Source organism: Engraulis encrasicolus, chromosome 3, assembly GCF_034702125.1.
Source record: "Engraulis encrasicolus isolate BLACKSEA-1 chromosome 3, IST_EnEncr_1.0, whole genome shotgun sequence".
In the NCBI taxonomy this organism is placed as follows: Eukaryota; Metazoa; Chordata; class Actinopteri; order Clupeiformes; family Engraulidae; genus Engraulis; species Engraulis encrasicolus.
This window is the reverse complement of record NC_085859.1, coordinates 53398968-53469933: the sequence shown is the minus strand read 5'-3', so window position 1 is coordinate 53469933 and position 70966 is coordinate 53398968. Positions and strand designations below refer to the sequence as shown.

The 70966-nt window shown below is 41.7% G+C and overlaps 7 protein-coding genes across 7 annotated transcripts in view; 3 read left to right on the top strand and 4 right to left on the bottom strand.

Annotated features, from left to right (window-relative positions):
- The window catches only part of ficd (FIC domain protein adenylyltransferase), a 3495-nt gene extending 2082 nt beyond the window's left edge, over positions 1 to 1413 (top strand). Inside the window, exon 2 of the mRNA XM_063195711.1 lies at positions 1 to 1413. This exon is cut by the window's left edge and continues 649 nt beyond it. Within this exon, the coding sequence (XP_063051781.1) occupies positions 1 to 433 (433 nt within the window). The 3' untranslated portion in view covers positions 434 to 1413.
- A 1384-nt stretch (positions 1414 to 2797) lies between these two features.
- Positions 2798 to 17783, bottom strand: sart3 (spliceosome associated factor 3, U4/U6 recycling protein). Its single transcript, XM_063195710.1, has 19 exons — positions 17528 to 17783; positions 16511 to 16637; positions 15917 to 16021; positions 13320 to 13504; positions 12661 to 12766; positions 12260 to 12384; positions 11854 to 12009; positions 11290 to 11428; positions 10493 to 10600; positions 10075 to 10149; positions 9865 to 9923; positions 9411 to 9520; positions 8699 to 8811; positions 8346 to 8422; positions 7265 to 7427; positions 6358 to 6806; positions 5783 to 5935; positions 5030 to 5211; positions 2798 to 3205 (listed from the first exon to the last, which is right to left on the bottom strand). Exons 1-19 carry the CDS (start codon positions 17711 to 17713, stop codon positions 3037 to 3039), a joined length of 2787 nt encoding a protein of 928 aa, XP_063051780.1. The 5' UTR covers positions 17714 to 17783; the 3' UTR covers positions 2798 to 3036.
- A 1540-nt stretch (positions 17784 to 19323) lies between these two features.
- si:ch211-191d15.2 (SLIT and NTRK-like protein 6) lies at positions 19324 to 20799 on the bottom strand. Its single transcript, XM_063194223.1, has one exon. It carries the CDS (start codon positions 20797 to 20799, stop codon positions 19324 to 19326), a length of 1476 nt encoding a protein of 491 aa, XP_063050293.1.
- A 1895-nt stretch (positions 20800 to 22694) lies between these two features.
- Positions 22695 to 27306, bottom strand: tmem119a (transmembrane protein 119a). The gene is made up of 2 exons (XM_063194574.1): positions 27210 to 27306; positions 22695 to 25624 (listed from the first exon to the last, which is right to left on the bottom strand). The coding sequence occupies exon 2, from the start codon at positions 25613 to 25615 to the stop codon at positions 24884 to 24886; it is 732 nt and encodes a 243-aa protein (XP_063050644.1). The 5' UTR covers positions 25616 to 25624; positions 27210 to 27306; the 3' UTR covers positions 22695 to 24883.
- A 3831-nt stretch (positions 27307 to 31137) lies between these two features.
- LOC134445515 (D-amino-acid oxidase-like) lies at positions 31138 to 38818 on the top strand. Its single transcript, XM_063194571.1, has 12 exons — positions 31138 to 31173; positions 31500 to 31614; positions 32618 to 32813; positions 33274 to 33388; positions 34158 to 34234; positions 35184 to 35249; positions 35507 to 35561; positions 35838 to 35942; positions 36474 to 36556; positions 36814 to 36931; positions 37758 to 37856; positions 38221 to 38818. Exons 3-12 carry the CDS (start codon positions 32620 to 32622, stop codon positions 38344 to 38346), a joined length of 1038 nt encoding a protein of 345 aa, XP_063050641.1. The 5' UTR covers positions 31138 to 31173; positions 31500 to 31614; positions 32618 to 32619; the 3' UTR covers positions 38347 to 38818.
- A 2997-nt stretch (positions 38819 to 41815) lies between these two features.
- On the top strand, positions 41816 to 46826 carry LOC134445514 (D-amino-acid oxidase-like). The gene is made up of 10 exons (XM_063194570.1): positions 41816 to 42027; positions 42543 to 42657; positions 43210 to 43286; positions 43515 to 43580; positions 44212 to 44266; positions 44525 to 44629; positions 44908 to 44990; positions 45111 to 45228; positions 45488 to 45586; positions 46341 to 46826. Exons 1-10 carry the CDS (start codon positions 41834 to 41836, stop codon positions 46464 to 46466), a joined length of 1038 nt encoding a protein of 345 aa, XP_063050640.1. The 5' UTR covers positions 41816 to 41833; the 3' UTR covers positions 46467 to 46826.
- Positions 46827 to 49783: 2957 nt separating this feature from the next.
- Positions 49784 to 66830, bottom strand: svopa (SV2 related protein a). Its single transcript, XM_063194222.1, has 16 exons — positions 66796 to 66830; positions 65379 to 65539; positions 62572 to 62657; positions 59678 to 59776; positions 59054 to 59125; positions 58808 to 58932; positions 58090 to 58153; positions 56782 to 56907; positions 56112 to 56240; positions 55463 to 55536; positions 55146 to 55222; positions 53461 to 53562; positions 53137 to 53248; positions 52624 to 52705; positions 51891 to 51980; positions 49784 to 49993 (listed from the first exon to the last, which is right to left on the bottom strand). Exons 1-16 carry the CDS (start codon positions 66828 to 66830, stop codon positions 49784 to 49786), a joined length of 1644 nt encoding a protein of 547 aa, XP_063050292.1.
- Between the last annotated feature and the right edge of the window lie 4136 nt (positions 66831 to 70966).

The window sequence follows — 70966 nt, the reverse complement described above, 5'->3', positions numbered from 1 at the left end:
TCACCACGTGCCGCCGCACCCTCAGGACCTGCAGCGCCACATGCAGGAGCTGGTGCAGTGGCTCAACTCGGAGGAGGCGCTCAACCTGCATCCCGTGGAGCTGGCCGCCCTGGCGCACTACAAGCTGGTGTACGTGCACCCGTTTGTGGACGGCAACGGGCGCACCTCGCGCCTGCTGATGAACCTGGTGCTGATGCAGGCCAGCTACCCGCCCATCACCATCCGGAAGGAGCAGCGATCCGAGTACTACTCGGTGCTGGAGATGGCCAACGAGGGCGACATCCGTCCGTTTATCCGTTTTATCGCCAAGTGTACTGAGATGACTCTGGACACGCTGCTCATCGCCACCACAGAGCATGCTGTGGGCCTCCCCGCCGCCGGCCAGACTCACGGCTGTCAAGACTGCAGACAGACCATTACTGTGCACAACTGATCACACCGGTTTATCACTGATGAGTCCTATGGACAGATGATCAGAAGGGGTTTCAAAATAGCTTGACTACTTGAGTTAACATTAAATTTAAGTGGCTGAACCTGTTTTTTTTTATATAAACTCCCTCGGGTACGTTAGGTAGCCAACAGATTGTATCCTCATAGGGGTATAGTTTTGGTTTATCTGTGGTTATGTTAACTTAGTGCAATGGTTCCCAAACTGGGGGTCAGGACCCCTGAAGGGTCACAGAATGAGGGTAATTCTTGCAGAAATCCATACACCCAACCCATGCATACATGTGATAACTTTGAAAAACAACAATATTGACTTGTGTGGTTAATAAGTGTATTTATACTTTTCCTATGGTAAAATTAGCTATATTAATGAACAAAAGATGTCTGATGTTTGCAATATGACTAGAAAGGGGGTGGCGAAAATAGTTCGAAGTTCAAAAGGGGGTCTCTGCAGAAGAAGTTATGGAACCACTGTCTTGGTGGATGGGAATCGCTTCCAATGAAGAAAAAAAACCTTTCCCCAGCCAAAATGCACCACGATATTATTATTACAAATCAGTTCCTGTGTAACACATCAAATCTGTGTTGAATTGCTGTGGTGGTATATGGAGCACCTTCTCATTAACAGGTTAAGTTGTGTTTAACAACATGTCACAAACTGTCTGCAGGTCACTTGCTATTACAGTTATCTGAACATTAGCGCAATTTTAAACATTAGCACAATGATCTCTGAAGTTATTTTTCAGTTCATTGCAAAAACATTTTCTTGAATAATTATTTTTGCTAGTTTGTTACAATAGATCTGTCATCATGATAAAATATAATAGGGTTGTATAGAGAATATAAATTATTTTACTATTTTCTGTTTAAAAGGGATTATTTAAGAAGGCAACATATTTTTTCATTGAGCTTATGTACTTCTGGCTTATTTTATTAATTTATTAGGTGTTCAACAATCTGTCACTTTAAACTAAATATAATAGGGTTGTATAGAGAATATAAATTATTTTACTATTTTCTGTTTAAAAGGGATTATTTAAGAAGGCAACATATTTTTTCATTGAGCTTATGTACTTCTGGCTTATTTTATTAATTTATTAGGTGTTCAACAATCTGTCACTTTAAACTGAGGTCTTTGTCTGGCAATGCCCATACAAGTTTAATGTGTTTAACATATGCAACCTGTTGCAGAACAGGGGTGGAATGAAATTCTGTTTGTTTCAGTGCCACATTCTCAGACAACATGGAGAACTGGTTATAGGAATGTCTGAAATACTGAACTGAAATAACTCACACAGTGGCCTAGTCATTGCCCTCAAATGTCTGACACAATGGTGTAATACATCATAACCACCTACTACAGTACTTGTCTCATTTGAAAAAAAAAAACATTATTTTCTTGTTTGTGTAATGGAAAGGGTGAACTTTTTTTAAAAGCAAATAAAGTTCATGAAAGATAATACATTATACATTGGTCTCCTCTGACTCCTGATTGGACCACTACAAGTACTCTACTACATGTTGAACTCCGCTGATAAGACCACTACAGGTTATACATTGGTACTACATGTTGAACTCCGCTGCTGGATAGCTTCACACTGCAGTTGATATGAATGTTGACAATACACCATTTATATTAACGTTGGTACCTTGAGTTCATGTCCTCTTCATAGCCCGTTCCATTTTCTAATCAGCCTAAGACATGACCCTTACTAAATATTAACTGACTGATAACACTTCACACAAAAAAGGCAGACACATATCTTAGTGAATTGGAATAATATGGGCAGGGCCAGATTAAGATGGCCCAGGGTCCCTTGGCTACAGGTTGCTGTGGGCCCCCACAGGGAAAAAAAAATAAATAAAAAAAAAATAGCATGAACAGTGTCATAATTCCAAGATATTAATTAGGTCTGTGAAGTATGCAAAGAGGAGTATTAATGAGATTATTTTTTCTTTACTGCATCTGCAATTCGGAAAAATTGTTTTCCCCCCCTTTGACCAATCAGGGGAAACCTGGCAGGTGGGGGCCCCAAGGCTGCAGCCGTATCTAGCCTGTGCAGCGATCCGGTCCTGAATATGGGGATACGCATCTGCTACTATGGAGCCAGGAACATTCATACAAAGTGTGGATGGAGCCGTTTATTTTATTTTAAAATATTTTTGGGGGCTTTTTGGCCTTTATTATTCCAAGACAGTGTGAGAGTAGACAGGAAATGACTGGGAGAGAGATGGGGCAGAACCGGGATCGAACTGGGGTCCCCATGGACAATGTAAGCCCAAATGTGGGTTTTACATGTATACAAAATGATAATAGTTTTAAAAAATCAAATAATAATTGCACTCAGTCTTTCAGTCTGCTATTGTTTTAATGCCAAATAATAAGATATTTACAAAACCGCTGCATTCAAATGTCTTCAGTGGAGTGCAGAGCACGGACAAAGCAGACTAATTTATTACATGGGTATTGGCAATAAGAATGACCATTTCACAAAACAACATACATGTTTCAGTTAAAAAAAGAAAAAAAAAAACGCACACGTACAACCACACAAGACCACTGTCAATTAAAAAAACAAAAACTCAATTTCATTTGTTGCGTAACAACTGGGCAAAGTCTGCATTGGACATGGGTTTGTTCTGTGGTGGTCCTCCTGGTTCCTTGGCTGCTGTTCCGTTTCCCGCTTTGGCCTCCGGCACCAGCTGTCGATGTAGAGAGCGTGGTAGAAGAGCCAGCTGCGTGCGCCCCCTCCCCCGCCTGTTACAATGGGAAGATGTCACATTAAAAGTTGCCTCTCACTTGTACAGCTGCGGAAAAAAAATGAAGGGACCACTTCGAAATGATCAGGGTTTTTTTCTGATTTTACTACTCATAGGCATGTGTTTGAGTAAAATGAACAGTCGTTTCATTCTATAAACTACGGACAACATTTCCTCCGAATTTTGAACGCAAATACTGTTATTTACAGCTTTTATTAGCAAAAAAGGACTGAATGTACAGTATGTGAGCAATGTAGTACACACCATTTCAATACTTCCCCAGCCCTAATAGCCTGGCATTGCCATACCCTCCTGTTAAAGTTACTGGTGGGAGGGGTGAAGTTTGAAATGAGGGTGGAAGTTTGAAGTGTGCCTCTGTTTTCACATGACATGCAACCTTCTCCCATGTCATAGTTCAGTTCTCAAAAAGAAAAAANAAAAAAAAAACTCTCTCCATTTTCATTATCACTAGTGAAAGAATTTTGCAAACTTTTAAATCACATTTATGTACACTAAAGTCAATGTTACTAGACCAACGTTCTCATCAGGGAACCTTTTAAAAGAAATTAATTAATAATAATAAATAATTGTATTTGTATAGCACTGTATCATACAAGGCATGCATCTCAAAGTGCCTAATAAATGGGAAAAAAAACATCAATGTTAAAGATGGATTTAAAAGGAGAAGTAGAGAGGAGAGACAGAAACAAGAGAGAATAGCAAGAAGACAAAAGAAGAAGATATAGATAGAGATTGTAGAGTCATAAGGTCCACATAGGTTGGGCCCAGGATTCTTAAGGCGGATTCATAGTTAACGTAACTGGCGCCAACCTCATTCATACCTCCTGGCGACGATGGCGTGCGCTCAAAATGACGTCACACGCCCCTCCACAAGCTGCCGTGGCGCGAGGTCGTGCACCCCACATTTTTTGTCACTTGCTGTGCGCCACCAGCGACCATGCATATAGGCAGACAAAGCAGGAGTTGCGAAGAGATATGGCTACAGCTAGTGTACTACAGAATGGACCCTGCATCCTTTTGAGGATAATGAAATGTCTTGAGAGTTATTTTATCTTCTCCCTTAAATGTTGTTCAGTGAAACAATTGTTTACTTTGTTCAGAAGCACGTTGCATTTGGCGATTTATTTATAAATTCTGCAGCCAGAACAATGCTTTCACATCGTCAGACGTTCAGTAGCCCTACAGCCGCCGTGTTTGGCTTTCTATTTTTATACATCTCTAGAACTCCCGCTGCGAGTTACGACAGATTCTGCCGGTTCTCTTATGGACAGCAGAGGGCACACTTCCGTAAATGCAAGCGAAAGCCTGTAAATGGCGCTTTTGACTATGAATGGTCTGCCACATTTTAATGGTTCTCGCACCAAATGCGTCAAATTGCGCCAAATTGCGCATGTTAAGTATGCGGAGCCCTTTAGAGGTATAAGGTAAATAATAAATCTAGCATAAGTGATGGGTAGTCACACTAAATTTGGGCGCTCAGATGTTGCCCCTGGCAACAGGGCTGAGGAAAAACTCCCTTTTCACTTGATTCATAGTTTATAGGGGGGAAAAACTCAATGAGGTCTGAGAAAAAACCCAGGGGAGTACTGTAGCACAGCGTGCTTATGCACTTTACATATGGACTAAGGCACATGCCAACAGGGACCAAAGTTCGAATCTGGCCTGGGTCAATTCCCAACCCCACCCCATCTCTCCGTCTCCCCCGCTTACTTCCTGTCTAATCCCACACGTTCCTATATGAATAAAAGCATAAAATCTCTAAAGAAAAAAATCATAAAAAATGAAATGAATTGAGACTTACCCTCCCTGTATCTGTGGTGGTGGCATAGCTCGGAACAGGTTCCCAGAGCCGCCCTCGGGTTTCCTTTTGGGAGGATTGCTGATGGCCACCGAGATGGTGTAGTCTTGGAAGCTCGTGCCATCCAGCTTCAGAACAGCCTGCGATGCCTGGCTCTCATCGGCAAACTCCACATAGGCCAAGCCCTGTTGAAAACCAATACAGTCAATTAGGGCAGCTCTGGTCTAAGTTTTCACTGCAGATTGGCAGGTCACACATTCAATTCTTGTAGGTAGATGGTGTAGGTCGGAACCAATACTCCTTGCATTGTAGAGAAGCTGTACACAGTAAGTCTACTGTAAGTTGTTTCATGGGACATGTTACATTCTGACATACAGTACATTACATAGAGTACATTGGCCGTCATGGGTAAGCGATTCGGGCGTCAGACTTGTAATCCAAAGCCAGGTTGGTCGGGGGAGTTATTAACCAGTGCTCTCCCCCATTCTCCTCCATGACTGAGGTACCCTGAGCATGGTACCGTCCCGCCGCACTGCTCCCTTGGGCGCCATTGGGGGCTGCCCCCTTGCACGGGTGAAGCATAAATGCAATTTCGTTGTGTGCAGTGAACACTTGTGTGCTGTGTCACAATGACAATGGGAGTTTGAGTTTCCCAGTTGGGCTTTCTTTCACTTCACTTCATTAGAAAAAACTCCTCAGAGTAAATGAGGGTGGCTGTGATCCAATAGGATCCACATTCCAAATGATGAGTAGTACCTTGGGTTTGCCAGAGCGGTTGGTGACGAGGCGAACGGCCTTGATGGTCCCGTGGGGCTGACACAGCTCCTCCAGCTGCTGCTGCGTGCAACTGTAGGAGAGGCCCGAGATGAAGATCTTCTGCTTCTCCATGGAGTCGCTGAATTTGAACGCCTGGTAGAGGACAAGGAAAAGTCGTCACTGTTAATAGAGTATTAGCATGTAAATAACGAACTGGATGTGTTTCACAACTTAAAGTGATACGGTCCCATTTTTGGAAATAATTATTTTACACCTCTCCTTGAGTTAAATGATTGAATTTGACCTTTTTCCTGTACCTCCTGCCGTTCGAGTATGACATTGCAAATTTTGCCTCCAAGCTAGCAATTCACATTGAGTGGTCTCATAGGACTCCATGTTAACTGCTAGCTTAGAGGTAAAATTTGCAATGTCATACTCAGGGAACGGTGGAAAGGTAGAGGAGAGGTGTAAAATCAGCTTATGTCCAAAAGTGGGACAGTATCACTTTAACAATGTCTAAGTTAGAGCCTCTATTCTCCAGCTGATGGAACCATGTCATTTTACAACCCACTTGCCTTGAAGTCTTGGTTCTTCTTCTTGTCGATGCACGGGGACACAAACATGGGCCTCCCCTCCAGCTCCTGCCGATCCATCTTCAGGGCCTCCGCCACGGCGATGGGGTCCTCGAACTGCACGTAGCAGTAGCCTCTGAAGGTCCCGCGGCCAGAGAAGATGGGCCGCACCTCCTTGAGGCCACCGCAGGACTGGAAGACCGTCCTCAGCTGGTCCTCCGGATTGGCGAGGGTGAAGGCCAGGTTGCTGACAAAAACGCTGCAGTCGTCGTCCCTGTCCTCGGGGTTGATCTTGGTTGCCTGTGACAACGCTTGCTGTTGTTTCCTTCGGGCGGCGCCTGCGTTACTCTCCTGGTCTTTGTCGTGGGGTTCTTGTCCAAATTTCGCTGCAGCAGAATCTCCACCAGCCCCACCCGATGCCCAATTTCCACGATGCCGCTTGCGCGATGTCTCTGCAATTACATCAGGTGATGACAAGACCACAGTTAATAGATTAAACAAAAAAACCTCTGTAACAATATGCTGAATTATATCCAACACAGTGTGAGCTAATATTGTTGATGGAGCTGGTTTGAATAAAAATCCATGGCAGGTTTGAAATACTTGGAAAATCTGTGTTGAATGGAATGTGTTAGTTCCATTTGAAGACCTTGTTCTAACGTCCAATTTATCAGAATATTTTTTGTGAGGAAAGGATGTGTTCGTCAATCGCTGTTCCGAGCCTTGACCGTCTTATTGTTTACCAATGCCTTCAAAGCCCCACGTCTGCACACTTTCATGGAAAATTCCAGATTGACCTGATCTTTCACATAAATCTGACATTGATTCACCAGTGTCACTACTAGGACAAGTGTCACACAGGTGAGTTGATCAACATTTAGACAAACACACAGGAATAAAGCTTCCCAACCTGATGCCTCAAAGTCATCATCTGGGTCTGCTTTCCTCTTTTCTGCAATGTGCTTGCTTTTGTTGCTTTTCTTCAGCGTCGTCCTGTCACCCCCCTTAGGTCTTCGCCACTCCTCCGTTTTGCCCCTCTGGAATTGAGCCTGGTTAGCTTCCTTTTCAGCTGCCTGGGAGACAGGGATAATATTTGGATTAAATAACCAGAATGACAAATTGTCCAGATACTTCTACCTTGATTAGAATTGAAAGCTTTGATGGAACAACACTTCAATCACTCACACAGCATAGCTGTGTTACATTTGATTGCAATTGAGCATGTGAAAAAAGATACTCCGAAAAAGTAGAAACAACAAGAAACAACAAAACAATTATACTTGAAGATCGGCAGGAAAACAGCTTTCTGTAAAATAAGCCATGTTCTGATCATAAAATGAGCTTCTAGTTCATTATATTTTCACATTATTAAGGAGAAAAAAGCATTACAAAAATGTACTGATGAGGATTATGAAAAAAGGATGCATAACACAGCTGTGGTATAGTGTGATAACAGGCTGTACCATGAATGGTAGTGTTGCACCGTATCGGCCGGGGCCCCGACACGGCACAAAAGTGGTGGTATCGGTATCGGCAAGTACCAACAAATAGGGCACCGATACCATTTACTGATGCTTATATGACCCTTGAATGCAGCCTTGAACTTAATTATTTAATATCAGAGGTATTTAAAAAGTATAAAAAGTTCTATTGCATTAACTTTGTACAATATTAGTATTTTTCCTGTTTCTCAAAGGTAGGCAGCAGCCTGACAAAACCATGATAGCAATGATTTTACATCCAAGTAGTATGCAGCTCTTCATATACATTTCAAACAGAGTGGTATCGGTATCGGCCGATACTGCACAGTCAGGTATCGGGGCCAAAAAATGGTATCGGTGCAACACTAATGAATGGGCAACCTGCCCTTAGGGACCCAGGTTCATTTCCCAACCCTACCCAATCACTCTTTCCCCCTTAACTCCAGCCATCAGCCTCTCCATCCTGTCCAATAAAATACATTAATATTACTAAAAACTGAGGACACTTACTCTGGCTCTCTGCTCAGTCACACGGGACAGTTTGGATTCAGTCTTCTGCACTGCAGCGTCCCACTCCTCCAACGAGCCTGAACACAGAACATGGAGTGAGGTAAGATCCTCAAATGCAAACATGTCGATGCAAAACGTAAGCCTTAATTGTAGCCTACATGATTTTACTTAATTTATATCATGACCATATAACTACACTGTCTATTTCTTCTTTGACTTTTTCTATTTCTCCTTTACACAGTTGTTGTCATGTCAGCAAACTTTGTGTGTGTAGTGTAAACCTAAAAATAGCCCCAGCTTCATCATCCTCCCCTCCAAAAGGACTTTTATGATGAAGTGTTAAGAGGAATTACCTTCGACCCTCTCGAAGGTTAGCAGAACCTCACACACATGCTCTGGGTAGTCAGATGTACTCTGCACTGCTCTGTGAAGCACCTTTCGACAGTGAAGCGCATCCCCATAGCATCTGAAAACAGAAAGAGAAGTTTTCAAAATACAAATAGAGAGTTGTGCTGTGCTAACCCACACCTACAGCCACAAGCCAGATGCCCTTGAGCAGGGCAGGCCCCTTCAACCCAAACTCATTATAAATCACATACCACATCTGTGGAAATTCTCTATACTAGGTCCGTAATTCCCACTGAACACTCGTCAAGGTGGGTGGGACAACCCTCCTAATCCCTTATACCCAAATATTAAAAAAATAATAATAATTAAAAAAAAAAAAAAAAACACTTTCACCCACATTAAAAAAGAGCAGGGCTGTGCTGTTCAAGTGGTAAAACAGGTGGTGGTTTGAAGGTGCTCTTAAGCCAAGACGTACAACATGTATAAAAAAGGGGCAGGACGGCAAGGCACTGCAAGATTAAATCGCTTTAATGTAAAGGCTAGTTCATGTTATAACATGACATGCGCTAGCCTTTCCATTAAAGCGGTTTTATCTTAGAAGAGTGCCTTGCCGTCCTGTCCCTTTTATCGATAACTTCCACTCACATGTTCAGATATATATATATTTTTAAAATACACACACACATCTACCCACGTGTTGGGATGTCAAATCCTCACCTCTCCATGTTGTAATATTCCACCCACATGTTGGCAAATTTGGCATTCCCTTTCATCATGATGTTCTCCCACAGCTCTCGTGCCTTTGGCATGTTTTTGCAGTGAAGAGCCTGAGAGGAATGGATGTTTTTAATTAATTATTAGGTATTCAAATTATTTATGATATACACAATGAGGATGGCTTGCCACTGAAACATAACTGTTGGTACATGGTGCAATGAACATTTTAAGCAATACAATAATATAGAGTTTGTTGCATTTTTCTACTTTGACCAAAAATGATTACAAAATTGATTCAACTGGCAATGAACTCATCATGGTCACTTCCGTTGTCTGCTACTATAATTGCTTGCAACAACAAAAAGCAAAAACAAAATCCTGCAGTAGAGATTAATATACTCTTTTCAAGTACACTAACAAAAAGCTAATGTTTGTGGTTATAACATGTACTCACCTCTATCCTAGCCCATATCTGCATTACTGTGCAAGACATATCCCCACTTCCACTGAATCCTGTATGAGAGTAGAGATGAGGCGTGGACACAATGTTAATCCCACATTCCCACACACCAAAATGTATATATACTATACCTTTAAAAGTATTCCTACTACCGTTTAGAATCTATATGTATTGTACATGATCCTGTAAGTAAAATATACTTACGGTCCTCAATGTCCTTTAGGTAGTCGAGAGATCTTGAGAAGGCGGCCCTCAGCTCATCCAGCTCCTTGCTTGATTCTGTTAAAATACAGAATATTCTTATTGTGGGAACAAGTGAACTACAGGTATGCATACTGATCATGTATCATGTATATTCCCACCACTAGCATAAAAGTGGTCTAAATAGAATAGATAGAATTTCCGAACAGAGCCACAAGCTCTGTCTGGGTTTTGGAAACATGTAATCCAAATTCATAATACCCTACAGTTTACTTACTGCTTAGATTTAACTATGCATTTCTTTAATCTGACTGAACAACTATCAACATTCAAAAAGAAAATCTTCAAGAAAAACGGTTAGATAACAAACATTTCATATAAACATTTCTCCATTCATCTGTGGAATTCCCTCTTCCCTTACCTTTACTGAAATCCACTCTTCTCCTCAAGTAGTCTAGATGTATTTGCCATATCTCAACGTAATCAGTGGCCTGGATGAAACCGGCATTCAAGGACCTCTCGAAGGTAGCTGTAGGGGACATTTAAGATCATCAGAGTAATTCATCAACCTCTCCTCTTCAGCAAGCATGGCTTCTAATTCATATACCCCCTTTTCTATTGGGTACAGTATCACTAGAAATATCAGTGTGTTATCAATGCTCTTCAAGCAAAATAACAAAGTTCCAAAGTATCTAATCCCATAGAACCCATAGAAACTCCCATACACTAGTCATTTCACAGCAACTTATTCATTTGTTAAGTTTTGATCTTACACCTTGATTGAGACCAAAACATGAATAAATAAGTAGCAGTGAATGGCCATAGCCATTGTGGAGTGTGTTACATATCCAACTCTGGCACCAAAATTGTGTTATCTTTCCCATTGTGTGTGAGAGTCAGTGTGTGTGGTAGACAGGTGCTGACGGGCCCAGGCAGCTGGCGGGGAGGGGGGGGGTTATTGCCTTCATTTGACAGGATCGTGAAGGTAGTGACAGGAAGTGAGTGGGCAGAGAGAGATGGGGAAGGGTCGGCAAAGGACCTGGGCCGGGAGTCGGACCCGGGTCGGCTGCATAGCAAACGAGTGCCGTACCATTCGTGGCACGGTGGTGCCGATAATTTGCTGTTTCTATGGAATAAATACGTTGCAGGAGTTTCTATAGTTTCCTTATCACACCCCCAGCTTGTGAACCATTTCCCAAGAAGAATAGCTGAACTCACATGCTATGACTGAATGCTCCAGGCTGTGCCTCTCCAGGGCCAGCAGGTAGTTCTTCCACAGCGTCATGGTCCAGGGGCAGTTCCTGACGGCTCTCTCGTGGCAGGAGATGACCAGGTCCTTCAGCTTGAGCTGTCGGTCCTATATATCCAACACACGTGTAACATTCATGCTAAAGTCTTCAATAGAGTCCTAGACTGAGAGACCCAAAACTCAGCACAGTACTCCATACCCAAACCCCACTCAGCACAGTACTCCATACCCAAACCCCACTCAGTCCCATGCAGGACACGCCGTACATGAACATTACTTACAAGGTAGAACAAGGTTGAGTGTGGATTTTTTTAATATACATTATTTCCAGAATCCATTCTCACTCACAAATGATAATCTTGTTCATGACTATTTACTACCACCATCAATGTCTAGGTATTGATTTAATCAGATTAAACAATTTAGCATGTCAATTCAGTGCAATTTCCAGATCCACAGACTGGCTGGATTGGTTAAAACACAGTTTTAAAGTGTGAAAATAAAGATATTATATAGATGCATGTTATTCTCACCAGGTAAGTAGTGTACTTCTCCCAAAGATCTGGCACGAGGCAGTTTTCCACAAGAGCTCGCTCAAAGATGATCTGGACACGCGCTGGGTCTCCCTCCTTCAGCTCGAAGTCGATGTAAGTCTGGTACTCGGTCAGTTTCGGAGCCTCTGCAAGAAGCTGGTCACAAATAAATGTGAACAATTACAAGTAGTAGTCACTACTGATTGTTAACCTGCCACTTCATCCAAACTTCAATTTGCATACGTTCTGGTTTTCTGCATGTTTCAGTTATCTTGCTGGGGACATGGAGTCTGTATGTATAGGTGTAGAGACCCTTACTCAATCAAAAAACAATGAGCGCAATGTAACAAAATTCTACAACACTTAAGCAAACCATGTCATTTAAATTAGAATAGTGGTTACATACCAATGTGTCCTCATAACTTTTGAGAAGTTCCATCTTCTTCAGGGCCTTTTTGTAGCTCTCACTGACCATTTTAGGCACATCTTCCTCTGCCCATTCTGAATACTCCACATAGGTAGCCTCCATATCTGTAGAACATATGATAATGAAACAAAGATTATGGAAATAACCAAACGACCCAATGTTTCCAAACAACATTTCACTGTATTTGTATAATGACAAATAAAGCATTAATAGTAATACTAATAAATAAATACATTACAGATTAAAAAAAAAAAACAACCCTATTCAACATGCACAAATATTGGTGACCACTTCTGAGGAGAACAGACACACGAATACCTTGCAGCAGGATAGCTTAAAACCACCCAAATTAAAACAAGAAAAGCAGGGAGATGAGTTACCCATAAGTGGCACAGAGAGCTGCCGGGTGAACAGCGATCGGATGCGCTCCAGTTGGGCATCTTGAAGCTCCTGCTGCTCACGTGAGGCGATCTGTCCAGGGGCCAGCTACAATGGAACATGGGCGGAAAATAAATAGAATATACAAATAAATAAAAACAATTTGAAAAAATAAACCATATAACGGTCTTACACAGAAAACAATGTCTTTCTCACGTTCACATCAAATCAGTTTAACAAAAATATTTTCCAGAAGAATGACAGTATTTTCAGGTGTCAAAATTAAAAGTAAATTCATGGTGAAAGTACAACACTAGCAGCATAGTTACATAGCTGTTACACCATTTACTCCACTGTACTGAATGAGGTAGACAGATGGTGTTTTTACTGAAAAACACTGAAAACCTAACAAGGACCCACCACGAACTTGAGCCAACCAGTGCAGAGTCAGCCGACTGTTAAGTACGGTACACAGGTCTACATTCTACTCAGATAAGTTACCCATTTTGGAAAGAAACAGAGTTTCTTTTTTACTTCAACTTCTACTTTTGATACCTATGAGTAATTTAGACAATATTTTAAGGCCAAATTGGATTAAAAAAAGGAAGCAACAATAGTTTCCACATAAGGATGCGGTCATATTAGATGAAGAAAATCCTACCTGTAGCGAGGACATTATAGCGATTTCAAACTCTCTGTAGGCTTCCCACAGGGCGGCGCCTTTGAGCACGTGCAAACCCACTTCAGTCAGAGCTCTGTCGAAGGTCCTCCTGACCTTCTCAATGCCCCCAGACGAGCCCATGCCCCCAATGGAATACTGGGCATACTCCAGCCAGATGTCTGGACCTGGAATCACACAACAGACATGTCTCAACACCACCAAGAATTAAACAACAACTGCACCCTGTGCTTTATGAGAACATGATTTTTTTATAACTTTTTAAAAATTTTGACAGGACAGTGGAGAGACAGGAAATGAGCGGAAAGAGAGTAACAGGGAAGGATCGGCATATGACCCGGTCCGGAATCGAACCCGGGTCACCAATGTAGTAACCCAGTGCTCTACCTACCGCCACGGCAAGGCCATGAGAGCATCAGCCAGATGCGTGAACCTACTGTATAACCAAATCCCAGTTATGGACAATCTGGATTTAGACGCTAAATCCAGTGCCACAGATTCCAAATAACCATTTTTTTACCCGTCCAAATGCCCTAATTCGACAGACAAAACTAGGTAGGTCACTGAACTGTAGCCTCTGAATCCAGGTTGCCCATCACTAGACACGTCTGGACTATAAAACCATTCTGGTCTCACAGAAATCTGTGAAATGAACACATTCCCTTGGAATGCAAAAACTGTGGCAGAGGGAATAGCTCTTACATGGGCCCATCACGAAATTGGGCCAAATCTGTGCTGGGTCATTCCACGCCAAATCAACAAGAGCCCGCGCACTTAGGTCTCAAAAAATTCTGAAAATATTACCAAGTGTACCCGTGGTACTTAAGAGAAACACTGTAAATTTATTTCAATGAAAAATGTATACTCTCCGTGTTACAGACAATTTTACTGGGGGAGGGGGGTGCCCATTTTGTTCACACTCTTTTTTTTGTCAAAGTTCACAAGCCAGTAGCTCAATAACTAAACCATGTAGGAAGCTCAAATTTGGCATGTTGGTACATAGATAGGAATAATTTGTTGCTAAACTGTCAGTTTTGGTCTGTATGATCCTGCATCGTCATAGCATTCCCTCAAAGATGATACAAATTGTACTGGAGTTTTTGGCTGTGCTCTGTTTAGGCCTTCAGAAGACATATTTGTGCCCAACATAGCCTCTTGATTTTTTCCCCTTGTAGAGACAAGTAGGAACACTCTCATAAAAAGCTATAAATAGAAAGGAAACCCCATCAGTGTTTGACCAGAAGACCTCACAAGTCTGACAAATCATTTTGGGTGTCATTTTCAGAGCTCCAGAACCCCTTGTGGGATTGTCCACAGATTTTTATTTTATATTTTTCTTCATTCTCCATGAAGTCTTCTTTTTAAAAATGGCAATGAGACTTGTCTTATGTGATGTTTTCTTTTTTAATATCCACCCTGAACATGGGCAAAATGCAAAAAGAGAGCAACATGATTTTGATAACATTTAATGTAAATACTAAATAATCAAATGCAAATTTTGCCCGGACATGATCACCCGAGAGTCCCTGTGCAGGGGTGCAGGTATCCCTTTTAATTTCAATGATTTCAGGAGCGTTCAATGTGGGAGAAGGTTCGCACACCAAAAGAGACAGTAGGTCAGGCACAAAGAGTCATGTTGTTACTTTTTTTGACCAGCAGATGGCAGCGGAAGAAACGCATAGAAAACATATTGCTGTCAATGTGCATGTTGCCCATGTTCAGGTTGGAAATTATAAAAGAAAACATCACATAAGACAAGTCTCATTGGCATTTTTAAAAAGAAGAATTCATGGAGAATGAAGAAAAAAATAAAATAAAAATCTGTGGACAATCCCACAAGGGGTTATGGAGCTCTGAAAATGACACCCAAAATGATTTGTCAGACTTGTGAGGTCTTCTGGTCAAACACTGATGGGATTTCCTTTCTATTTATAGCTTTTTATGAGAGTGTTCCCACTTGTCTCTACAAGGGGAAAAAATCAAGAGGCTATGTTGGGCACAAATATGTCTTCTGAAGGCCTAAACAGAGCACAGCCAAAAACTCCAGTACAATTTGTATCATCTTTGAGGGAATGCTATGACGATGCAGGATCATACAGACCAAAACTGACAGTTTAGCAACAAATTATTCCTATCTATGTACCAGCATGGCAAATGTGAACTTCCTACATGGTTTAGTTATTGAGCTACGGGCTTGTGAACTTTGACAAAAAAAATAGTGTGAACAAAACGGGCACCCCCCTCCCCCAGTAAAATTGGCTGTAACACGGAGAGGACACATCTTTCATTCAAATAAATTTACAGTGTTTCTCTTAAGTACCACTGGTACACTTGGTAATATTTTCAGAATTTTTTGAGACCTAAGTGCGCGGGCTCTTGTTGATTTGGCGTGGAATGACCCTGCTGCAACGGTCACAGATTTTGTGTTCCAAGCTCCAAGTGGCCATGTTTATTTCACAGAATTCTGTGAGATCATGCTGCAATAATTTAAAAAAAACCTAAAATGTCTGATGCTCACAAGGACACATGCAAGTTTAAAATCAAATCCCATTGTAGGGAAACCGAATCACTCTACTCACAGAGGTAGTCCTTCACTGCCTTCTCAAACAGCTCATAAACGCGTTCTCTGTCAGGTTCGTTCTCTGCCAGCCCAATCTCATCTTTCAGCCAGTCCAGCCACAGTTCTGCAAAACAAACACATACAACGTTAACAAGGTATAGCAAAAATTGCAAACATAAAGTCTGAAGACAAAAGACTTTAGAGTGCTGTTCAAGTAAGGTCTCCCACACTTGCAATGAAGTGTGCTCAAGTTTGGTCTCCTAAGGGGGCGTTGTCCCCTCGTCCCATTTGTGTTTCTGTGGCATTTGGTGCCGGATTGCATAAGATGTGCGCTACAGCCATCTACAGTGCTAAGGGAACTCAATTTATCTTAACATAAAGGCTCCTAACCTTAGGTCTCCTCAATGTTTCCATTGCACTGCTCAATGTTTTTGTATGCGTCATTCTGTTATTTACGTGCCCCCTTGTTTTTTCCCCCCTATACGCCCTATACACATTCATTTTGTGTTGTGAAGTTGTATCATTGAATGCACGGGTACACCAGAGTACATTCCGAGCAACTGCATTTTCTATACTGTTGACATGGCTAATGAACTTGAACTTGACACTTTACCTTCAGTGAGGGGGAAGAGCTCACTCATCTTCAGCCGTGCTTTCCGCAGACGATGCAGTTTCCCCTCCTGCCTCAGGAGCTTGATGAGGTCCACGTGGCAGTTGTAGTCAAACGCATTGATGGAGAGCTATAATTCAAACAAACAAAAGGCAAGCACATGTCAATGAGAACAATATGGTTCCTTACAATACATTATGAGAGAGAAGTCTGACATGAGGATTGAAATGTTGACTTGAAATTGCATAATAAAATGTGTCTTCTTCAGATACAACCAGTGTACACGGCAAACCACTCTCTCACACAAATCACAACTTGTCAACAAATCATCCACCTGAATTAACATTGTGGAAGTGTGCACCCCAAACTTACAAACGTCCCTGCCATTCATTCAGAAAACACAAGCAAGTCTGAAATGTGAAATGTGTTCTAATGCTCAGGGATAGTTTATCATCCACCTCACAATGCAAGTCATTTGGTTGGTGAACTGTCTATTGTCAACTTAGACATCCTCGAATAGTCCCAATTCAAAAAAATGTCTGTTGCGCGTATTTGGCAAAGGCAGCGGGATTTGTAGAAATGTCATTGTCATGTTCCTCATCCTCTCACAAAAACAGCCCAAGGCGTTAGAAGTGGCACAGGCCCAATCAGTTGGATGGTTTAAGGAAAGTGTATCAATCCAAAATCAATGCAAAGATAGCTGATCACTCGAAATCGTAAAAATCGAGTAAACAATACACGAGGGCTTCGATTTTAAACTCCGAACTACACCTGTAATCAGTTTGGCTGAAGTAACTCGTGCCCAACGCCGATCATGCCTACAATAAGCCACAAAAAACGTCTTCTGCACGTTTGTCAACACTACGCAGCTTCCGCTAGGTCTTGCCATGAGCATGCTGGCAACTCAATGCCAACATTGTATTTTGCCAGCATGTGTTGTTGGGTCTACAATAACGTGTCGTTCAAAAGTATGATCTGTAAATCGCACAAGATGCTTACTTGACGACAACTGTAACTTACTTGCTCTTCCAGGCGCTGAATTTCTGCTTCATTCTCGCGTTCATCTTCAGATGGGTCGTCGTCTTCATCATCGGGTTTATCTTCTCCCATGCTTTCATCGCTAAGCGATTCAAGTTCCTCCCCATCGCTTTCTTCATCATTGTCTAATTCTAGCAATGAATTTTCATCATTGTCTGAGGTGTCCATATCAGCTAATTGTGTAAAATAAACCCTGTCAATGAATGCTCTGTGATAGCTGCCTGCAAGGAGCGAAGAACAGTTTGTCAACTTCCGGCCAATTTCTAGCTAAATAAAAGCTCTAGTTCCGGTTGGTGGAACATCTTTCGTTTCATATTAAAATGTCTTAGTTAGAAAACACAATATGAAACGGAATTAACATCACAGATTCTAGGCTGTTATTATTGTTAACACGTCAAAGTTGCAATTAATAACTAAAATATTCTTGCAATTTCATTGTAAATTTCTTCATAGTAAAATGTAGTCTCAGGTTAGATAGTAGGCCTACTTGATTAAGTGGAGAGGGCAATGAAACAGCAGACAGTTATTAGGCCTAGAGTAGGTCCAGCAGTTGGTTAACACAATTATTTGTGTGCTGATTTTGCAATCCTATTTTTCGTATTGTTAAACCAATCCAAATACGGCAATCATTGTCCAGCCAGTTCTGAGGTAATATCAAAACAGAATTTCCATGCAAGAATGTTCTGACTGCATGTTGTTGTTAGTCACTATGTTTCTTTAATTGATAAAATAGCACTCTTTAGTGAAGACTTTCATACAAATAACAATGGCTTAAACCCTTTTCAACAATAGGCCTATACTATACCACAACAGAATGAATGTTTTTCAAGTTTACCACAGTTTTTAGGCTGCTCTTCTGAGAAGGCTTGCAGGTTTCCAAATAATAATAATAATAATAAAAACAGTGCAATAATGCATCCAGTTACCCTACATAAAATATGTAGCCTATTCATTATTTCCTTATTGGTTAAGATCAACATTTTTACAGTGCATGTTGCATAGAATGTACTCTCTGGTTTCACAATACAGTCAGTTATTTAAAAAAAAAAAAGTCTGTTTAGCATGTTCCCTTATTTTATGAGTTGGTTATAAACAGCATTTTGCAGTTACATTAATGTAGAGTACAGTACAGTATTGTAAAATATAGTGCAATGCAATCCATGTTTTAACTGTGGTCCCGTACCAGGAAGGAATATGTCATGATGATATCACTGACAACAGCATTATATATACTCAATTGTAAAGTCATTTTCTCATTTGCAAACTGGATGGTGAATGAAAAACAGTCTACCAAAAGTTGTTTTGGCTAGACTGACTAGACTGACTGGGGAAAATCATTTGTTTTCTCCACAGAGGAGGGGCCAGGAGGCGGGGCGAGAACACAAGCACAAGTGGAGGACGCAAGGTCGCATATTGGAATGAACACGCTGTTGCATGTAGCAAAGAAAATGGAGAATTTCTGCATGTAGCCTGTTTCTCACTGACAGTGCGTGTGTGTAGCTCTAGAGCCCCCTGGTGGAGAGCTACACACACTACACAAACGCACCGTCGGTGACAACCAGGCTATGTTGCATTAGGTGTAGCCTATTCTCTGGTCTTTCACCAGGGCCATCTTCAAGACCAGCAGCACAGCGACTAGCAGAAATCGCATACAATTGTCCACACATTTAGCTGTGTTCAGCTTCAGCTATTCTGATCATTCACATATAACCCCCAAAAATCCCAGAATCCAGAACGCACATACAAGAACAGAGAAAACCTGCCGACTGTATGTAGCTTTAACACTGTTGCATAGGATGTACTCTCTGGTTTTGCAGCAGGGCCATCTTCAGTAGCAGCAGCACAGCCACCAGCAGGAGGCCTACGAGGACACACAGGACAGAGAGCACCGCCACTATATCCCTCCCCATTGGCTGGAAGACGACCCGAGCAGAGGACGGGGAGGACAGCATCTCCACCTCCCCAGAGAGGGATGGGGTGGAGGTGGTGGTGCTGCTGCTGCTTGCAGGCTGCACACCAGGGCTCAGTGTCGTCGTCGCCGGCTGGTGGTGTCTTGTGGAGGCACCCAGGCAGCTGGTGTGCGTCTCATGAGAGGGAGGGCTGCTGCTGCTGCTGAGTGTCCTCTCGGGCTCGTCCAGAGACAGGCAGTCTTGGTAGGTCAGGCCCCCTAAAGAGTAAGGGCTGCCGTAGAGGCGGGGAGCTGAAACGTTCATCCGATCATTATAACGCATGTTTGTCCTTGGATGCAGGGTTTTCCCACTTCTAATTTTGGCCTGCAACAGATGTGGATGGAGTTTGGTTGGGGCTTGTTGTGCCATTTGTCCTGATGACTCAGCACCAGACATGCTATCCTTGGCATGAGACCTTGACCTCTGCAGGTGAGAGGCAGCGATGATATCTTCATACGTAACTTTCTCAACCTGATTTCCTGGGCATATCACAGTGGTAGAAAGTGACAGAAGTGTCTTCTGGGCTAAATGGAGCGGTTCGGTGCAAATCAAGTCTGTCGCTGTCGTTTGTCGTCCATTCTGCAACCAGTGGTACAGGTACAGAATGTCACACTCACATACCCACAGGTTGTTAGACAGCTCCACCGAGTACAGGTGTGGCAGGTCATCAAAGGCATTCTCTGGGATAGAATGTAGGCAGTTGCCGTTGATCTTCAATATCTCAAGGTTAACAAGACTCACAATGGAGGGCAGTTCAAGTGCCAAAATGCAGTTGGCTGACACGTCTAAATGGGTCAAAGAGGAAGGCATGTGGAGCGGGAGGCTCGAAAGCCGATTGCCCTTGAGAATAAGCACTTGCAGCCGGCTCATAGCTAAGAAGGCACCGGGCTGGATGGCCCGTATGCGGTTGTCCTCCAGGTCGAGGTGGAGGAGGCTCCTTAGCTGCCTCAGAGCTCTGCTGGTGATGTAGGTGAGGAGGTTCTGCTGGAGCTGCAGGCTCTCCAGGCTGGCCGGCAGGCCGCGGGGGAAGCGGTCGAGCCGGTTGTGGCTGAGACTGAGCTCCTGCAGGCCCAGGAAGGCCTCCAGCAGGTGGTCCATGTTGCATATGAGGTTATGGGCCACGGAGAGGACAGACGTGTTGAGGGGGAGCGAGCGCGGCAGAGACCTCAGGCCTAGAAACTCGCAAAGGACCAGCGTGTCGTCCTGAGGACAGCAGCAGCCGGTGGGGCACAGGAAAGCAACGACGGGGCAGAGACATGGGAGGAACAGTAGCAGGTAGTGGAAACAACAAAGACACAGAAGCATGGCTTACTACAGAGAGGAGTGGAATGGAGAGAAGGGGAAAGAAAAGAATGGGAAAGATGTCAACTTGGTTGTAAATTCTATGGCAGAAAAATCACATTATTATTGTAGCCTAAATGACTCGAGTTGTGTAATTCAGCACACTAAACTCCAAGTAATTTATATTAAATTAAAATGGAAAGAAGAATACAAGGAAATAAAGAAAGAATGCAGCAGTGTCAAGCCTGGCTTTAGAAAGTAACCATTTGCTGAACTCTGTGACCCCAACGAGAACAATCCGATAGATACACCAAACCCAAACTAGTGGCACATGGAATGTCTACTACCTCCAAATAGAAAAAGTGCACTGGAATGCTTGTCGTTGTGGCATCTTCTACTAGCAAACTTGGGAATGTTGACTTATTCCCACCTCAAAAGAGTTTGAGGTTCAGGTAGAGGACAATTCATTTGTCTGGAACGTAGCATGCATCCACTGGAACGAAGAATAAATCCACAGGTAGAAGGAATGCAGCACAGTTTTACGTTGTGAAGCCAGGATGTCCATCCCTGCCATGTTGACCCATACAGCAAGAGTATAACATCACATTCCATTTTTCCACTATCGCGTCCACTCCACCGCCACGGCGTGTCAAAAGAGCAGCACCTCTTCTAGTAGCCAGCACTTTCTCTCCCTTTCTCTCTCCTATGACTACTGGTTTCTGGGAGAGAACTGAAAGCAGCCAGCCATCAAAGTTTAATGATGCTCTTCGGGTGTTGTATTACCTGTTTTGTATCTTTTTTTCGTCAGATCAATTCGTTTTATGTTATATGCTACAAAAACCTCAGGGAGGAGCATGCTGATGAATGTGATGGAAGAATTTTGTTTTTCAGCACACGTCTCATAACGTCTCATAACACGTCTCATATTCTTTCGTACCTAAACTGCGTCCCAAAGGACGTTTCAGGAGAATGTGAATGCCATCTTTTTAAATAACAAAAGTCAGAGGTCAGGTACTGAAATGAATAAAATCGTTTGCACTTTTGGCATCCCATGCTTGGATTCTTTATATGGGATGAAGTCAGACACCACTGAAGCATAATTATTTTAGATATCACTTACAGAAGACAAGGGAATTACAGCCCTGGGAATAAGTACTCTGAGCAGGTCATGTTACAGCAGCCCTGCCTATCTCTGACTACCTGACTCTTGCCTTTCGCTCTCCGGTAATGGGAAACTCCACACACCTGTCCTTAATCAAATGGTGAAAGTGTTTTTGGAGCATCTTTGCATTTCTCAGATTAATTGTCAGTGAAGTTGTAGATACCATCATGGCAGGTACTGCATATTGTGTGTGTGTGTGTGTGTGTGTGTGTGTGTGTGTGTGTGTGTGTGTGTGTGTGTGTGTGTGTGTGTGTGTGTGTGTGTGTGTGTGTGTGTGTGTGTGTGTGTGTGTGTGTGTGTGCCTGCATGCGTGCGTGCGTGTGTGCATCCCTTTCAGGGAAGAGGTCATAAAGGTCTAAGCAAGTCTAAGCAACTCAACTTTTTTCTGGAGTTTGTGATGTGATGTGATAAACAGGTTTTTTTTTTTTCAAACAGTCATTCCACACTTACTAAATGTCCTTTTCTTGTGGACCCAAACAAGCCTAAGCAGACAATTTCCTCTGTTAAGTACATATTTATTTCTTTAAATTCTGTGGACGGGATGAAAAGTGTATCCGTTCACCCTGCAGCCTAGAATAATTAGCCTAAAGTGAGAAACTAATCACTATAAAGAAAAAGTCCTATATAATTACATTTTCCCTATATAATATACTGTATATCCTATATAATTTCATTTGGAGCGGGTTCTAACATATACCGGTATTCAACATTCATCCTTCAAATAATCCTGTCCCCATCACAAACTTGAGTTTTGTACCAGGTATCCTTTTCATACAAGTCAACAGTAAAAACAATTGTTCACTTTTTATTGTTACTCATTTGTGTTTGCCAGAGATTCAACAGTACAGCAGATCTTTACTTTATCTCAATGTTCAATAAATAAGAAGGGGTCCAAGCATAGATGTTGACCTGCAAACACTTTCATCCATTGAATACATTGTCACTCATTGGACATTTATATTTGACATCAGGGTTGGCACAGTATTTTTCCATTATCCTTCTCCCATTCAATGATGGAATAAATGCTTTTTGCTTGCCAAATGAATATTTGAGTGAGGAAAGTGAAACCACACTTACACAGATAGCACACTAGCCTACACGGAATGCAATATTCTTCTAATGGGTACAATGTGTAAAGGGGAAATGCTTCACAGCAATACACTTTTAATTACATTGAGTGACAGCTGCATCTTCATTCACTTTGATAAAACAATGAAATAATTTAAAAACATAAGTTGCAAAGACAATTTCTTATTCTATAAGATTTAAAAAATGTTTATTGAACTTGCATCAGTTCAGGAAAACTGATCCAGGTTGATTTTTATCTTGTAACTCAGATGTAAGCTTTTACAAAGATACTTTGTGTTTAACTACAGCTTATTTACAGCTTGTCTTCGAAACCAATTCTATAACTACGATTAGAATATAACACTGTCAAAAAAGAGAGAAAAAAATAAAGTGAGGAAACTGCAATTGTGCATACTACATCAGACAGACAGGCAGGCAGGCAGACAGACAGGCAGACAGACAGGTTCTTCTCACCAAAACTGAATAAAGTCACAGCTGGCTATAGAGGTGATGATTTTGAGGGCAACTGAAAAGCGGGACTTGGATGACATTAAAGGAGAATTCTGTGCAATTTCAACATGCAGTTGTAATGCTCATGCAACCCTTGACTTGCCAGTACCCAACAACTCAGCACTTTTCCTCAGCTTTTTCCGAGATCATTCTGGGGGCCTGATTGTTTTTATTTGAAAGAAATTGTCTTAACACTCCCTACATATTGCCCCAAAAGCATTGCTATGCTGTATGGATGTCTGTTAAACAAGTCCGACAGGCAGACAAAGATGCGTCCGTCTGTGCACTGCCACCTTGTGGGCACAGGAGGGAATGACAATTTTAAGAATGCGTGTCAGACAGACCGACCGACCGACAGACGGACATACCCTCTTATAGAGCTGCTAGGACGCATCTAAAAATGTAAACAAACCACGCCCCCATTAGAATGCTGTGTCATAAGAGTAACATGAGCAATTCAATCGCATGCTGAATATGGCAGGAATTCTCCTTTGAAAGTACAGAGGCGTAAATCCCAGTTTCAGAGAGTAAAAACCCTTTGAGAGGTGCATGTGTGTCTTGTGTTTATGTATGTCTTTGGTTCATGTGTCTTATGTATGCCATTATAGGAAATATGTCATAAAAGTAAAGATAACTTGTATCCACCTGTCTGATCATGAGATCACTTGTGTACTGATCCATAATCAGCTGGTTCAGAATTATTATTTTTTTAGTGCATGTATGGCATGCAATTTGTTTTTCCTGAAGGAGGAATAGACACCTCTGTCAGATCAAAACTTGTATTCTTATGAAGACCCATCATTTTCTTTGGGCATCACTGCACAGATGGCGGTGAATCCACTCCCAGGGGGACATCCCAGGATCAGAAAGTAAAAGCCCTGCCACATATTGGCTCCAGCTAGTTCAATGAACAAGCTGATCCTAATTACCACATCAGTCAGGTAGATGAGCTAATTTCTGAAATCACATAGGACAGGGGTGTCAAACTCAAATTGACTGAAGGCCTAAATCAAAATCTGGAATGAAGTCACAGGCCAAACTCAATATATATATATATATATATTTAAATCGATCAAATTTGTGAGGGCATGCGCATAATATTCATCGTTAAATTTGATTTCATATATGGTACAGTAGTGCGACTGCACATATTGTGTTTCATTGACCTGGGCCCCTCATATTCCTGCGACACACCAAATATCATTAATGGTGTATGTGGGCCAAATGTAATACACATTTGAAAACGACTCTGCGGACCAGATTTGGGCCCCGGGCCTGAGTTTGACATCCCTGACCTAGGAGCACAAATAGAAGGAATATCAGGCAGGACTTTTACTTTCTCAATCCAGTTTGTGTGCCCCTATCGACTCAATGGGCGTGCCTCAGGTGACAGGTGCACACAGGCTGGCTGGTGCTTTGAGGTGGGCTGGCGGCTTTGGGCTCTGCCTTTGGTTTGGGCTCTGCCTTTGGTTTGGGCTCATCCTTCTGCATGTCTACATCGAACTCCTCCACCTCCTGCACGGTCTTCACCTCCAGGGGCTTTGGTCTGGGGTCTTTGCCCTCCTTGGGGCCCACGAGCGCCTTGGTGGGCATGCGCAGGTTCTTGCCTGCCGCTGACTCTTTCGACTGCACGCCGTGATCCATGTATGTCCTCGACGTAGGGTACTTCTTAGCCGGGGGATAGAAGGTGTCCAGCTTGCGCTTGTGACTCATAGCCGAAGCGCAGCACACAATGAAGATGAGCACGATCAGGAGAGAGGTGACCACCGTGAACAGGAGCAGGTTCTCCTTCAAAATGTCCGCCACGTCATTGAAAACAAAGTCCTTCAGGCGAATGACTGTCGTGGAAATCACAGTTTGGATGGTTTGGAATGTTGTGGTCGTCGGTGTGACTGGCGCCTGAGAGGGGGCATTCTGAGAGGGGGCATTAGTAGTGTGGATATGAGTAACGCGAACCGTGGGGAAAATCAGACCAAGTTCTGGACCATCTCCACTCATCTCCATCATGGTGATGTTGAGGGGAAATGGCAGCGTGGAGACTCCATGCCAACAGATGAGCACAGCAGCCATGCAGAGCAGATTACCAGCAGGTAGACCCATGGCTTAGTTCTGTGGATGAAAATGAATAAGAAAAAAACAACAAGAACAATCAGAGATGGAAATCTGGCCCTCTGGCAAACGCTCTACATGCATGTGATGTGTGGTTGGAGACAGACAGACAGACAGACCGACAGACAGACCGACAGACAGACCGACAGATAGATGGTACACTGTAATAGCAATACCTGGCCCAATCCCCTAAGGCCAGGTAAAAAAATGAAGTCTACGACACCATGCTCCCGTTAATGTTTTTTCAAACCAGAACGTTTTGGGGCGATTTGCTCTTTATGAAATGTGTAAAAAGACTGCAACAAGACATGGTTAGTGTCTAATCCATTTAGATTTCCATGCAGCAACCTATAACTGTCCATGCAGCAACCTACAACCTACAACAATATATAACCTAATTAAAAAAGATGATGATGATTACTATCATTCTAGTGATCAAATTGAAAAAGGGTAATCAGAGTTGTCCATTGCTGTTATTCAGTAGCAACACAAAAACATTAATTCATATTCAATTCATTCACAACACGGAGAAAGAAAACCACCTCACATCTGTTCGTATGTTCTTAAGAGTGCTTTACCAACATGTGCTCCCTTGTACCTAAATATATTTTTAAAGATTGGCAGCTATTACTTAGGCAGGGTGGAGCAAAGTGAGGTTTGTAATTTCCATCCTCGATGCCCTGTGCTGGTTGACCACGCCAAAGAGAGGGAGAGAGGGAGCAAGGGCGGGAGAGAGGAGGAGGACGGATTCAGAGCGAGGAAGAGAGAGAGAGAGAGAGAGAGAGAGAGAGAGAGAGAGAGAGAGAGAGAGAGAGAGAGGAAGAGAGAGAGAGAGACTGCAGGGAGGGAGAGAAAGAGAAAAAAGAAAATAAAAGAGGGAGAGCATGTTCGACTGTACTGTAAGTTAGGAGACATGCTGTCTGATTGGACTTGCCAACGCTGCAAATAGACACCGTCTTCATGCGCCATGCTTCTGAAAAAAGTAACTTTAAATCTAGGCCTAAGTTTAGACCAGTTTACTTAAATGTTGTATACAGCAACAGCATACATTTTCACTAGTGGTTATTAAGCATCAATCACATGAAATGGTTCTGCAGCAAGCTAGAGTAGAAGCTATTTGTTGAAAAACTACAGTAGAGGGACCACCAACATAGCTCAGAACTGAGGAAAGTTTGAAGAGAATGGGATTATCTGACAGGAAGTTACCAGCTACCAGTTGGAAGAGTTTAATAAAATGAGGCCCATTTGTCAACAACAATATATGATCTCTGTTTATCATGCAACAGACACTATTACACTTATGGCAGACATTATTCTGTTAAAAAGGCAAGTGTCTGTGTTGAACCCTAAACCACACAAATTAGTACAGACATGCAGGCAATACAAACTAATCAACAGTTGTACACACTTTGTCGACACTGGTGACAATGAAGGGACTATTGCCTGTATTGAGTTAAATGTTGAAAATGCTGCTGCATACCACATTATACAGCAACTATTACATTGGTATTACTAGAAAACAATCAGCACAAGTTAATTCCAGGTTTGCGTGATTAGAAAAAAGAAAAAAAGAAAGTTCACTTACGTTGGTTGCTCCAAGGGTATTCACAGATGGTAGATGAGGCCTACTGTATGGGTTTATGAGACAAAACAGTCAAAAGGTAGTGCGAAGACACTGCCTGGCTCCCTCTGCAATGCAACGGGATGTTGAGGGGAAAAGAGTAAGTTTTAGAATTAAAAATAACCTCTGCAGTGACTCCACCCCCATCCAGGCCTTCCCACTTTCTTCTTTTCCCTCCACACCAGAATCATCAAAGGGACCGTCTTTGTATAAATATATAGTGGGCTATGATTAAGCATTTCATCCACTTTAATACATGTACAGTCAAGTCAACATAACTTTCCTAATCTTGACATGTGCTGAACTTGACATACTGAAAATCACAACATTTGTCTACCAGTATCTATTCTATGTGAAATATATTGCGATGAATATAAAAACATATTGTGAAAAAATATTGGGAAGTATTTCACATTTCATATTTCCCATGAAGGCTGATTTGCTAAATAAATCGTATTGAAGATTTCAAAATGAAGCCCTCATAAGCTTCGTTGTGAGCGCTCAAATGTGATGGGAGCACAGGGGTGAGGCCTCCAGTTTTACTGCTCTTTCATCAAGTAAGTATAGGGTACCTCCCTCGCACTCAGGACTGCAGGAGCATGCGCTCCCTAACATTAACGGGAATCTGTGAACACCGAAATACCCAGGCGACCACGGCTTTTACGCTGTTTTTAGATCTACAGCCAGACGGACCCATGGGAAATCGCAATTTAAGTCACCTAATCACATCGAGAGCCTATACAGCAACATATGACTTTGGATTTTGGTTGATTTTTCTAGGCTTTCAGCCTAACACAAAACGGCAGAGTCCAAAAAGCACACACATTCAATTTAATTGCTATATTTGTGTATTCAGAATACCCCCTAAACATGTGTATATATTGGTGGCTTGGCCAAACAAGCATTTCCTCTCCAGTAGTGCACAGAAAGAGACATTTTAAATCTAAAGAATAATAAGTGGAGAAAATAGGTTGCAGAATGTTATATTGCGTTGAGAATGGAGGTTTCAAACTTCTCCATGTCTAAATCTAAGTCAAGATGTCAAGAGTCAAGTCAAGATGCTCTGTCTATATGCAAGAATATAGGCTACAAAAGCGCCAAACTGAAAAAAAGAGTGGGGGAAAAACTAATAGTGAACAAAGTGCACACTCTGCATAGCATATAGCGGTATAGGTAGACTACAAGAGGACAAATGCAGGACTAATTCATCTTCAGCTGTGGTCTCTACACTGAAACACATGTCCTCGTCATCCCCCCTTTGTGGGTTCACCGCGCCCTCCGGTTTGAACCACCCACTACGGTAAATAACTACTGTGTGACCACAGCACATACACCACACCTATCTAAAATGTATACGATAGAGTACAGAAAGATTCAAGTCTGCATTACTGGGCATATACAGTCGGCCTACTGTTCATACAAGAAGATGTGGCAATGGGTTATCTAACTTGGGGGTATCCATGGGGGTACATTGTGGTGGTCACCCACCATGTTGTTTACATGTGAACAGACAACATTTTCACTTCTGACACTTTCCTATTTGGTAGACTTGTGTGTTTGATATTTTCCTCATCTGCGCCTCACAGCCAGGGAAGCCGACAGGGGGGACAAAGGGGTGTGTTGTCCCGGGCCCAGGGAATAGGGGGGCCCACAATTGGGTTCTCATTACATTGTATGTATTCGGTGGGGGGCCCTTTTAAATGACTTTGTCCTGGGCCCAGCTAAAGCTGTCAGCATTCCTACTCGCAGCCAACACCATGGGAAATAAAAGTAGGCCTACCTGTACATGTTTGGAGGTGCTGTGACGCGCTGAGTCTGTGTATCGTGTTGTAAATGAACTGCATGCTTAGGGGGTCCCGGATTCGCCTCTGGCCTCGGTTGTTATCCAGCCCTACCCCATCTCTCTCTCCCGCTTACTTCCTGTCACTGACTTCGCTATCTACCAAAGAAAGTCCATAAGACAAAAAAATGGGCAGGAGTGGATTCATGGAAAAGCTAACTGGGTCGAGGCCCAGTAGGCGACCATCTCCCTTGACGGTCTCACGTGACTCCCCCCAAACAATTTATTGAATACTTTGATACACTGGTTCAATGATTCATTGATTCACAAGTTTATTAGTTGAATAGGTGCATGAGCATTGGGTAATTAAAGGTGCATTGTGTAAAATTTGTAGGCCTATTAGTTTATTTCCAGAATTCATACTGCCCAATCAAAAATGTTACCTTTTTCATTAAACCATCACCATCAAGTGTACATTATGACTGGGAAAATTGCATTTTTCATGCATGGAAAGGGGGACTGCATTTTGGTCATTTTAGTAAATAAATATATTAGCTCATTATTTAGTAAATATTCATGAAAAGATCAGATTTGGCAGAGGGCAGCATTGTTTCTTTTAAATATATTTTTACGACTTTATTGATGATAGGACCGTTTGAGAGGTGGACAAGAAGCGAATGGGGAGAGAGACGGGGAGGGGTCGGCAAGGACCTGGGCCAGGAATCGAACCCGGGTCAGCCGCATGGCAGACGAGTAGAACTACCCTACCGGTTGGCCACGGCAGGGCCTGGGGCAGCATTGTTTCAATGAGCATCCTAGTTGCAATACCTACTCAGGCCACCATCCTACACAGAGCACCTTGACATGAGTCACTAACTAGAAATGAGAGTGCAGACCTCCGCCAAGGAAGCTGTTTGTTACAACATTGGATAAACATCCGCCCTGTCCCGCAATTCAATTTGCAGTAACTGGGGGCGTCTAGATTTGTATACTAGCAATGGTAAATAATCTTTTGAAAAGTCCTGGTTCCGGTTTGTGATCCGGATCACCACCAAAATTGAATCACTTGCTTCTTTTGTCATTTCTAACAACTCCACAAAGTTTCAGCCAAATCCGATAACAAGCTTTTGAGTTATCCTGCTGACAAACAGACAGACAAACAAACAAACAAACAGACAGACAAACCAATGCAACTGAAAACAACCTGTTTGGCGGAGGTTTATTGAAGGGGTCAGGGGGGAATGAAAGGCTTTTCTTCCCACCTAAGTAAAATGATGAAAATGGTGCCTAAATAGACTTCCCTGAGGATTTTTTAAAATTAGGTCATATCTTTATTGACACCCAGTGTCAATAAAGGATTTCTTCTCAAATATTGGAATACTGGGATTAGTGAAAAAAGTGACCATGGGCAAACTGTTTTATCTTAATTTCTAACTACAGGTAGCCTATCACATATTGTATGTGATCGTGTGTGGGTCAACAGTTACGCAATATTAAGTAGACTTTATGACCATACATGGAGAGATTATAAGGACAAAGGACAGATGATATAGGCCTACAGTAGGGTCGAGACGCCGGTGAAAGCTGAACTGAATGCTTGTAAGCATGACTTTGCAAAAGTAGTAGAATGGCTATTGTTGCAGACACTGGAAATGTGCCCTTGCTGCCCTTAACTACTGCTTCCACCCCAATTAAGTCCACTCTCTCTCTCTCTCTCTCTCTCTCTCTCTCTCTCTCTCTCTCTCTCTCTCTCTCTCTCTCTCATACACACACACACACAAAGCGCGCGCGCACACACACACACACCGGAGTCGAACATTTGGCGTCAATCTTTTCTCTTTGACAATGTATTGTACGGCTGGATGGCAAGGGTTGAAGAACACATCATGTAGCCTATGCGGTCGTATGCTGTTGTTGTCCATGACTCTGGATATTTTAATAACATTACTAACAAATAAAAGTATTAATACATAAACAAATACAATTACATGTGCCCGATGATTGGCCTAAATAGCCTAGGTCCAGGACCAATGGAATAAATACAGGCCTACATTCTAGTGCAGCACCAGCACCATCTAGTGAAAAAAAAAACTATTTTTTAACCTGTTTGTTGTTGAAGCTGAGCATTTCCTTGTCTGTAGACATATGGTATGGATGGATACATGTTTCCAATAATTATAAGCTAAATTATTCTTCTTACCCACCAGGCACGTTGTTGTAGGCCTACTGTTCATCAGTTTTGCATTTATTTATTTTTTGCGCGCAACATTTTATGGGAAACGGACCATATGGGATCTATAGGCTGCAGAGGGTCTTTGGCAGCAGAGCAAATGGTGGTCTTCCTCTCCTAGAACTGTACTATTCTTAACCATCCAAGCGTTCAGCGCAGCACTTATGTCATAACGTGACCTGAAATACTTTGGTCCTTTTGTGCACGCAGCACTGTAAACTGTCCGTCATTGTTTTACTTGTAGCTGGACGATTCCTCCATGGACTTTACACGGTGAACTTGGACGAACCTACACATTAAATCTTGTTGACTTAACCCTCCTTCTCCCTAGTTCTCTTCGCTGCTTTACATACACAGCGGTAAGTAGCCTACCAAAAGCGAACACTGGAGACACTTTTTTTTAAATGCCCGTTTGCCTTACAATTCTCTCTACAATCGGCATGCGTTACATGGCCACAATTTCCCACTGTAAACGGGATGTTTTGAGAACTCACAACTGCAACCATGGCGGAGGGTCAAATTCAATGTCGGGGTTTCCTCTAGTTTTTCACACGCTTCAATGCGCATGTGGGCCTCGCAATACCCTGGTAATCCATGCGAACCATTTGAAGGTTTTTTTTGCATGCATGCATGCATATGATAGGCTACAGGTTGTACCTGGATGAAACTAGCCTATCTGTCAAAAGGCAACGTGAAAGTCGTGCATTGTGCAGGATATCATATTTCATTATTAATCATATCATTATTTACTGTTCATAACACTAGGCTGATTTTTAGGCTATAATAGACTAGTTATAGCGCATATATTGTTTTCTGAGATCATCCGGGAAGTAGCATGAGGATGGAGAAGCTATTTAAAATCACTGCCAGACTTTAGGCTACTTTCAGGCACGTTTATTTTTTATTGTTTTGGCAATAGAATTGTAGCAAAAAGAATAGGCTCATGTTAAATCAATCAATTTATGTTAAATAAATCAATTTAAATCCAGTCTTTCATGCCTTATGCACTTTGAATTCAGGTAGGCACCTGAGTGCCACCTTGACATGCTTTTTCAAATTCAGGTCAAGTTGGAGGTCAAAGGTCAAAAACAAATGTGGCCAAAACTGTATTTTTTTTAAAAATAAGATTTCCAATTCAAACCAACTGTAAACTTTTGGGTGAATTATGCAGCAATTTGCAGTAACAAAAGGTGGTTTAGCATACACTGTTGAAGGTTTTAATATGAAGTGTTTCTCTGTGCTCTGCCACAAGAATGTGGCACGTAGTTAGGCCTGCTGTGTCTGATAACTGCCTGCTGAAGACCTTACTACAGAGACTCTTCTCGAACATTTCTCTTCCCTATTTGTTGTTCTTCTTGCTAGATATGCGTGTGGCAGTTATTGGTGCCGGAGTCATCGGCCTTTCAACGGCCCAAAGCATATATGAGCAGTACCATGACAAGGTCAGTCCACTGACCATAGACGTGTACGCGGACCGATTCACCCCCCTCACAACCAGTGATGGAGCAGCTGGATTCTGGCAGCCCTACCTCTACGACAAAGGCAATCCAGACGAACTGTGAGAACTTGCCCCTATAACCCCATTTTCTTTAATCACATAGTAGAATTAGCTGAAGGCAACATTGAGAGGATGTTAGATGGTTTGGTAACACTTCATTTTCGTCATTTTTAGTGTAACTAGTAGGCTACATGTATCAGCATGCATGTAACAGCCTAATATTATGAATTTACACTGTACGTAATCCTAATTAGATTTGATTACACTTATCTTACACTTTTATCCAAAGCAACTTACAGATACAGATACTTACAGGGTATTGGTTACAGTCCCTGGAGCAGTGTGGGGTTAGGTTCCTTGTTTAAGGGCACTAGCCATGTATGTAGGCTACAGTAGGTGTAGGGAGATGTAAAGGTGGGATTCGAACCTGCAACCCCTTGTAGGGATACAAGCCTTTTTGTGTGTTAGCGTGCTGTGCAACAGATCCCCCAATATAGGCCTATATTTCTTTATTCTACAGGAAGTGGAATAAGGAGACCTTTGATTATCTGCTGGGCTGCCTGCGCTCTTCAGATGCCATCAAGATGGGGATCTTCCTCCAGTCTGGATACAATCTGTGTACCGAGTCAGCCCCAGTAAGGCCTTCTTTTCTCATAGTTTCTGTATCTCGCACAGCTTATCCAACTGAGTGTAGGATTATGACCGAACCCAGTGCTGCAAACAAATTCAAAATATAGCAAAAAATATTATAAGTATTCTCTGGCAATAAAATAACTACTGTCTGTACTATCTACTGTTGTCAGTGACATTCGTAGTAAGTTTAACTTTTTGTCTCATCTCTGCTGACGTATCAGGATCATTCTACCATGACATTTAAATTTTCTATATATTGTTTGTGAAATTGAGAGGTTAGTTTGTCTGAGTTAGGGCTGACTAGATAGAGTATGGCACATGGGCATTTACAGCAGCTTTAAGCCGAAGACCGTTATGTGCCTGGAAAGCCGACGGCGGGGGTCAGTTGACCCAGGCCCAATAATTGGCTCCCCATTAGACTGTACGTATGTATTGAGTGAGAGGGCCTTTCAGATGACTTTGTCCTGGGCCCCGCCAAAGCTGTCTGTGGCCCTTGTTATGTGGTGTGGCAAATTTGTAAAAACAGTTCCGTTCTAATCACTTGATCAGCTGAGTTAGGCCAGTGCGGGTATACCATCAACTCATAGCCAAATGGAGAAAACTTTGAAAAACAAGTCAGTTGACACAAAGTTGGGATAAGACTACTAAATTAAATGCTAAATTAAGCAATGGCAATGTGTGAGGCATACATGGAATGAGAGAAAAGACTTGATTCGAACAATGTACAGCCTACAGAAAACATGATTTTAGAAAAATTTTAAACTCTTTCAGGATCCTTCATTTCGAGACATTGTGCTTGGTTTTCGCCAGTTGTCAGAGCGGGAGTTGGAGATGTTCCCTGGCTACACGTATGGCAATATTATATCAAAATTTTACTTACTTGAATATTGCAGTGATACATTATTCCATTACTATGTTACTATCTGTATGCGTATAACATTGCATTAAGTTATGGCAAAATACACTATTTTATTATGTGATTATTATGTGATATTATTACATCCATGCATTTCATCATGCTAGATGCAAGATTCAAGAATTTATTGTCATTGTCAAAAAGGCAACGAAATTGTGTTTGGGGTACAATACTTAGTAGCAGCATGTTTTCAAGTAAAGTGCAATAAGAAGTAAAAGTGACACCAGTGCTTGACCCCCCCAACCATCCCACTTAAAGTCCATTAAAGATTAAGTGCATAATGCCGACACCCCCCCCCCCCCTCTCTCTCTCAAACACACACACACACACACACACACGCGCGCGCGCACGCACACACACGCACACACACACACGCACACACGCACGCACACACACACACACACACACACACAGAAATGTCCAAAGGATAGATGGATAACATTTTAGACGGTAATGTTCCTCAGCAGTCGTGCTAATTCAAAAGTCTAATGGCCTGGTGGTAAACGCTGTTGGCCAGTCTTTTAGTGCGGCTCTGAAGGGACCTGTACCTTCTACCTGAGGGTAGCTGTTGGAACAAATGATAGGCAGGATGGTGGATGTTGCGCAGGATGTTCTGCACTCTATGTAGAGAGCGTGTGGTGTAGATGGTACTAATCTCTGGGAGAGGCATTCCATGACAATTTCAAATTATTTCATTCAGATAAACGGCATCATTAGCCGGTTACATTAAATCATAATACTCTATGGTAAATACTGTATGTAGTATTAGTCAGCAAACTGCCCGTTCCACCATTGCAAATCATTCAACATTGATGGCAATTGTTTATTATCATGACTGTTTTCATGCTGATTCTAACAACTACCAATGTCATTTGTTTCAGTCATGGATGGTTTAACACTGCACTTATGATTGAAGGAAAGAGCTACTTACCATGGCTCATGGAATGGTATGTTAATCTGTCTCTAATGTACACTAATATCCAATCATTTTTGTCGCTACAAGGACATACGGGCAAAACGGGGTTGTGAATATTACAGTAAAGGAGCGCTATTGTATAGTACACCATTTTAAAAAAAAACTCTCCTCTGAGCACTCCCATACATAATCTGTGGTGTCATGCTGTGTATTCTTTTCACACTGTGAACTCTTGTCATGGACTAAGATGTCTTTGTGCTTCATACAATGTGTTTTTATTTTTCTCAGGTTGATACAGAGAGGTGTTAAATTTCATGACAGGAAGATTAATTCATTTGAGGAGGTACATTTCTGACATATATATCCTTTTTACTTTTGCTTGTTACTCTTATGGATGTTGACTGGGCTTCAGCATGTACATGGGTATCTACATGTGTGCACTACTTTATGCAATAAGCTCCATGGGCTACGAACAGAACCGTTAACAAAAGCCGTGCTTGACAGTTAAAATCAAGAATCGAATTTTGTTTCCAACTTACTAATCATCAAATCAGAACTTACAATTGTATTCTGTCGTTTTCACGGAAATATGTCCACATTCTTTGTTTCTGATGTCTAGTTGGCTGACGATGGAGCTCAGGTCATCATTAACTGTTCGGGGGTGCGATCTGGAGATCTTCAGCCGGATCCAGAGCTTCTACCAGGACGAGGGCAGATCGTGAAGGTCAGAGTTGAAATGAGGGGTGGTGGAGGTACCTTGCTGTTGCCTATTTTAACATAATGTGCACTGAATGTCAATTGAAATTAGATATGTAGTAGCCATAGGTGGAAATTGACCGTTCTAGCTAAGGTGCTGTTTCCACGTAGCTGGATATTTTTAAATGTGGGTATTTTTTTACCCTGTTTAGGTATAAACACAACATGTGGATAATTTTTTAAAAATCATTGTAACAGGTGCGTTTCAGCACCCTAAATTGTATATTTTTAAAGCAGTATTTTTAATATGTGGATATTGAAAGTCTGTTTACGTGCATTTTTAAAAATATGCGGCTACGTGGAAACAGCACCTAAATGCTGCCCTCCTCTGGCAATACAGTTGAACTACTGTATATTGTCGATTGACTATGACGTGATAAAATATGACATGGGATTGTTGGAGGCTATGGTACCTGTAGTCTCTCATCTCAACGAAGCCAAGGCAAAAATGTCTTTTCATTTTGTGTCTGGAGCTTTAACAACGTGCCATTTTCACCAGGTGGATGCCCCTTGGATAAAACATTGGATTCTCACACACAACTTCTCAAAGGGCACTTACAACTCACCTTACATAATACCTGGGTAACTCATTCGATGTCTTAAAGATCTAAATTTAAATTCACACAAACAGAAACAGATTAACGTGTACAATCATATCTGTCGTCTGCTCAACCATAACACCCTTTAATGCTAGATCTCTTTCTCTCTCTCTCTCTCTCTCTCTCTCTCTCTCTCTCTCTCTCTCTCTCACACACACACACACACACACACACACACGCACACACACACACACACACACACCGAACCTAAATCAATGCATTGTGTGGAATGGACTGCAGGAGCCGCCTGGTGACCGTTGGAGGAGTGTTTCAACTGGGGAACTGGAGTGAGATGAACAGCTCTGGCGATCACAAGAAGATCTGGGAGGAAGCCTGTAAGCTGGAGCCCAGTCTTATAGTGAGTGTGTTCTTGGATTGCATTACTCTTAGCAGGTGCTTGCTTACAGTCAAACTCAACATTTAACTTTCATTGCATTAGATTGGTGTTCTTAGCCGATGCTTTTTACAGTCAATCTCAGACACTGAGCACTAATTTATTACCTCCGCCAAGGAGGTAATGTTTTCGGTCGCGTTGGTTTGTCTGTCTGTCTGTTTGTCTGTCTGTTTGTCTGTTTGTTTGTTTGTCAGCAGCATAACTCAAAAACTAATCAACGGATTTGGACGAAACTTTCTGGAGTTGTTGATAATGACCCAAGGAACAAGTGATTCAATTCTGGTGGTGATCCGGATCACGAACCGGAACCAGGACTTTTTGAAAGATTCTGTCAGCAGTACAACTCAAAAACTAATCAACTGATTTGGACGAAACTTTGTGGCGTTGTTAGTAATGACCCAAGGAACAAGTGATTAAATTCTGGTGGTGATCCGGATCACAAACCGGAACCAGGACTTTTTAAAAGATTCTTCACCATTGCTGGCCTATATATCTAGATGCCCCTAGTGACCAGAAATTGAATTGCGGGGACTCCACAAAAAGAATGCAGAAAGACTTAGGGTGTAACATAGTCAAATGTTCTATTAAGCAGCTTCCTTGGCGGAGGTCTGCGCTCTCAGAGTGCTTCTAGTTAACTATGCGCCTTCTCTATGATATTTTTTTTGTATGCGTCAACCTTGTAGATGCTTACATTTTCTGTAAATCAAATTCAACCTTGCTTTAGCGAAGTCACGTGACGTGATTGTGATTAAGGAAGGGTGTTGAAAAAACTCACCTCCCTCCTCTACAGCATGCACGACTCGTCGAGGACTGGTCCGGACTCAGGCCTGTACGCAGCAAAGTGCGATTGGAGCGGGAGTCCATTCAGTCTGGTCCGCGTACAATGGAGGTGAGAATTTAATGGGCAACATTGTCAAAATGGTCAGCAATAATATTGTATAAGTATAAGTATTTTGGTGTGTATTTAGTCTTGTTTTGGAAGCCACGAGTGAAGTGCACTGTCCCAGTAGTCAAGTCAGCTTTATTGTCAGTTTCTTCATATCCACAGGCTATACAAGGAAATTAAAATGACTTTTCTCTCTATCCCATACACAGACATAGACATGCTCAGGATTATCATTAATATCAAGACATACATTAAATGTGCAAGACAGGATCATTGACAGTGTAACAAGTCATAAGTAATAATAAAGTGGTGTTGTGGTGAAGTGGTGATGAAAGTACAAGCGTAACCGCAAATGTCATTGTGGCAGGTGATCCATAACTATGGACATGGAGGCTTTGGGCTCACCATACATCGGGGCTGCGCTGAAGAGGCTGCCAGGCTCTTTGGAGAGATCCTGAAGCTGAGACGATGGGAGACGAAATCCAATCTCTGACCCAGCAGATTAGTGTGGCACCATGTTGTTGATAGTTTACGCAGCATTACTCTAATGTGACGTCACCTGTAACTCTTGGACTTTAATGGGACAACTTTTAGTGACAACATGTATGTATTAATGGCAACCAGCAAGTAGAGGTAATATTGTAAAATGTTTAAGTCACAAATGTATAATGGGACAACTCACCTGTATCTCCTAATGGGACAACTTTTAGTGATAACATACAGTAAATATATTACTGTCAACTAGCAAGTAGAAGTAATATTATAAAAGTTGCAAAAGAAATTTGTAAGTCACAAATGAATCAAATGGATTACATAGGTGTGCTAATTATTGTGTGTTTATACAGAAATTCTTTATACATGGAAAATGTATTTTTGATCACAGAGATCAAAGAAAGGACCGTAAAAAGGATTAAATGAACCTCAGCAAGAGATATGAAAAGTGGTGCCATTTCATGAAAAAAGGAACTGACATAAATAAATAAAAATAAATGTAAAAAATTGACAAAATGTTTCTCATTATGCTCACTTACGTACATGTCCTCAAAGGCAAGACCAACTTGCTGGGTAAACAAACCTTTTTTCACCTTTGGCTGTTTGGAACTTGTGTTTTTTTCCATTTCAAGCTATTCAATAGATGTCTAGAACTTGAATTGCAAAAAAAGAACTGGAAAAAGTATGGTGACCCCAAACTTTTGAACGGTCGGGTGTGTGTCAAAACTCAACTCCATTCTCAAATAAATGGTCAATACCCTAAATACTAGAGGTTTCATCACATAAAAGTCCAGCATTCAACTCTGACAACATGAACTGACAAAAGTGAGAGCAACCTTCACAACTTGACAACACATACACACACACTGCACTCGTACTAATAAGAAATTGTAACTATTTTTACTCACACATAAAATAACTTACACGCAGTGTATGACAAACATGAGTAGCCTATGCCTAAGTGTATATTTTCATGGGGCCATCTAAAACAAATGCGGTTTTTTTTGGGCTCATCAGAGATGAACAGACTAAAGATATTGCTGCAACTTTTCTGGGGTCTGATGACATTAAGATAAGCAAGTTTGTCGGCTAGACGAAATGATCCAACTTTTGCACCTTGAAACGATACGGTATGTGTTATCAGACAGATTGGAGAAATTTGAGATTTGGTATTTCCTTCTCCAGCACATTCACTGATTTTGTTAAGATCTTGTGTTGTTAATTGCCTCAACAATGTAAGATCAGGGAGTCCCAGGGTGGGTTGTGTATTTATGTGAGGGTGGGGTGGGGTGGGGTGGTGAAGGGTGGGGGTGGGTTTTGTTATTGGTTATCCGTTGTTATATGTGGGTTCACCTACTTAAAATTCCGAATGTGTATGAATGTGTAGTATTTCTAAATGCTTTTCACAATAAACAAAAGATTTGAAATATTTCTAACTCATGGAAAAAAGATAAACAAATTGTTTTTAGATAGTGTCAAGCATGTGTGGCAGTGACCAAGTGAGTAGTACAATGCAAGTGCCCAGTACATGCAGCGCGCGGTAATGGGACTGACATGGTTTGAGGCTGCATAAATGCCATCAACATTGGGATGTTAAAGTTCACCAAGAAACATGCATGTCAACACATACTGTGACTAGGGAAGCAGATCACAACCCTCTCTGCACTTTTGTAATGCCTGTAGGAGACAGGAATGGTTGTATTTTTAGTGATTTTGAGTGAACAACAAATTTAAGTGGTATAATAAGCTGTACGCTGACTACTTTTAATTGTGTCAAAGTGATATTTCTTCTGTGTTGTTCTAACATTTTTCAAATTATTTTTGTTACGTTTGTTTCCCACCTCTTATTAATAAATTAGACTTAGGTCTAAACCCCAGCCAACGTGGCTTTAATTCCTTGACTTGTCAATATTTCTTGTCTAGACAATCGAACATTATCATTCTACACTGCCTCACAGATGAAAGGAATGTAATGTAAGATAAAGTTCAAAGAATTGGCCAGACATGGCCAGACTCCCAGGACAGAGGTCAGATGGGAAGATACCTCTAAGCGCATGCTTTCAAATGTGACAGTCAGTGGGGTCTGAATGTTTTTTCAATACATTCCCAGACACACTTCTCAGATCCAGTCTCCTAATTCTGTAAGTAATGTTGATGGGACACCAACCTTTTCATGCCAACCAAAGTGTTGTATGTGTGATTGTTGTCCTTTGGGGTGAAGGACATGGAAATACAAGCACCAGATGCTGTGCCCTGTAAACAGTAGCCAACTCAGCCGTCACTTCCAGCGAGGGCACAGTGCATAGTGCTCAAATTTTTCCACGACACTATGCACTAAAGACCTCAGTGCACTGTGTGCACTGTGCACTGACTGTCAGTGCACTGACTAAAGTGCGTCATTTGAGACATAGCCTATGTCTGCAGCTAGCTGATGGCTGAGAGCAATCATGGAAATGAGTCTGAGACCTGCCCAATTGCCGAGGCCACTCTCACCTCCAACAACACGAATACTTTCACCTCCACAAAAGGTGTGCCCCCAGTGTCCCACTGGCCACACCCGTGGCGAAAGTTTCCAGGTTACTGCCAGCTGTGTTGGGGGGTGGGAGTTATATGCCATTTACAGGACCAACAGGTCCAATGGGAAGCTTTAGGGCAGACTTAGCAAAGGAGGAGGACCAGGACCAGAATAAAGGACCAGGAAGACAGTGATGGACTTTCCCAGGCCTGAGTTTCGCGTTTCCAGTTTCTCCCAAGTCTAGTTCTGATAGAGCCTATAAAAGTCTGGCTCCACCGTACAGTACTGTACCTCTCATCTTCTCTTCACTGCTTCACTAGACCTCCATATTATATCGGTAAGTAACAAAAAGCCCACAACACATTGCTTTGATTTTGCATGCATACTATGCCAGGTTAGGCCATCATTTATGCCTACTTTTTCATGGTACTCTCTTCTGATATTAATTTGAGATTATTTTTCTTGAATACTTTATTACATAATTTTGTAGTTTCCTAATAACATAATCAATGGTGTTATATTAGGCCTATTTGTAGACGTAAAGATAGATAAATGTAAGGGTTTTATCGCTTTCACTCGTTTAAAATTCAGGACTCGGGGAGACCCTAAATTTGACCTGTGGATGGCATATCCCTTACAGCTTAAGGGGATACCCCATCCCCCTGTAAAATTGAAATTGAATTCACTTTGAATTGAAATTGAATTGCCATTTCAACTATTTAGTAAGTCATTACATGTAATAATATTAGTTTGAAAGTGATTTTCTCATTTTTTTCACTTTCCCTAGTTGATAAGGCTACTTATTATTAGGGCCACTCCAAGACAGTTAGATTAGCTATTCAGTGAAATCCTGTAGGCTACAAATAGCACCTTCTTTTGTCTTTCTTACTCCAGAATAATGTTACTGTATGACTTTGATGACGGGCAAATAGATGTACAGTATAGCCAATTTCTTTCTTTCTTCTTGTCAGATATGCGTGTGGCAGTAATTGGTGCCGGAGTCATCGGCCTTTCAACGGCCCAAAGCATATATGAGCAGTACCACGACAAGGTCAGTCCACTGACCATAGAGGTGTACGCGGACCGCTTCACCCCTCTCACAACCAGTGATGGAGCAGCTGGAATTTGGCAGCCCTACCTCTACGACAAGGGCAATCCAGACGAGCTGTAAGATCTTTAACCAAACTACATTTCTTTTAATGACATAATATTTTTCTGCAAAGCAATAGGGTGTTACTGCAGACATGTTAACGTTTGCTGCTGTCTCTTGCCTAATTTGGATTTTGTCTAACCATTATTTGTTTATTTGTGTATTTGTTGGATCATGGCTGGCTATGTACTCATGGCTGGCTATGTACTCAATCCTGTTCTTAAAGGCTCACGCGTAGGCACAATCAAACTCAGGGACAGATAGTGTTGTTGTCTTTGGGTGTATGTCCAATATACAAGTCATCAAATAGGAGAAAGGGGGCCTCTCTTTTATTTGGCATTTTGTAAATCCCATTTTCCCCTTTATTGACAAAATGCCACATTATACACTTAAGCTTTATTCTGCTAAGAAACTTGTTCTGAAACACAGCTGAACACTTGGCAAGTTGCTCTTTATAAAAAAGAAAAAAAATGGCAGAGGCAGGTCTGCCCTCTCTAAGTAGCATTCTTGTTCACGCTTTATCATTCAACAGGAAGTGGCTGAAGACATCATTCGATTACATGCTGAAATGCCAGTCCTCTGCAAAGGCTAGAGAAATGGGGATCTTACTTCAGTCTGGATACACTCTGTGTTTGGAGTCAGCCCCTGTAAGTGCAATATGTTTTCTCATACAGTTCCTTTATCTCTCTGAAAGGGGATGTGTTAAGGCGTTCACAGACATTTTGGGGGGCAGGTGCTGGGGGGGGCTGGGGGGATTCAGGTTGGGGGCTTTGTGGAACTTCCAACTGCACTTACTATAGAGGCTCTATTACATTGGGGCATTTTGTCTTGTGTTTTTGATCGTAAAGCTTTTTTAGATTATCATGGCAACATAGACCACAGTACATTGTGACAAAAAAAACATTTGAAAAATAACTTTCAGAAAGGGCATTTTTTTGTCCAGTAGGGCAAAGGGGCAAGTGCTTGAGCACCACCTCATCCCTATCTGTGCACACCTGGATGTGTTAATCCAATTGAGAGGGGACGAGTTGTTCACATTCAAAATATAATAATAAAGCACTTCCACATTGTAAACATACTTTGATTGAAAAAGCAAGACAGTTGAGGCTACAAGCAAGGTTCAAGACAATCAAATGATTAATGAAATAGGCTACTGAATGAAATAACATACTAAAGAAAAAATATGCTTCTCTCTTCAGGAGCCTATGTATAGAGACATTGTGTTGGGTTTTCGCCAGTTATCAGAGCGAGAATTGGAGATGTTCCCTGGCTACAGGTATTGCAGTATTACATTAAATATATCAATACTTGCATGATACACTAGTACATTATTACATTTCTATGTCTACTATAACAATACATTGCACTATTACAGTACAATTTACATTATTGTGTGATAATATTACATCCATATACTTCATCATATTACATGACATCTTTGCAATGACAGATTATTTCATTTTTTATATGGACGTCCTCTCAACAACAATGTAATTTTTTTCAGTCATGGATGGTTCCACACCTCACTTGTAGTTGAGGGGAAGACCTACTTACCATGGCTCATGGACTGGTATGTGAATCTTTCCTTGTGCACTGGACATCAATATCCTGTTCTTGCTCTTTCAGTCACTTCCACTTCCAGTCATAAATGTCATACAAGAGCCGAAAATTAAGGAAAAAAAGAAATTACTCAAGAAAAACAGTGGATACAGTAGCTACCAGCTCAGTGTTTGTAAAATATTGTACTTTCTGAGGTGCAGATCTATATAAGTGCTTGTATACATGCCTTGTGGCTTCATGAATTGTGATTTGTGGTGTCACTTGTGATGTCACTCTACCATGTGATGTCCTGCCTCTTGTCTTGGCCTATTACATATTACATTACAGTACATATTCCAGACACTTTTATCGCAACACAACTTAAAAAAAGAGGACATAATCATTATTTATTTATTTTGTTTATTTTGTTTATTTATTTGTTCATTTATTTAGATGTGCTTGTTTGTTCATTGGGAGGTATTATCAAGAAGTAGGTGCTCGCTACAAAGCATGGGATCATTTATTAAGTCGCAGTTGCACGTTTATAGCGTGCACTCGTTCACCTGAATCGTGAACTGCAATCATAATTGCTAAATAATGTGTGTGGAAAAAGCCTGAAATATTATTCCCTTGCTGATACACATGTGCTTTTTATTTTTCAGGTTAACACAGAGAGGCATTAAGTTTTACAACAAGAAGATTAATTCATTTCAGGAGGTCAGTTTCTGAAATATGAAGTATGCTTGTTAAATATTATTTGGTGATTGGGTTTTAGCAACTGATGAAAAGCACATACAACTTCATGCCACTTCAAGCACATTTAATACACTTTTAAGCAATATTAATATTATTCCTATTGTGTGAAGATTGGAACTGGTAGGGTTAGATATGCTTGTGTCTCTCATGCATGTACTGACCTTTAGATTTCATTGTTTTCATGGAAATGTGTCCACATTCTTTGTTTCTGATGTCTAGTTGGCTGACGATGGAGCTCAGGTCATCATTAACTGTTCGGGGGTGCGATCTGGAGATCTTCAGCCGGATCCAGAGCTTCTACCAGGACGAGGGCAGATCGTGAGGGTGAGTTGTACAGAAGAATAAGTGTGTGGCAGAGTGGCAAAACATCAAATGATCAAATTAATCTGAAATGTCAAATAAATATACATATAAATGTAAAATATTGATTTCATAGAGTTATTGAGTAGAATGTTGTGCCCTATTCTCTTATGTTCAAATGTGTATGCTTTCTGTTTTGATTTGACACAAATGAGTTCTGAAATTTGCACTTTTCCAAACCCAATAGCTGGTGTATATTTGAATAGCCAAATAATGCAGTCTCCATCCATGTCTGTTACTAGGTGGAGGCCCCTTGGATAAAGCATTGGATTTACACGCACCACTCCACCAAGGGCAATTACAACTCCCCATACATAATACCTGGGTAACTCGTTTATATCCTGTCTCAATTCACTGTCCTATGACAATAAAGGCTAAAAAAACCCTTTTAAAAACAAAAATAACAGATGGTATTACGTTCTCTTGCCATTGCAATGTACTGCAGGAGCCGCCTGGTGACCGTTGGAGCAGTGTGCCAGGTGGGGAACTGGAGCCAGGTGAACAGCCCTGAGGATCACAAGAAGATCTGGGAGGACGCCTGTCAGCTGGAACCCAGCCTTAAAGTGAGTGTGCTCTTTCACGGCATTACATTTATTAGATGCAACAATTGCCGATTAATAATTGAATTCATGTTACGCAATATTTAACACAGAAATAGTAATTTGGCTTAGTGTCTTCTCTATTCAAATACCTTGCATTTGCTAAATAGAAATCATGTGTGGTGTGTGTGCTGTTCATTCCAAAAAAAAAAAGTCATAGTGTCTCAATGGACTTCCATATTTTGCACAAGTTTACACAATGCATCTCTTGCCACCTTCACAGCACGCTCGAATCGTAGAGGTCTGGACAGGAATCAGGCCTGTACGCAGAAAAATTCGATTGGAGCGGGAGTCCATTCAGTCTGGTCCGCGCGCAATTGAGGTGAGAATACTACCATATGAGAAAAGCATCAAAACCACAAGTGAATAAGCCAATACAGTAGCCCCAAGAGAGAGAGAGATGGGGTGTAGGGCTTGGAAATGAGCCAGGCCAAAACCTGGGGCCCATGTGCCACAGCACGGCTCAGCAAAGATTTAGTGGCCAGTAGTGGCTATGTAAGTAATGGTTCAAGTAATCAGAGGCGGTCCTAGGGGTGGGCCAATCGGGCAATTGCCCAGAGTGGCACTCGAGAGGGGGCGACACCATCATGAAAACCCATCCCCAACATCACGAAAATTGCTACATATGTTAAAATTGTTGTAAACAGACAAATACTATTACCTGGTGGATTTTGCCATCTATCATCACCACTTTTCGCTATTTTTTGACGAGGGATTATAAGCGTTTTTCACTTTTTTTTATATATATATATATTTTTTTTTTTGGACGACTTTATTGATGATAGGACAGTTTGAGAGGTGGACAGGGAGCGAATGGGGAGAGAGATGGGGAGGGGTCGGCAAAGGACCTGGTCCGGGAATCGAACCCGGGTTGAGTACCCTATCGGTAGGCCACAGCAGGGCCCACTTTTTTTAATGGGGGCTGGGTTGCAGGAGGTGGTGTAGCCAGTGGCACAACTCATTGTAGGATCACCTCTGTCTGCAAGTACTGCTCAAGTAATTTTACATACCTGAAACTTGAGCGTTACTTTTGAGCATTTGCAGTTTTATAAATTTGGTATGTGTCATTGTGGCAGGTAATCCATAACTATGGACACGGAGGCTTTGGGATGACAATACATCGGGGCTGCGCTGAAGAGGCTGCCAGGCTCTTCGGAGAGATCCTGAAGCTGAGACGATGGGAGACGAAATCCAATCTCTGACCCAGCAGATTAGTGTGGCACCATGTTGTTGATAGTTTACGCAGCATTACTGTAATGTGACGTCACCTGTAACTCTTGGACTTTAATGGGACAATTTTTAGAGACAACAGGAATGTATGTATTAATGGCAACCAGCAAGTAGAGGTAATATTGTAAAAATTGTGAGAGAAATGCTTAAGGCATAAACTAGTAAGACGAATTGCATAAGCGATTCTTCATAATCTGTTTTTAATAACAGCAATTCTTTATACATGGAAAATGAATTTGTGATCACACGGAGATCGAAGAAGAGGCATATGAAATCCAACCTACATGTATGATATGACCCAGGGGATTGGCTTTTTGGGTGGTTGAGTCGTGTTGTACAAATATTATTGGTGAATTGCATTACATGTATTTATATGAGTATAGTGTATATAACATTTAATAAAGCAAATTAAAATTAAGTGTGCAAAATACACTTCAGTATATTAAGTACAATGCACATATTTACCATTTACTAGGACATTTGGTTTTGAGAATAGGAATGACAATAGGAGCGAGAGAAGAGCTGGGGTTGGGAAAATATGTTTACGACAATACGTTTATTACAATACGTTTATTACAATATTTACATTTATGATATGGAGATCAAATAATCAACATTTTAAAGTAAAAAATGAGTAAATTACCTTAAGCAGGAAACGTGATATTTTAGGAAGGAAGGAAGTGACAATGGAAGGAACTGGAGGGAAGGAACGGAAGGAACTGACAATGTTTTTGTGACTTATCAGACTATGACTAGTACAATGGCCAAACACTATACCGGATTTTGCCTCACTATAAGTGAGTTAAGGATTCAGTTGAGCCTTTTGCAAAACATTGGAAGTTCCCCAAAGAACCTTCTTAGGGTTAATGAACCCCTGAGGATTACCTCAGAGAGTGGCTATTTTAAAAAACACATTGGTTTTGGAATTTTAGAATGTACTCTGGTTTCCATAATATAACTTTTTTTAAATTTGTGTGACTTAACAACACTAGACTATGACTAGTACAACGGTCAAACACTAAACAGGATTTCGTCTCACCAGAAGTGAGTAAAGACTTCAGTTCAGGCTACACTGCAAGAAAAATGAAAGTTCCCCAAAGAGCCTTCACTTAACCACTGTGGGGGGAACCCTTAAAATTCTCTAAGGAACCTACATGGGGGCTAATGTGGCTCTCAGGACAACCCTGGGGATTTTCTTGAAGGTTCCTCAGATATTATCACATTTAGGGGGCTAAAACACACCTGTCACAATGGAGTTTTTATTTTTATCCACATTTTTGTTCACACATAAACAGATACACACATAAACACGTAAACAGATAAAAAATATCTGTATTTAAAAATATTAGCATTCGTGTAACCAGCACCTTAGGCTCAGTGCAACTGAGGATTCTTTGGGAAATTAAAGATTTTTTTTACAGTCTCTAAGCATCTTCAAATTGGGACTATTATGTCTCATATCACTGCGATGAATGAAGCAGCTGATGATAATGGTAGAACATTGCATCCTTCTGTGATCATTTTCAGACAATAACACACAGGAGGGTGGGTTTATTCACCTTTGATTCAATCAATTTCTACCATACGCACCAACAATCCTCTGCAGCCAGCCGTCACCTCTACCGTGAATGAGAACACAATAATGCTGGGGCTTGAATAGCAGTTTACAATATTAAACCAGTTCACAAGAACAGGCATCAAACAAAAACAATAAATAAATAAATAAATACGCTTAATAAAACAGATAGACATGAGTGCATGCTGATTTTTTTTACCCCTTTAGACCATGTATTTTGTTTTATTCCTCGTTCATTTCTTGTCTATACATTTACAGTTTAACTGAACTTCTGCCCACACCACAGAGCATCCATCCCACAAGTATTGTTCTTCACATATTGACACATATTAGATAAATAAGTTCCTTGTGGAATGGACAGTCTGAGGGAGACATTACAAGGTTCTTAACTGTGGCAATCTTTTTTATTCCATCGCCAATATACTGTACCTGTAAGTGCACAAAAAGATCAATCTCTTGGGTGAGCAACACCCACACGTTGACCTTACGAGGATCGATCACGTATGCGATCAGAATGTTCACAAAATGTTTGAGTTCTCATTATGACATCACAAATACTCTGCAAGATTTTCACACAACATCCAATGGGAGCTGCAGAATGCTCACGTGATATTCTAGAAGGATTGGGCATTACTCCACAAAGGGTTTTAATACACAGGTTGCTTGTGGCTCTCATATTGTGCAGCAGTGTATCCTACATCCTGAACATATAGACATATACCAACTCAAAAAGGCAAAAAAACAAATATGTTGAATGATTGATGCCTGGTATCAGCTCCCACACTTAATAATCTGCTTGTGGAATGGAGTGTGTGGAAGCGTCGCCTTAGTCACCTCTGATACCCCTGTTTGTAAGATATGTGCAAAAGTTTTCATTTAAATGTGCAAACAAAATGGGTCTGTACCCCCATATTTTATACACCAGCATTGGTAGCTTATCCAACACAGTGATTTCCCTAACACCAATCTCTTCTCCTCATCTTGCTTCTTCATTGTCACTCCAAACTCATTCAAAACATTTTGTTTTGCTTCTTATCCACTGTGTCCTTTCTTTTACAGTTTTAAGTAGTGACGCCTAGTATAAGCACCTGTGTAAGACCACAGTAGCCTGGTCTTACCAAACCCTTGTACAGAGGGTCTGGAACGGCCAAATTGGGAAACACATTACTGTGGTTGGGGAGGAGTGAACTCTGCTGAAGTTAGAAATGTGCATCTGATATACCCTAGTTATCGCTAACGAATGGACGTGGCGTGCAATCTGCTCGTATGAAATGCATCATTCTTCACCCCCCCCTTCCCAGTCCCTCCTCCATTCTCTGATTGATCATGTTGCCTTGGCGACACGAGTCATCTGCTCCCAGAGAACCCGGCCCAGACGTGACGTGGAGGGAGATGGGAATGCGGAGGGGCAGCCATGGCCGAGTGGTTAAGGAGATGGGCTTGAGATCAGAGGGTTGTAGTGTAGTAGGTTCGAATCCCACTCTTCCACTCCCGACCTCATTCCATGGCTGAGGTGCCCTTGAGCAAGGCACTTAACACCACACTGATCCAGGGACTGTGACCAATACCCTGTAAATAACCGTAGTCCTAAGTCGCTTTGGATAAAAGCGTCAGCAAAGTGTAACGTAAGGTAATGTAATGAACGGACTGGAGGTTTACGGATGGCGAGGCCAGGCTACTACCAAATAACACTAAGAGAGGTGTGCAAACGTGTCAGTCCGTGGAGTGAGTTGAGACTCTGACTGGAGCGGGGCTGTGGGCCGCGTCGCGTCCCGTCATCTCCTGGCCCCAGTCGCAGCGGCTGGACTCCTGCAGGCCGCGGCCCGTGGTCTCGATGGGCAGCTGGCAGGCAGCCACGGCGGCCAGCAGGCAGCAGCAGCAGTACACCGACAGGGTGAGGTACAGCGACGACTGCAGCATCACCTGACACACACACACAATGGTGTTTGGTGTTAATGGTGAAAGTAGTTTTCATGTCTTACTTACCAGCGCTAAACCCCCACAAGCAAACAAACCAAACTAGAATGGGCACTCGGTAGAGCGCAAACCTTCGCCTACGCCACTTATTTTTTTCTGGCCATCTTCAAAGTGTGGGGCATAACATTCTCCAAATTTTGGTGTTAGTTTCATTTAAATCGGACCGGAATATTGTAATATTACATTTTTGGCCCAGTCTTGACTTCTTATTCAATTCAGCATGCACACGTTCTTCTGGCTTATAGTGCTTGGCAAAGAAAAACGTTTTTGACCTTTTCGTGACCTTGACCTTGACCTTTGACCCAATCACTCCCAAAAAGTAATCGGTTGTTCCTTGGGTCATGACCAATCATCCCACTAAATGTCAGAAACATCGGCTCAATTTACGTTTTGACCTTTTCGTGACCTTGACCTTGACCTTTGACCCAATCACTCCCAAAAAGTAATTGATTGTTCCTTGGGTCATGACCAATCATCCCACTAAATTTCATAAAAATCGGCTCAATTTACGTTTTTGACCTTTTCGTGACCTTGACCTGGACCTTTGACTTTTGACCCAATCACTCCCAAAAAGTAATCGGTTGTTCCTTGGGTCATGACCAATCATCCCACTAAATTTCATAAAAATCGGCTCAGTTCTGTCTGAGTTATACGAAGTACAAACAAACATTTTGACCTTGACCTTTGACCTTTGACCCAATCACTCCCAAAAACTAATCGATTCTTCTTTGGGTCATGACCAATCATCCCACAAAATTTCATAAAAATCGGCTCAGTTTTGACTGAGTTAGACGAAGTACAAACAAACAAACAAACAAACAAACATTCACAAATAAATACACGGCGGGCAAAACAAATAAATACACGGCGGGCAAAACATAACCTTCTGGCGAAGGTAATAAAGACGCGAACAAAATAAACACGTGCTCTATTGATCTTTATCGCTGCATGACACCCTTACATTCGATAGGTGTTGACCCTCCTTTAGCTGCAATAACCTTAACCAGACATTTCTTGAACGTGCAATTGCAGATCACATGTGTAAAACAATCAGGATGAATTTAGTCTCCCTCTACTTCATAAAAAACTGCGCCACTTCAGCAAGGTTTCTGGGATGCCTGGAGAGAATAGCTTTCTTGATATCATGATATATCATCTCATTTGGGTTTATGTCAGGGCTCAGACTGAGCTATTCCAGAATGTGTATTTTATTGTTATGAAGCCAATATACCGGTAGTCGATCAAAGTTCAACAGAGACCTCATACCGGTAGTCGACTTGCAACTAAAATATGGATTGTTGTATTGCTTGTTTACTTTTTTTCATTATTGAAGAAATGTCAACAGAGATGCTTTCTCTAACCATACATTTGTGAACAACAAGACTTAAAAAAATATTTTGCAATCTTTTACAGATTTATACATATCAATAACTCTTGATCATAGGTCTTCAGAGAAATATTTTGATAGAGACATGGTGCACATCAGACAATGCCTCTCCATCCAGGCATAATTCTTAATGTGTGTGCATTTTCCACTGAACAGGGCAGCAATTGACTTTGAGATCTCTAAAATTGTGTACTTGTCTTGTTTGTCTGAACTTCTCTAATTAGCTTTTAAAGGATCCTCAGCCAAGGGTGTGCTTACTAAGCTCTCTTGACAATGTTCATTGTATGGTCAATAAAATATGATGACATGTAGACGTAAATGTTAACGTGAAATTAGTGAAAGCATGCATTGTTCGTTCCTTCTTGTGATTTCCGGGAAGCTTTCCCCCCCCCCCCCCCAATGTAAATGTCATAGTGCATATTATAAGAGCAGTTAAAGCCATGTGTGGTGCCGCACCTGTGCCACAAAGGGGGTGATGAGGGCCCCGACTCTGGCCATCCCACTGCTGGTGCCCAGGCCCAGCGCTCTGGTGGCGGTGGGGTACACCTTCAGAAGTACACGAAAACGCATAATGTAAGTACAACACTAGCACATGATACAGTATTAGACAGTTGCAACACCACGTATTCCAATGTACCTAATGATGGTTTTACTTTTCTTTAAAGAGCACTGAACATCTTTGCAAACACATCACATCAAATCAGAATGATTGAGCCTACCACTTTCCAGAAGTCCAAAAAAATGATTCGGCCTTGAATAATTGACATTGAACTTTCAATCTATAAACGTACTATATATAAACATAGAGACGTGATTTTTGGGGAGCTTTTGTGGCTTCATTTAGGGTAGGACAGTGTGACAGTGAGAGAGGGAGAGGATCAGCAAAGGACCTCGGACCGGAATCGAACCCGAGTCGCCAGTTTGAGGCCGGTGATGATATGGCGCCGTAGCTCATTGCACAACCACGCCCCCAAACATAGAATCATGGTGGTAGCATTGACTAGAGTACAAAACACACTTCACAGTACAGTGCAGTAGAACACACTTCACTTCATTGAGGACTTAGCCCAGAGTGGAGTTGAGTTGAATTGAGCTGAAATACAGTATGCAATGTCATTCAAACTACATATTATTTCATCCACTGCTCCAGGAAAGTAGCATACATATCTAGGGAGAAATAAGATCCTACCTCAGGAGTGTAAACGTATGCAGCTTGAAAACCTCCGGCGATGAAAGCTCGAGCAATGAAGATGAGCACAGTCAGATAAGTCCTGCAATAGATGGACATGACCAGCGGTTAGAGACTTCAGACCCATCAATACAAGTTGCATGATGCTGTCACATTTTCATATAAAACATTTTATAATAAATACATTTATTCAAATAATACATCTGAATAATGTTTATGAATCGATGTGATGATACATCAATCAAAATCTAAATAAATATTACATAAAAACTTGGATGGCAGTAAACCTGCTGTGGTCCTCTGACCCAAGACCAACTTGTCCCCTGCACCAGACTATGTTCCATTGGTGACGTCCCCCAAATTCTGGAATAGTCTACCTTCCCACATATGCCAAGTCCCCACACTGGTTTCCTTCAAAAAGCACCCCAAGTCCCACACCGTATATGTTCACTGAGGCCTGACCCAAAGTCCCAACCCCTCCTTTTTTGTAAAGCCATCCTTGTTTGTCCTTACCTGCCAACACACGCATAGAGGAGCAGAATGCAAATGGCGAAGGTAATGAAACACAGAGCCATGGTCTTCCTCCGACCTATACGGTCAATGGCCCACAGGGTCACCAGCAGCCCTTTGTAAATGAAAACAGAACAATATTAATTCTCCAGGGAGACACAAAATGAATGTTATATACTTTAGTTTATATACATTGTAGTATCTTAAAAATGCCTAAAATGTCTTTTCATTGTGGTTTCACAATCTAATTGACCAGCACATAGTAAAAGAGATTTACAAACACTACAAGTTATCCCCACTTGATAACCTCTGAAAGGATGAGATTACCTGGGAATTCGGAAAGAGTTGTCCAGAGGAGATCTTTGTAGTCATCTGAGTTCAGGTATTTGCACTCCAGACTGCAGACAGCCTCTTTGCTGGCTCTGAGCTCTACACAAGACAAGACAAGTATTAGATTTGATATGATATCTGATAAAACATTCAAACTACAAGTTCGAACAATGAGCAGTTGTCAACGAAACTATTATCAAAAACCCTAATAGCAAATTAGGTTTATTGTCAACATCCATATACTGGAGAACTTTGAGCCTATGAGAAATGAGCAACGTTTTGAAAGGAAAACACCAGACTGAGTGGATAAGTATTGGGCCATTTGACACCGATACTGTAAAGTTGCAACGAGTTGGCATAAACTGTAATAGATTACTTGGATTTATTATATGGTTGTGACAACCAAATGCGATAGAATTAACGACTGGCTCTTGACTTGACAACCGAATGCGATAGAACTATCAACGGTGTCTTGGCCGTAGCAACCTTCAATTTAGAATTAGCAACGGCAGTTCGCCAGAAAGTTATGAAAAGAAGCTTCTTGTGGCGGAAGGAATTAGTTCTACAGAAAACTTTTGTTTTAACCATTAACGCATGGAAATAATGCCTAAAATAACTTTCAGACAGTGTGCCAACCGTGGTATGTAAGGGTTAACGTTCGGCGAGAAGGTCGCTACCGTGGAATAGCAGCACGACAGAGAGAATCTTTAGACCCCGACGCGGAGCGGAGGGGTCTTGTTCTCTCTGAAGTGCTGCTATTCCACAAAGCGACCGACTCGCCGAAAGTTAACCCGCTTATTATATGGATATACTTAAATGATTCACACATGCGGGGACATTTCTTTAGACCTATTTAATGTTAAGATTGTTGCTGCGCAAAACAAAACAGTGCCGTTGTGGAACACCGCTAGGCAACAGCTAGGTAGGCTAGCCAGGACAACAGGTGCTGTCTATCACAGCAGCTGATTAGAGTGACAAAAGACCGGACCCCCTGCGGAGTGATATGAAACATTCGCTTTAGCCACTGACTTGTATACAAGCCAGTGGCTTTAGCAGTGAACGTCTTGTTGCCATTGACAGCGGTAGCCAGGACAACGGGTGCTGTCTATCACAGAAGCTGATTAGAGTCTTGTTGAAAAGTCGCTTTAGCAGTGAAAAGTCTTGTTGCCATTGACAGCGGTCTGTTATAGACCAACCCGTCCGTTATCGAAAAATAACAGACGTCCGAACGTTGGGGAGCCCCGTTGAAATGAATGGAGCATTCGACAGATGACGTCACAACCATATAATAAAAGCGGGATAATTGACTTCACGGTGTTCGTATAACAGGAAAAATAATGCACACCGAGGTGTAACGGCCACTCCGCTTCGCGTCGTGGCCGCATCACCACCTAGGTGTGCATTATTTTTCCTGTTATACGCACACCGTGTCGTCAATTATCCCTTACGTAGCACTTGGCTGACCGATAAGGGATGACAATCATTATACTAGACCTATTGCATTACAGTTTGCAACAGGTGAGAAAAAAACATATATTTGTAATAAGCCTGATTATTGCAGAAAACGGTGTACAGGTTGCTGATACAATGCTTCTATTTTTAAAAGAGCTGAGCACATTGGAGGTGTAGGAGGTGTTCTGTAGATGAAGCACATTTCCAAGCCATACAGTACAATACAGTACCTCCACAAGTATCTCCCTCCTGGAAGAGCTCTGTAGTCAGGAGGACAAGACCATAGTAGGAGAACGCATTTGAGAACCTGCAAAATATGAGCATAACAATAAAGACATTACAGTTATACATATTTAAAGACACTATAACAATATCGCAATATAAGATCATCTCGACAGCTGACTGTACAAAACATAATTTCAATATAAAATGCCTAACGTTCAGGAAATTTGGGACAAAAATATGAGTCATGTTAAATAATCATAAAACGTTTGCAACAAGGTTACTTCAAAAGAAATGAGGTGCACTGAACACCCCTACATCTTACCATATGAACCAGAGCAAGATAGTTGTCAGGCGGAGGTCTGGAGAAAACAGGTCACGGATCTTTCCTCTCTCCTCCTGTGAACAAACATAATATCAACGCTATGTACAGTACTACAGTATGTGTCACACAATGTTGGTTTCACTTTAACAACTGATAGGCTAAGATGAATTGGCTTTGATGAATCATGTTATGCACAGTAGTTGTCTGGTTATCGACAGACTATATCACAAGTGAGATATGTATCATTTGGTGTATACGTAACCCATAGCTAATCGTGTCAGTTGTACTCGGACAAACCATAAGCTTCAATTTGTGGTGTATTACGAGTCATAATCTTTCCACCCCTCCACACTCTTGGATTGGCTCCCTACTTCAGGCTAGCAATTTGGGACGAGCATCCATGTATGCATTTTCAAATCGTAATGATTGCGTAAAACAGCATGGGATTTCCCAGGCTAGTTATGTAGAGTAATGTAGAATAACTGTGTTGATCCTGAAAGAAATTAAAGTGTCTAGCAACATGCACATAATAGACATAATAACAAACATAATTGCATGACAGATTAAACATATTGCACAGGCCTGCGGGCATTCAGATATTAGAAAGATCAAACACAGAGCACAATATCACATCTTCAAGTTTTGTTACCTGTCTTGCAGCAATGAGCTTGCCTAAAGGCATAGGCACATTGTTCTCCTTGGCGATGCGTTTAAGGGTGTTAAGTGCTTTCTCCTGGTTTCCAGTCAGCACATCATAACGGGCACTCTCAGGAAGCCACTGAAACGGAAAACGTTACACGTGAACACAAGTGCAGAAGAAAGTAAGTTGATACGGTCACATTTTTGGAATTAAGCTCATATTACAGATCCTCCTGAGTTAAATAATTGAGTTTTACCTTTCTCCTGTGCTTTCAACTGTTCTCAGAGTACGGCAGTGCAAATTTTACCTCCAAGCTAGCAGTTAACATTGACTCCTATGAGACCAGTTAGCCACCAGCTGGTCTCATAGGACTCAATGTTAACTGCTAGCATGGAGGTAAAATTTGCATTGCCATAACGGTTGAAAGTACAAGAGAAAAAAAGCTCAATTATTTAAGTCAAGGAAAGGTGTAATATCAGCTTGTTTCCAAAAATGGGACAGTATCACTTCAACACAATTTATGATGATACAAGTTTTAAGATATTTGGTGGATGCTTCAATATTAACAAAATAATAACAAAAACAACACCACATCAACAAACATTCACATAACGAGAAAAAACACATACAAAGACACACACAGTATACATTACCGGTACTTATCTTTATATATACTTACGAAGCAAAGGACAGCAAAAAGGCAAAGTGGCAACGTTGAGAAGGCCAGCAGCCAGCGCCAGCCCAGGGTTGGCATCACCATGATGGCCAGCAACACCTCAAACACTGTGCCAAACGCCCAGAATATCTACACAACCACACAGTTACAGACATGACTGTGAGTCATAAGAAAATGTACAGTACTATACCAGTGGTTCTCAACCTTTTTTGAAGATAAGCCCCCTTGACCTCATCATCAAGCCTCCCAACGCCCCCTTGACATCATCATAAGACTGACAACGCCTCCCTTAGTATTAAAATATTAAATGGACTATTGCCCCCCCCCGAGCTCTCCAACAGCTGTACCACGTCCGTTGAGAAACACTATACTGCACCATACAAAGGCAACGTGCAGAAACTTCATATTTTGTCGAAATGGAGTTTATACTAAAAGTGGTCTCCACAAGACCTTCTTTATCATGCGACAAAACCTTATGGTCCAAATGTGTTCCGTTTTAGAGATCTTACTATGTCAGATGGCAGTAACTACAATATCCAACCTAAGACCAAGATTTAGAGTTCAACTTTCTCCATTTCTATGTTGGCATAGTTACTGCAGTTTGTCTTTGTAGGGCAGTACTGTACCAGACAGTTATTACAGTGGGCCCTACAGTAAGTCATAGGAATGTTAAACGTTATAACTACTCATGTCAGATCTACTGCACAACATCATAAAAATAATTAGGCATCATATTGTGTATGTCTTGTGTATGCCATATAAAGCCTTCAAGCAAAGACAGAGCCACAGTTTATGTTAACTGACAAACCAAAGTAGAATTCATCCACTTAGTTGTAGTGAGGAAAGATATGCATACAGTAGAGCAGTGATTCTCAAACTATGGGTCAGGCCCACTGGTGGGCCCTAATGGTATTCCAAGTGGGCCTTGAAATAATTTTCTAAAAATCAAAATAATATTTTTGTGTGCTTTGCTGTTGATTAATTTTGTTGTTTATTGAGTCAGAGGTGGGCCCCGAACATTTGTGAAAATTTCAAGTGGGCCCCAAGTTGGAAAAGGTTGGGAACCCCTGCAGTAGAGGAATGTCATAATAATGACTCCTCTCTGAGCATAACGAGAAAATCACATTTTGAGTATGTGTATGTGTCACTCGTATGCCTGTACATTATGTGCTTGCTGTATGTATTTGAGGCTGCTGGAACGGTGTCATTTGCCTCTGTTATGAATAAAGTAAATGTAATGTAATGTATTCCAATCTGATCTGATCTAATGTAATACAGTGAGTGCCGTAAACCTTGGCATGTGCTGAATACCTCAATCAGAAGTATACACGTTGCCCTGGACTTCATGGGTAGGAACTCTGCATACAGGGTTACACTGTGGAGTAGAGATGTTAAATCATGAAAAATGAAAAAAGGTCGCACCATGCATAGGTTTCTTTATTACACAGACGCGTTTCAGCGCTCTGCCTTGTTCAGTGTGCCTGTGCCAGATGTTAAATCATGCCCATCACATTCATATCACTTGAACAGTTGATTTTGTTGCTGTTGTTTTTTTTGCTTGTAAAGCACAGTGAGCTACCTTGCTGTATGAAATGAGCTATAAAAATAAACTCTACCTTACCTTACAGATTCCGACAATAGAAATGTATACAGCAATTTCCAATCACTTGCACATAGGTATACCAGCTATTGCTACCACTAGTAATATGTGTAACGGTTTGGACATTTAATCTATACAGTAGTGGTGTGCAACACAGAATCAGAATGCTATGAAATACAAATCAAGGTTCATAGCACGCACCCACTTCAGTGTTTTCTGTGAACTTTCCTTTTTTAGCACACTTCACATAATTTTTAGCCAATAACAAAACAAAACTTGGCAAATAAACTATGGGTATTGCTCTAATCTGTGCAAAGATGATGAGGCACATCTGGCTGGTTAGACTGGAACAACCACAGTGCAGCATCTCAATATTGTAGTAGGCCACAGTTATGGGCCATTGTCTACAAGTTGTCAAATGACACTCACGATTGTGGTGCGCCACCAATTCCAAAGCCCACTAAAGCACGGAGAACCAAAATCCAGCCGTAGATGGGGGAGAAGGCGCTGAGAGCACCGTAGAACAGCGTCCACAACACACTCATTCTTAGGCCCTATGACACACAAAGACACATAGACTCACATTAACATTGATGTTTGTGTTCAAATATATTTTAAGACTGAATTTGGAAAAATGGGCATACAGTTTCAATTCAAGAATGAGAATATACTCACTGTTTTCCTACCGTACTTATCCGATATGTTGCCCCATAAGGAGGAGCTGACCATCATCCCGATAAAAACAACCTGGCCCAAATAAAAGGATTTCAAGTCAATTTTTGAGTAGATTATAGGCATTAAATCAAAATGAAATCAAATTAGTCAAGCTGTGTGATTAATGCTAAGTCTGACTAAAATGTTAAACAGTAAAATTCAACTGTTTAACTCTGCTTTTTTATAAATGCCCTTACTGCTCTACAAAGGGTAAATTGTGGGGGAGCTTTGCCGCAGCAGGCATATTCCCATGAGAGCCACGTTTGCATCTGGCCTGAATTATTCCCCAACCCTAGCCAACTTCTCTCCTAAGCTCGTTTCTACTCTCCTCTCATACAGTCCTATCCAAGGAAGGGCAAAAATATGTTTCTTTAACCTGTAAAAACACAGCATTATAAATGTGCTGTTACCATAGTGCCAATGACCAAGTCGTAGTGCATTACTATAGGCCCTGTGTTATGTAGTGTAGTACTGTGGTAGTTAGCCTGTCAATGACTATTAAAACGTTCCACTGATAGAACCATGTGCATTACGGGGCTACAAAAACACACAAGAAGAAGCCATTTTGCCGACGTCATGCTTTACCGATGTAAGTAGGGCCACCTGCCAGCTGGGTAACCTCCACTCGCAGTGCAGCTGAGGAGCCAGAATACTCAGGATCATCATCTCCATGGCGTCCGCCATCTAGGGCAACCAGACAAAAAAGTATTATTATGCGCTAGCATCACTACACCTGCTGATCATCAGCTGCATGGCATCCATCTGAGGCAACCAGACACAATTACATTATTCAGTTTTTATCCAAAACGACTGACCAAGAAGATACTGTACGTACATGCAGTAACACAAAGTGTGAAGGAATACAGTACAAAACAGGGGTGCATTTCTCAAAACCAAAGTTGCTTACTACAAACCCCAACTCCATAGAAGTTGGGACGCAAGGTAAATTGTGAATAATAACAAAATACTGCCATTTTCAAAACGTCTGATTCTTACATTAGATGGAGAATGGTACAAAAAAAACATCATAAAAACTGACAAAAATCTTTGTTTTGGGGGATATTCATGAATATGTGAAAACAACACGTCTCAAAAGAGTTGGGTGGGGACAATAAAAGGCAGCAAATGTTGAGAAAGACTAAAAACAAAACAAAGGACAACACTTAACCGTTAATTACATTAACTGATGAGATGATTTTATGTGAAAACAGTGTTCATTCCAATCTTGGACATGATTTCAACAGTTTAAATGTTGGGTGTATTCCTCATGTTTTGCAATGTTTTCCTGTCTGTAGTGCTTACAGTGTGTCAGGTCTTGACCAAAAGTCAGTCATTTTATCACCTGCTGGTCCTTATCATGGAGTTAAACTGTTAAAACATAGTAGAGAATGCAATTTGTCCTTACTATGTGGCAGTAATCGAATATCTCCCTTCAAAATTGAATGCACGAGTGGCTTTTCATGCTGTTTAAAACCCATTTACTGTATATCATCAGCACTGCATTTAAATCTGCAGATGAGTGAACAGCTTAACCAATGCACTACTGCACCCCCATGCCATCACGGAGGCTGACTTTTAAAGTTAACACTAACACAAGTTGGATGGTCCATTTTCACTGTAGCACAGGATGTGCAAGATTCTATTATTTTCAAAAAGAATAGACTTCTGCAACTTCTGTTGACTTCTGTAAGCAAAGGACAGTTTCCCATGTCTTCTGGGTCTATTTCAAGAGAGCTCGAGTGCATAGGAGAATGTTAAACCCCTCTATCATTTGCACACATGAAGCGTTCTTAATATGGTCAATTTTCAATAGCTGTAGTTCTTGAAGTGCTAGAGTGAGACTACAGCCAATATATATTTCATGATGTCATGAACCTATACAATGATTTCAATGACAAAAATATGTCTTATATACATTCGATCATGATAAATCAAAGGGAATTCTGAACTTTCTGTTCTTTTGCATGACTTTTGTTCTGTACTGTACTGTACTGCATTGTACTGTACTGGGGTGCCTTTTTTTTAAGTTGCTAGCCTGTTAACAACTTGGGTAGTTGCCAATGGGAAAATGCATTGAAAACAACAAAGTAGCTAATGTACAAACCCCAACTCTGGTGAAGTTGGGACGTTTAGTAAACTGTGAATAAAATCAAAATGCTATCATTTTCAAAACATTCAATCCATTCATTAGATGGAGAAGAGTGAAAAGACAACATATTAAGTGTCTAAACTGAGAAAAAATATTGTACAAATGTATGTACCGGTAATTACTATGGTAATTATTCCATCTGCATCTTTAATTCTGAGTGACTCAGCCTCTCTGTGATGGTCTTATGACTTGACACTCATATTGTCCATCAGTACATTTCATTGTGAAACATTCTTCCTTGCTGTTTATTTACTTATTTGGTTGTTTAATTACTTATTTGGATGTTTATTACATTTCTGTGATCCCCGTCCCAACTTATTTGAGACGTGTTGCAGTCATCAAATCAGAAATGAGTACATATGTCCTCAAAAACCATACAGGTTATGGCAGAGTTCTTTTATTATACGCTATCCTGTATATCCTGATTATCATCTGCCACCTGAAGTAACCAATGATAATACTTTTTACATTGCAGTAACACAAAGTGGTCTTATCATATCCCCATAAGATTGTACTGATTTTGTCCAGAGGGCCCCTCAAATGAGCACCCCATTACAGGTGGAAAGGGTGAAGTTTTAAATGTTTGGAATTGATTACCCAATAGCGAACATTTGGTCATGACGTTTATCTGTTTACCCGTCTGTAATGCGTTATTTTCCCTCTACCCTCCCATACTCACTGATTGGCTATGTTGTCTGGAAACCTCTGGAAGGTAATCTTTCCCCAGAAGACCAAAACCAGACGTAAGGTGTAGGGAAACGAGAACTGAACTGAAACGTACGAATGGCAAGGTCATCTACATGGGGTCAGCTCTATGTTCCCACAGCCCATTGGTCCCACAGCCCATTGGTCCCACAGCTTATTCCTGCTGCTCCATGTTCCCACATTTTTAAGAAATTATTGAAATATAGGCCCTATATTCCACACCTCCATGTTCCCACATTTCCTAGTAAACTAAGAGAACACGCATTTCTCCCTGCCATGGAACATAGGGCCTAAATTTGAATACATTCTTAGAAATGTGGGAACATGGAGCCTGGGACCAATGGGCCTAACAATGTATGTTAAAAACCTTAGTGATGTGGGACCAATGGGCTGTGGGACCAATGGGCTGTGGGAACATAGGCACGATCCCATCTACACTATACATCTACACTAACTGAAGCAGTCCTTATACAGTGAAAGAAATGATAATGTGCCACATTTTAATATGGTATACTTCCTTAGGTACTAAAGATGAATTGTAACAGGCACCAATAACAGAGAACAAATGCAGAAAATATATCAGAGACAGGAAACAAACAGAGGCATGATGTGACCCAAACCTTACCCATGATAGACCAGTGAGGATTGACAACTTCAACTGGAACGTCCCAAAACCAATTGCCTCAACAGCATCCTCCACCATGTAGGTATCTCCAAATAAAACAGATATCGCAATACATTAGAAATACATTTTGACAGAACATGTTTTAGAGCCTATGAGTTTAATTAGGTAGTATAGCACATGTAATTGTGAGATTGGGTAGAGTAGTGATACGTTATCGCGCTACAAAGAAATCAAGGCACACAGCAACATAACCACATACCCCATTAGCACATACCACATATCTACACATATCCACTACATGCATATCTATGTACATACACACATGTGTTAAAAATGTGATGGATGTTAGTTAGCAGACCATACTGTGGAACATTAGTAAACCTCTCTTCCAACACCTCATACAGGTACGCTACGGACTAAGCTAGCAGCCCGGCTTCAAGCACCATTGGTAGTGCGTCTGCCTCCCATACCAGCGATAACTACGAGGTCACAGGTTCGAGTCCGCACTGCACAAGATAACCTCGGTTACAGTGGTGCCAGGCCGGATGGGAGTGAGGTTTAGGGAGGGAAGAATAGCAAAGACCAGCTGGCAGAGCTGGGCATGGAATGATATGCCTCTTTTCCACTGCCGCTTTTCTGGTAGGCCTACAGCTTGACACAGCGCAACTCGGCCGACACTTTTTACTCTTCGCTTGAGCTGTGTCGTGCCTATTTGGAAATCAAAAAGTCGCTTTATCGAGCTGTGGGCCTACCAGAAAACCGCCAGTGGAAAAGAGGCATTAGTAAATCTTCCTCCTGAAGCCTCATTCAGATTCGCGGCTGACTCTGCAAGAAGCCTGGCTTTCAGCTCACTTGGTAGCGCCTCTGCCTCCCATGGTGGAGCTTGCTGGGAGGCCGTCGGTTCGAGACCAGGACTGGACTGTGCAGGGTAACCTTGATTGCAAAAAGAACAGCCAGAATATTTTCATTTTGAAACTAAAAACTCTTAAATCTTAAATTACCTAAATTTAAAATTTTAAACTTAAAGCAATACTGAGCAATTTGTCAACCTTAAAATGTTCCTATAATCTTTTTATACTCTGAAGAGGATTAAATACATGTCAAAAGCATGGTACCCAACTTCCCCATATGCGTAGCGTCCTAGGACACGTCCATGCAAGTGCACTGGAAAATCTACCTCTAGGAGCATTCAAGTAACACAAAGGGATGCTACACAGCATGCATGCCAGACATGCCAGAGCAATCAACCAGCAGTATACATGGGTTCGTCTGTTTTGATTCTTCCCGGTTGCGTGCGCAGACAGGAATCCCAAAATGCTACATGGCTAGGTGTTTAACATTGGAAGTTCCATTGGACCAGTGTGGTGCGTGGTTAGAACCTGTTTTCTAGCTGGCTGGCTGACCTGTTTTCTAGCTAGCTGTTACTGTGGTTTCTGTACTCCTACCAACTCCATTCTAGGACAACATTTCTTAACGCAAGTACATCAGAATCGATTCCTATGCTTTGTAAATGAGGTTTTAATGTATCACACCAATCACCTGTGAGGACAACGTTTGAGTGACGGCAGCTTCCAAACAATCAGAGGCTGCCTCCAATAGAGAAACCCGCCTTGTCAGCAGTGGCTAACACTTTGCAACACAATATAGCGTTATTTAGGGAGCATGCCAAAGCATTACCAGTGACATGATAGTATGTTCTTCTACACGGTGTCACAGACTGTGCAGTGTGTGAGCAAGTGGATAAAACCGCCAGCCGACAAGACAACAGCTTCTTGTCATATACTGTGCAGGGCTCTAATGGGGCTTCCCATGATAAACACTTAGCTGCCTAGCATTTTGGAATCCCTGGCTGCGTGCACACTCCCCTGTGTAAAAAACAGCTAGAACCCATATATAATGCTACTAGTCTAGACATGCAGGTGCACCCTAGTGGCACAAAATATTTTTGCATAGCATAACATGTTGATCTTGACTGCGACATGGTAGCCTGCCTATCACAAATGCCAGACTTGGTGTGGCCAGACAAACCATCTACATTTCAAATTCCCCCGAAAAAGCAAAAAACAATCAATTTTGGCAATTTCCAGTTGCTTGGCAGGGCGTGTTTGAGGCAATGTTAACAGGTGAGTGAAGGCATGAGTGGTCTTTAATTGATTGACACTTCAACCTAGCAGACAGAGGCATTGCATGAACACATTTCATGAAGACAAAGGTGCCCTTTGCATTCCCTTCGGAGAAAGGCTGTACTGTATGTAGATGGTTTACCTGGCAAGAGACTTGCAGTTGTGAAAGCCCAACTGGGAAACTCCAACTCCCACAGAATTTTTGGAGATCAGGCTGCATTATGACACAGCCAGGCTAGTGGCATAGAGTCAATCGGACCAATCTCACCAAAGTTGTAACGACCAAGTCTTAATACATTACTGAACTCTCTCGGTATTATCATATCAGTCTTGCTATGATGTAGGTGAGTGTTTTCAGTAAAGAGTGACTAGGCCGGTCACCCGTGGGCCAATCATCAGAAAGAAGCTGCTATTGTGTTTTTGGGGTTGCTGCTGCTGTTTCATCAGCCAGTGTGTTTCATCCCATTTAGGAATCCATAACGGATGTGTGGAGGAGCATGGCAAAACAACATTGAGCTGGCTAGATTTATTACCATAATCCTGCCAGTCACCCCTTCAAAAGGTTGAACGCCAAGCAGGCCAAATATCCCACAATGTCAAAAAATGAATTGAAAATGATGTCTATATATAGTGAAGGGGAAGGGAGGGAGTTTGAAAAAAAAAAATCGTAAGGATCGTTTGTACCATCAGTGGGGTTGGCAAACTCCCTCGGAACCGAAGCCCCATCACTGTCCAGTCCAGCTGGGTCCAGATGGGTGTGAGAGGTGCTTGTCGGGATGCCCTCCCTGTCCACGTGCTCATCATCCGAGCGGGAGCTCTCACCCGTGCGGCGAAATTTCACCACTCTTTAAAACACAGAAACAAATAAAACACAAAACAAAACAAAACAAAACAAGAACAATCAACACCATCAGTCATACATCAATATTCTTCAATCAAGTTCAATCAGAGAGGTCAACCTTGCCCCAAGTGATGCATTAGTGCCTGCAATGTGAGGTTGCAGCCTACTGAAGGTTTAATTTAATGTTTCTATTCCCCATATGAGTCTACTCTACAACAATCCATCCATTAATGAGGAAGTTATCGATGAGTCAGTTGGGCGGATACAGAGACAGACAGACAGACAAACAAAGAGTCATTGCCATACCTGGAAAACTGCCCTGCAGGAGGGCAAATAATTAATATGCTTATACTCAGGTTTTAACTTCAGCTAAATTATTTGATCCCAGCATTATAATCCATATTTTGTGTTTATTCATATTATGTACTGTATGTAGGCCCACATAGCGCACCATGCATGCATGTTCACCAGCAAGCAGCTGCATGCATGTTCACCTTGACTTAATTTGCAAGTAATGTATGGGAAATATTAACTGACAACATAGGCTACTGTAATGTATGCAAACAGACATTCACAGTACCAGCTGTGTGTGTGCGGCACTCTGTGCGTGTGCGTAGGCCCTGTGTGCGTGTGTGAGTGCGAGGGGGGGTTGCCCACATAAAAAAACTGGCAATAAATCCATTTGATATCTCAAACCAGCGTGACCTTTAGTATTGTCAATTTAATAGGACTATTATACCCATAGTTTAAAAAAGAGAAATATAATACTAATACATTCAGTAGCCTAATGTTGCACTTGCGGTTGTGCTTGTAGGCTATCTCTGTTTATGTTTGTATTTCTCACTAGCTACACTGTTGCTAATTACGGGGGGAAATGTCAGAATAACACGCAGCTCACTGTCTATGCTGTAGGCCTATCACAGACCACAAGATAATTACAGGTTTCAAGCTATTCCGTATTTACGAGACAGTTTCAATTAAACCGTAAACGCAAACGACCGCTCTTTACACTCATTTGAAGAGGGCGTTCAGGGCGCACTGATGGACATCACCAGGCCCTGTCAACCCGAGGTGCACGATTTGAAAATCACCACTTGGGTATCTACAATACAGTCGCCCTCGGAACAACCCAAACCCTGGCCCACACCCACGCGTTTCCCATTGACACGAACCATGGAATCCATGGAAATAACAAATCATTTAGCCTATACATTTTCATGAACGGCATGATTATACTAATATAGGGTCATTTTCACTCACGGAAGCTGTCGAAGCTGGAACAAATCTTCATCCATTATGAAAAACGTTTTAAGGAATACTGTCCTCTAAGTGTAGATCATTTCTACATTTTGGTGCGGACGAGCGAGATTTCAGCATCATAGTGGACTGTTACCAATTCACAGCTGCCTACGGAGGTCGGCGCTACCACCACAAACAAAGATGCATTTGTGCTTCAAAATAAAAGCCGCGTAATTTATGAGTGAGGGAGGATGAAACTGGTCATCAGTGGTGTGGTAGCAGGACTGTCATTTGCATTAGTATATGCTTGTAGGTTCTAGGGTTCTAGGGTACCAACATTTTATGAGGATTGCCTGTCAGCCTAGGTGGGGATTGGTGTATGGCACTATGCAATATGGTGTGGTCCCATTGGACCTTTGGTACCCTAGACCCACTCCATCCTCCAGTGACCCAGAGACATTATAAAGGCATTCTGGCCTGGAAAAGTGACAATATTGTGAGACACTACACAAATCACTCAACATATCAAATATTTCCATTTTATTTTATTTCTTTATTGTTATTTTCACACCGTCCCCGGAGGTTCTGTATAGCAAATGAAACAGATGCCACAGTGCTTGGCAGTAGAATGTTAGTAAACCTCCCTCCCTCACACAGAACTGGTAGTGCTGAGCTATTTGATCTGGACCATGGGTGTCGAACTCAAATTGACAGAGGGCCAAAATCAAAATCTGGAGCGAAGGGGGGCACCGTGGCGCAACGCGCTGAGCCCCCTACATTTGGGCTTGCATGCCCGCGCGGATCCCGGTTCGAGTCCAGACGGGGTCATTTCCCGATTCCACCCTGTGAATCATTAGCTTCCTGTCACAATCTCAAAACTGTCCTATCAAATAAAGGCATATAAGCCCCAAAAAATACCTTTAAAAAAATCTGGAGCGAAGTCAAGAGCCAAACTCAATATTTATTTACAAAAACTAACTAAAATTGTGCACACAGACACACCTTATAGTCATATTTGAATTTCACAAACAGCTTCCCATCATGTTCAAATGTGCCTGCACATAATATGTTGCATTTTAGTGCGAGCTGTTTCACTTGCCACTGCCCACTCATATTCCTGTGATGCTCGAATTTTCATGTTAAAGTCTTAATACGCTATACATTTATGGTGTATGTGGGCCACATTTGAAATTATCTCGCGGGCCAAATAAAATGACTCCGCGCCAGATTTGGCCCCTGGGCCTGAGTTTGACATCCTTGGTCTGGACCTTTAGTTCAGTGGTGTCCCTCCCATGTTGAGCTATAGCATGAACTGGTAGATCAGGGGGTCCTCTTGAGTCAGAGCCTTTGTGTGTGTGTGTCTGTGTGTGTGTGTGTGTGTGTGTGTGTGTGTGTGTGTGTGTGTGTGTGTGTGTGTGTGTGTGTGTGTGTGTGTGTGTGTGTGTGTGTGTGTGTGTGTGTGTGTGTGCATGCGTGCCTGTGTGTGCAAGGGGGCGTAGTATTATGTATTGACAAACTCCTAGAAGGGCAAGATTTTCTGATGAAAATTACAGAAATGGTGCCCAAAAATATGTGCCCATCCCAGGGTCATAAATGACCCCACTCGGTTGCTTTTATAGGGAATAAAATGGGATATTGTTGGCCTCTGTTTACTTTGCTTGGTTAACAGTGTAAAAAATGCAATTTCCATGCTCTTATTTTGACACAAAAAGTCCCCTTGGTAGCCATATTTAAAACTCACTGTAGATAAAAGAACAGCAGCAGGTAATTTATGCATACAAGGCCTTAACTCTTTCGCCTGACAAGTTAATATGGAATTTCAGGACAGGACATTTCAGATAATTAGCAAAATAATTCTTCCAACACGGTTCCTTCATGTTGTAAAGTTAATACCTTTCCCAAACAGTCATATAAATTGTGGATGCCTCTCAATGGCTTTGCCTCATTTTCATTCATAGTGCTCCTGCCAAAATTACCTGAATGGTTCAGCACAACTAAATGGGTAAAATGGATCACCTCCTAAATGCTCATTTTACCCCAAAAACAGTATACCTGTCACAATTAACTTCCCTTGTCAGATAATACAATAAAATCAAATTAAAAACCATGGTCGCTTTGGCATTGTGTAAGTACTGCAAGTCAAAAAATCCTGCATGCTTTGCCAATGGTAAAGGTCTATAATGTAATTAGGCCTATATAGGCTAAATAGGTTAACTGTGTACATGGGTTCTACATTTTGTTTATAACCTGACTGCGCGAACCTAGCTGCGCACAACTCAACCTCTGATTGTTGGAAACCACTGTCGGTCAAAAAATTAGCTCACGTGGTTGGCTGCCAGTGTCTTGCCCCCCCTCATAACATCGTGTTGATGAACACTGAGAACCCATATATAACTAGAAATGCACCCAGTGTGTGCAGACCTCCGCCAAGGAAGTTCAGTTTGTTTTTAGACACATATATTTGTGTCATGATGTGGTGCCATTTATGCATGTTTATAGGCTAAGTTTACATATAGGCTAATTACTGTGTTCAGTTAATTTAAGTCAAGTTGTAACCAAATTATAGCCTATAGGTCTTTTTTTTACAATTAGGCTACCATGTCCTCGATTAATTGGTCTGTTTAGTTCACCTGTGATTGTGTATACAAATATAGGCCTAAAGTGAAAGTAGGCCTAATGAAGGTTATATTTGAGATAGAATTTGGGGTTAACTTTTAAATGTAGCGAAGGGGGTGTCATGAATTTAACCAGCATTGTGAATTAACACAGTCACAAATTCCATATTTTGTCAATGGTAGCCTAATTAATTCGACAGCATTAGGTGCATTCGACATGTGTCAACGCATGCATGCGCATTTAGACAGCAATGCACCCTGGATGGAAAATGCTGCATGACGGTTAGATTTCCTGTCAAACTTCGAAATTTCGTCGACGTTGCGTTGACGAGGTGACATGTCACATGGTGTAAAACTATCGCGGGATGAATGCGGCTGCAGTCAGATCTTGCAACCTCTGCAGTTGCTTATCCCCTTCAACGCTCGTCGGCGGACTGCCTCCGAGGTCACGCGCCCATGAACTGGTTGGTCAACAACTCACTCACGTGTGTATATGGGTCTTGTCTCACACCTCTACACAAGTTTGCGCAGGTCCCCACTTCAGCTCCTCCTCACTGCCTGTCCCCCCCACTCCTCACACGTGGTGTGTTAGTAGAGCAAACCGGTGCGAGCTCATCGTCTCGTTCATATTTGTGGCCGACTTTAAATGCGCTGTATTTAATAACACCCACATCGTGACAACAAGTTCTCGCTCACATGCTTCCGTCAACGTTGGTCGACAGCAACAAAGTCGTATGGGCTTAATGTCAACACGATCTGCGGGGGTGACTGTCCATCTCGCAACAGCATTGTGAACTTATGTTGCCTTCACGATCTCAGGACCTCTCGAGACAGCTGACGACACAGCTCATGTGACAACCGAGTTCTGGACTTTGGCGCATGAACGCCACTGATCCCGGAACAATCGGGATTCATGCGTGTTTTGTTTTGGTTCTCTTTCCCTTTTTTCACCTCACCTTGAGTCTCCACACCCACGACATATCATTTTAGCTTAAGTAGGCTAATTCAAACAGTAAGAGACCAGCATTACTAACATATGTACATCTGCAATTGAATGACATCAACTGGTGTTGTTGATAGTGATTACAAGATGATATTTTAGCATTTATGATACTGTTAACATGCTAGTTCCATGCATGGGCGCCATGTTGATGATGCGTGTGTCGTCATACAAAACACAAGCTCGGGAACTCGTTATTCTATAATTCCTCGATAATTATTGATCTAACATTGCATCACCAAATCTTCACGCCCACTTTCCCGAGGTTTTAGGTCTGCTTTCTTGGGATTCTCGACTTTTTGAACGAGCCATTAGCCTACACTTCCCACGTGTTTTTGACAGCGGTAATTCATTTGGCAGGATTGATTGTTAACTTCAACAACGAGGGTGTATCCTAGGCTGGCTGCTGATGAGCATTTTTTTTAGGTGAATTGCAGTCAGGTATTAGAGCTGGCGGCAAAGGAGAGTGTATGGCGCAGGGAGTGAGTCCCTAACTGTTCATTATTGCTGAGAATGGCGCAGGCACACCCGCGTGGAATATTCGCCGGTGCTCGGGCATCATGCATGCTGTCGGGCG

Excerpts from the sequence above, each read along its gene's own strand:
- sart3 (XM_063195710.1), bottom strand. The coding sequence starts at position 17,713 with ATGGACACCTCAGACAATGATGAAAATTCATTGCTAGAATTAGACAAT. Across the intron at positions 16,022-16,510 it reads GCTCTTCCCCCTCACTGAAG|AACTGTGGCTGGACTGGCTG; the intron begins GTAAAGTGTCAA and ends TTTGTTTTGCAG. Across the intron at positions 7,428-8,345 it reads TGACTGAGCAGAGAGCCAGA|GCAGCTGAAAAGGAAGCTAA; the intron begins GTAAGTGTCCTC and ends CCTGTCTCCCAG.
- si:ch211-191d15.2 (XM_063194223.1), bottom strand. The coding sequence starts at position 20,799 with ATGCTTCTGTGTCTTTGTTGTTTCCACTACCTGCTACTGTTCCTCCCA.
- tmem119a (XM_063194574.1), bottom strand. The coding sequence starts at position 25,615 with ATGGGTCTACCTGCTGGTAATCTGCTCTGCATGGCTGCTGTGCTCATC.
- LOC134445515 (XM_063194571.1), top strand. The coding sequence starts at position 32,620 with ATGCGTGTGGCAGTTATTGGTGCCGGAGTCATCGGCCTTTCAACGGCC. Across the intron at positions 35,562-35,837 it reads AGATTAATTCATTTGAGGAG|TTGGCTGACGATGGAGCTCA; the intron begins GTACATTTCTGA and ends TCTGATGTCTAG. Across the intron at positions 35,943-36,473 it reads GACGAGGGCAGATCGTGAAG|GTGGATGCCCCTTGGATAAA; the intron begins GTCAGAGTTGAA and ends CATTTTCACCAG.
- LOC134445514 (XM_063194570.1), top strand. The coding sequence starts at position 41,834 with ATGCGTGTGGCAGTAATTGGTGCCGGAGTCATCGGCCTTTCAACGGCC. Across the intron at positions 44,267-44,524 it reads AGATTAATTCATTTCAGGAG|TTGGCTGACGATGGAGCTCA; the intron begins GTCAGTTTCTGA and ends TCTGATGTCTAG. Across the intron at positions 45,229-45,487 it reads AGCTGGAACCCAGCCTTAAA|CACGCTCGAATCGTAGAGGT; the intron begins GTGAGTGTGCTC and ends CCACCTTCACAG.
- svopa (XM_063194222.1), bottom strand. The coding sequence starts at position 66,830 with ATGGATGAAGATTTGTTCCAGCTTCGACAGCTTCC. Across the intron at positions 65,540-66,795 it reads TTCCAGCTTCGACAGCTTCC|AGTGGTGAAATTTCGCCGCA; the intron begins GTGAGTGAAAAT and ends TGTGTTTTAAAG. Across the intron at positions 53,249-53,460 it reads AACTCTTTCCGAATTCCCAG|GGCTGCTGGTGACCCTGTGG; the intron begins GTAATCTCATCC and ends TCATTTACAAAG.